The sequence below is a fragment of the Mytilus californianus genome, unplaced genomic scaffold, assembly GCF_021869535.1.
Source record: "Mytilus californianus isolate M0D057914Y unplaced genomic scaffold, xbMytCali1.0.p SCAF_3, whole genome shotgun sequence".
Classification (NCBI taxonomy): Eukaryota; Metazoa; Mollusca; class Bivalvia; order Mytilida; family Mytilidae; genus Mytilus; species Mytilus californianus.
In genome coordinates, this window is record NW_026262679.1 from 34,088,362 (window position 1) to 34,160,450 (window position 72,089).

At 32.0% G+C, this 72,089-nt stretch overlaps 1 protein-coding gene across 1 annotated transcript; it reads left to right on the forward strand.

Moving 5' to 3' along the window:
• The first annotated feature begins 22,250 nt into the window (after positions 1-22,250).
• Positions 22,251-60,037, forward strand: LOC127733522 (QRFP-like peptide receptor). Its single transcript, XM_052242874.1, has 2 exons — positions 22,251-22,745; positions 59,142-60,037. Exons 1-2 carry the CDS (start codon positions 22,439-22,441, stop codon positions 59,954-59,956), a joined length of 1,122 nt encoding a protein of 373 aa, XP_052098834.1. The 5' UTR covers positions 22,251-22,438; the 3' UTR covers positions 59,957-60,037.
• Positions 60,038-72,089: the final 12,052 nt, after the last annotated feature.

Genomic DNA, 72,089 nt, shown 5'->3' on the forward strand with positions numbered 1-72,089 from the left:
AACTCACAAGTCGAGAATAAACTGACAATGCCATGACTAAAAATGAAAAAGACAAACAGACAAACAGACAAACAACAGTACACAGTACACAGTACACAAAACACAACATAGAAAACAAAAAGCTGAGCGACACGAAACCCATCAAAAAATTTTATTTTACTTAGTTATATATTTTTTGCTGGTTTTAATTCTGGACCAATGTATTTGTATTTAAATCATTTGATTTAATATGTTTTATACAGAAGTGGCTGCAATGAATGAATTATGCATGCTCAACAAATGAACTGTTAACACAGAGAAATGAATTCTAGCCCTAGCAGATATTGTTTCTAGAAAGATCAAATAACACTTTTGACTATTTTCTGCTCCATACGCACAAGATTTATATTCTCATGAAACATGCAGAATTCAATTGAAGGGGCTTTATTATTCTTCCGTACAGAAGGTCCCGTAAATGTATTTTTTGTTTTAATCAGGAGGTTTTATTTTAGAAAGACTTTATTGCCGTTCGTCATCTTAAATTTGTAAAAACCCTATGAGAATTGTAATTAAGTTAGTAAGTTTATTTTATTAAAGTCGAGGCATATGTGCAGAAAAAAATGAACATTAGGTTACGAAAGCTCTAACAAAGTATATTGTGGCTAGAGTAACCCCCTTTTTTCCCACCTCTTAACATGCGTATTCACCTTGCTGTGTTTAAGATTCCTTACGACATTAAAGTAAACCATTGATAAATTGACATATGTTTACATCTCTAATTGTTCATTTCAAGTCGAAAGTTTTTATAAATGTCGATTATGTCAAAGCTCATGATTACCGAAATTGCTGTTTCTTGTGTTTTAATTTACCAAAACACTTAAAATTGACAACGAAGTTGGACTTGGTATAGGCATGGTTGAATTGTATGTCACTTATGTTATTTTATGGTTGACAAGGACATATTTTAAGAAAGAAGCAGCTGTGACAGGAAAGATAATATATGTATCAATGAAAAAACAACTATATTTTCATCTATTAGTGCAGGTCTTTGGAGTGTGCCGAGCTGTTAAAGTTGGAGGTTCGTACGCCATATTTGAATGTCGCTTGTAACCATGGTAAAGAGGTTGGTGGTTCGTATACATCAAAAATTAAAAGTTTGGATGATATACGGGATGGTCAAAATTAGTCCTTGGTATGAAAGATTCTTGAGAAAAATTCAGAATAATTTCCAATTCTTATTCTAATGAATAAATAGCCAAATTACCGTACAACATCATTAACCTACCTGCGTTGATTACAGATGCATAAACTACGTTAATAAATATGCTGAGGTGAACGACAGAAAAACAATAACGAACATAGAGTATATATTGGCTTTTATATTTTTACGTTTTGGGGGATCTTGAACAAACCAAAAAAGCTCTTCGGACGCACAAAATTACGTAAAATGTAATTTTCATTTTTATTTCAAAAGTAACAGGAGATTTTGATGCAACACCATAAAGTCAATAGATTCTTAAATGACAAATCTAAGTCTGAGTTTTGTCTTAATATTCTAAAAAGTATAAACTATGCTTGCTTTGTCTTTACGAAGTCTTAACATTTTTAATCTTTATCAAATTCCCTCAACATATTCTTTACATCAGAAATTTGCCTAAATAAATTCAAGTACTTATACATCCTTGGCTTTTAATTTTCTAAGTATTAGCGTTCGCGATGATACTTAAATACTGCAAAATGCTTCTTCGAAAGCACACAATTTATTAGTGTTAATTATATTTTTCAGCCTGCGACGATACAACTGCGGGTGGATTATTAATTCCTGCGTGTATCATCAACTCAGTAGTTAGTGTAACTTGCCTCTCTGAAATTGTTTGTTACTAAATTTAGAAATTAGTAAGAAACAAGGTTCCATATTCTTAAGGCAAATTTGACCTTAAGTTCCAAGTGGTGAAGTTGAAATCATACTTTCGAAAAAAAACTTTTGGACGCAATCACGAGTCGTTTGATCGTTCTGGAATATCTGTGTCATAGATGACGACGGATACGTTCCAATTATAATAACCACAATCCCGTCCTCTTTTCCTGGATAATAACCCTCAGAATTAAACGTATTGCAAGGTTTGTATTTACATGAGCAGCACGACGGTTACCCCATGTTAAGCAGGATCTGCGCAATCCTCAAGGAGCACATTAGATCACCCCCGGTTTTGGCAGGGTTCGTTTTGCTCGTTTTATAATTGTATATCTTTTGTGTGTAAACATATATTTGTTAACATCTATTTAAAGTAAAATGATCAAGAAGATAAGAATGTCTCACTTTTGTTGTAGTTGTTCTTGTGTTAGTCACCAAGTATCTACATGATTTTAACTAAACATTTAACCTGAAGATGATTAACATGCTCGATTCAAAGATTGAACAACAGTATTTTGTCTTGGTTTTATTAAAGCAAGATTTACATTTTAACCAGAAAGATGTCTGGTGTTATCTATCTATATATGTATGGTATGCTTTATTATGCTGTGTGTTTTTTTAAACAAACTCAAGCATTTTTAGGCAAAATTTTATTCAAAATTGAATATCTAATAGAACACTACTATTTCTTGTTCCTTTTCATATAAAACAAAGTCAATAACAAAATCTCAAAGAATAACTGTAATGATAGTAAATAGTTGCAAATACTGTTCTTAAAATGATTAATAAATACATAATTCTGAAATTGTTTAATTGAAGGTGCAATTTAATTCCTAACAAAAAATAGTCTTTCAATCGTGAGATATGTAAATTGTTTCTGTCACATCAATTTGTTGACATATCATTGAGGGACATTTCTTAATTGTCATAAAATATATTTTGTCATGCATACTATTTCGTCCACATTGAGTGGTAAATCCTAAAATCGGATAGATTTAGAACATTGAACTTTTTATCTTGGATTTTCAAATTATTCTCTTGCTTTCTACCATTTCCATTCAATCACTATAACATTTCTCTTCGATATCAAAATATATTTAAACATCAATATGGAACTTTTAGTGATTCAAATCAATCCATGGCATTTTGCTATCTGAATTTATATAGCATTTTTTTACGGTAACTTATGAGAAATACTTTTGTTCGTTTTCTATGTGAATGCAACAAATAATGTAAAATTGACAGTAATATTCAAATCCTGATTAAACTGATTTCTTATCTTTGAATTAAATGTTCAATTCTTTCAAAACATTCACGATACTCATACAATGAAATAAACTTAAACTAGCAACACTTTTGTACAACATATGCAACATATGCAGCATGACATTGACAATTTATAGTATTGGCTAGTATCTAAGTACTCCTTTTTTTTCGTTTGGTTTTCTGTGCACTCTTTATATTATAAAACACATAAATCTCTACTTATTTACCGAATTTCATACTCATATGTAATTCTAATGCCTATGTTTTCGTTTGTTTTTGTACCAATGGAATAGGTAGGTAACTAATTTTGGTTTTGTTATCAGTAATTATATTTTTTGTCCGATTCCTAATAGAAACAGTTGCGTTGTCTCTCTTAAAAGTTCTGTTTTGTAATCACGTAATTTTCCTTTCAATTAACTTGTTTACTTTAAAAAGTAAGAGTGATAGCAAAAGGAAATGGATGATTGGAGCTGATCCTTTTATTCGTGGAAACACAACAGATGAAAGTTAATCGTTGTCAGAAAAAACACTTATTTTTATTCAGAGAATAGGTATTTGACTTTCTTCGTGTTAGGCATTGTGTAATATATCATAGTTTTAAGTCGCAAATCTGTGTCAATATAAAGAATAATCTCTAAAAATGAAGCAGACCTTCTAGTATTGGTACTTTCCTTTATTTCAAATTCAATTAAAAACATGATGTGTAAACGCTCATTGAAAGCTAAATTTAAAATTCTAGACAGAATTCTTTTCCTTTTTATCCTTGAGGACGTTTTGTATGAAATCTGCTCTGTATGACAATTTATGAGAACAAAAAATAAGTCGGTCAGAAAGGATGCACAATGAGTACCCTACATACTGGTTGTATAGATCAACCAATGTAGTCAAGTATTTCTATGATATTTTCTTTTTTGTATTTGTCGTAAGAACCAGTTTGATTTTCAAAAGGAAAATGTTCCCTGATCATGAACACGAAATTTGTAGCTACCATTTCAATTTGTGAAGAAAAACTCTGGTTAATGAGAAGATTAATTCGATTTATCAACTGCTGATCATATAGAATAGTATTGTATAGCATAGAAAAATCAGTTATAATGTTATTGCCCAACAGTTATGTGTAATGATTGTTATTAAAGATTTTGGAGTAGATCCTTATATTACTTTAGGATTCCACACATAAATGTCACTGCTAGTTGATTACACCTCATCACAATTATTTGACAGACATACTTGTATTTTATTGTAAGTTGAAGAACCATAAAAGGATGTTTAGTCTAACATCTAAACGAGCCAGTCATGTAGCTTTTGTTCGTTGGAATTTGATGCGACTGTCGTACAAGTGAGAGGTTTAGCGTTATAAAACCAGGTTCAATCCACCGTTTTTTACATTTGAAAATGCCTGTACTAAGTCAGGAATATGACAGTTGTTGTCCATTCGTTTGATGTGTTTTATCATTTGATTTTGCCACTTGATTAGAGACTTTCGTTTTGAATTTTCCTCGGAGTTCAGTATTTTTGTGATTTTACTTTTTGTTGGGTGGGATTCGTGCTGTTAAGTCTTCCATTTTGTGTTTTGTATACTGTCGTGTGTCTTTTGGTAATTTTTTTGTCTTTGCCATGGCGTTGTCATTTTGTTTTCGACATTGGTATCTTTCGACTCTCTTTTATAAGGATTTTTTGTGAAGTTTTAGTTTTCATTATTAGAATGGATATATGCATCGTCCATTTTATGTAAAAACAAAGGAGGTAAAGACGGGTGTTTACATTCATATAGGAATCATATGTGCTCCTCTGTTCATCGACATATTCCTTTATTTTTATGAGATATTCTTTATACAGTGGCAAGTAAAGAATAATGAAAAGAAGCCAGCATTATCCTTTTACTTCACACTCGGCCTTTAAGAATTTTTCATTTCACTGAACAAAAGTCAACATTTAATGACTTCCTTGATCGTAGCTATCCCATTATACTCGACACAAAGAATACCACATATACACTTAAGAGTGCTTCATATCTTGATTTGCAAGTAAAAATTTTCCATGAGTGTCATTTGAGAAGTAGTTCTTATGACAATGGACCGATTCCAGTTTTCCCGTTGACGACTTTCCAATTATATGAACACGTGCGGCAATATTTAGCTGCACCTGCATAATACAAAAAAATACCTCCAAGTTGATCAATGCACATGATTGCTTATATGCACAAAGAAGCATTGAATCAATGATTTTTTTATTGTTAAGTTGAAGTCAGTTTTTCGAAAAATGTATGGTATAAATGTTGATTTTGCTGCTTTTTTCTGAATATCTGTGTTACAGTTTCAGTGTTTATTTGTATCAGTTTTCAGTATTGTATTTGTTTTAGTTTTCAGTGTTGAATTTGTGCTATTTATTTTTTACAATCGCTCTACCGGTATCAATCTTGTCTGATAGTTGCTCTAAGAACTGTATTTGCTTTCGGTAATGTATTAAACATTACTAATGAAAACGCTAATCATTAAAATGGAGAGGGAATAAAGAGCTCCAATATACAGATTGTGTTTAAGTTCTTGAGTCGTTATGGCTAGAACAGATATATTTACTCGTATAGTGTATGATTTTATATTATCGGATATGAACCATTAGTTGAAATCAACAGAAGTAATTCTATGGATGTTAATTGCTGATAAGTAAATGTTGAACTTGTCAGTGCATCTGAGTTCACTTCGAGGTTTTGGTTTGGTTTGTGTTGCTCACATCTTGTTCAGCAGAACACTTTGCATTTGTTGTACTCTCTTGATTAGTTTTGATAAATACCCTTGCTTTTTAAACCTGGCCGTTTCAAAATTAAGGCATGCAGCACCAATATGATTTATAACCGTTTCTTCACAACTTACAAAAAGTAAAATAACAAAAATACCGAACTCAAAGGAAAATTCAAAACGGAAAGTCCTTTGTTAAATGGAACAATCAAAAGATCAAACACATCAAACGAACTGTTTTATTTCTGACTTGGTACAGGCATTTCTTTATGTAGAAAATGGTGGATTGAACCTGGTTTTATAGCTAGCTTAACCTCTCACTTGTATGACAGTCGCATAGAATACAAGTGGTTTGTATTCTCATGTACCAAAAATAAGAAAACTAATAAAATCAGTATGAAAGGAACAATTGATATAAACATTGAATAGATTACCATGCCTTGTTCTTGAAGTTAATAAGGTACAAATACGGTCCATTTACATATTCCACCATTTACGCTCTCAATCAATTTACTTTATGTTGAAAAGCAACACAATACTATTGCCGATACAAAACAAACTCCCGGCGTCCCTTTATTCAGGCGGTACTTAAATTGAGTTGCTATCAACAGTGTCTGATTTAGTAATATCTCATGGTTTTAATTGGGTTTATCGAATTGAGATGTAACATATATAGTTGCAACCTTTAAGGAGAAGTAGGACAAAATTGATATAAACGATGCATATTAGTCTTATATTTGAACATTTGCAATGAAGTGAAAAGATCGCTTCAATCTTATTTATTTACTTATTGCTTTCATTGTGAATACACATTTTTAAATTTTGTGATTGATAATGGGGATGGGCATCTCAAATTGTAAAGTATAAGAGTTTAAAGTTTCAGAAAGTTCTCCGAGGGTATCACCAGCCCAGTAGCCAGTATTGCAATAGTGGCATGAAAATACGGATTTTTTTTTTATTCAAATTTGCTGTTACGAAATTTAAGAAATTATTCTAAATTAGGGAATATATCTCCCTCATGCAGAGAGCTGATTCCTTGCCCGACTTTGGCTATACTTGTTGGTCTTTTTCCGATTATAGCTCTCCATCCTTTTAATAAGCTTTGGATTTTTAAATATTTAGACATCGAACATCACGGAAGAAAAATTTATTGTCGAAATGCGCATCTGGTGCAGAAAAATTGGTACTGTTAATTTTATTTCAATAGATTTGTTGTTTTCTAAAATAAAACACTTTAATTAAAGATTTTTGCTCTGTACCTTTTTTATGATGGCGAACCTAGACAGCTGTAGAATACATGGCCTGTGAGTATCTATGAAAAAGTATTAACAAAAAATACAGAACTCCAAGGTCAATTCAAAAATAGAAAGTCCATAACACCTGACAAAACCAAAATGTTACACTTTATGAGCCATCATTGCAACAGAACGAATGGAAAACTATTTTTATATGATGGGATATAAACATCATGGTTTACGTTGCTTCGTTCCCCATTTTAACAGTCTCTTTCTAAATATAACTCTATGCATTTAATACATGGATTTTTTCATAAATCACCTTGTTTGCCTTGAATTTACGAATCAATTTTCAAACGAAAATTGTGCAGTGTAGGAAAAAATAAGGTGTTGTATAATTATGTATCATCTCTTCAATTTAGACAGACTTATTCTTAGCGATTGTAAATGATTTCTGGGACGTACGAAAAATTATAATCATTGTGAACATGAATGAAATATTTGCCCCTGGACGTTTAACTACAAACAAAATTATTCCACCGACTTAATATACGAACAGTATACTATTCCAAGAAGAGAACTTCTCATACTTTTCATTATTAAGTAGGTACACACGAAATCAGTCATGTCGGTGTTGGATGATGCCATTAAATAGTTATGTTTAATACAAACCATCCCGAACTACTGACTTTAGTGACGGTTCATTATTATGGATACAGAGAGGAAATGCTGGCACTCTAAATTGATGCTGACAAAATTTTGTAGTCATTGTGTTCCAATATTGCTGTCATCTTTATTATACAATCCATCCTGACATAAAAATATTACTGATTTACTATTAATTGAGAATGGAAATGGGGAATATGTCAAAGAGACAACAACCCGACATAGAGCAGACAACAGCCGAAGGCCACCAATGGGTCTTCAATGCAGCGAGAAACTCCCGCACCCGGAGGCGTCCTTCAGCTGGCCCCTTAACAATTGTGTATGTGACTATATAAGATTTTCATATAAAAGTGCAAATATGGTTAGTTTGGTTGATGCAGTCAAATAATTTTGTTATACGAGTCAGCCTGAAGTATCAAAATTACTAAAATATGTTAACGATTCAATATTTTGAATAAAAAGAGGACATGCTGGCACTCTAAATTGATGCGGACAAAATTTTGTAGTCATTGTGTTCCAATCTTGCTGTCATTTGTATTATACAGTCAATCCTGACATAAAAATATTACTGATGTACTATGCAACTATAATATTTACATAATAAAGTGCAAATATGGTCAGTTTTGGATTGATGCAGACAAAAAATTTTGTTATACGAGTCAGCCTGAGGTATGAGAACTACTTATATTTCTTTACGATTCAATATTTTGAATAAAAATGAGAAATGCTGGCACTCTAATCTGATGCGGACAAAATTTTGTAGTCATTGTGTTCCAATATTGCTGTCATTTGTATTAAACAATCAATCCTGACATAAAAATATTACTGATTTCATTCGATTATAAGATTTACAAAATAAAGTGCAAATATGGTTAGTTTTGGTTGATGCAGACAAATAATTTTGTTATACGAGTCATCCTGAGATATCGAAACAACTGAAATAATTTTATTATTCATTATTTAAATAAAAAGAGGACATGGTGGCATTCTAAATTGATGCGGACAAAATTTTGTAGTCATTGTGTTCCAATAATGCTGTCATTTTTATTACATATTCAATCCTGATATAAAATTATTACTAATTTACTTTGCAACTATAAGATTTACATAATAAAGTGCAAATATGGTCAGTTTTGGTTGATGCGAACAAATAATTTTGTTATACAAGTCAGCCTGAGATATCTAAACGACTGAATTTTTTTTACATTTCAATATTTTGAATAAAAAGAGGACATGCTGGCACTCTTAATTGATGTGGACAAAATTTTGTAGTCATTTTATTCCAATATTGCTGTCATTTCTATTATACAATCAATGCTGACATAAAAATATTACTGATTTACCAAGCAACCATAAGATTTACATAATAAAGTTCAAATATGGTCAGTTTTGGGTTGATGCAGACAAATAATTTTGTTACATGGGTCAGCCTGAGGTATCAAAAGTACTGAAATATGTTAACGATTCAATATTTTGAATAAAAAGAGGATATGCTGGCACTCTAAATTGATACGGACAAAATTTTGTAGTCATTGTGTTCCAATATTGCTGTCATTTGTATTATACAATCAATACTGACATAAAAATATTACTGATTTATTATGCGATTATTAGATTTACATAATTAAGTGCAGATATGGTTAGTTTTTGTTGATGCAGACACATAATTTTGTTATACGAGTCAGCCTGAAGTATCGAAACTACTGAAATATTTTTATTATTCAATATTTTAAATAAAAAGAGGACACGCTGGCATTCTAAATTGATGCGGACAAAATTTTGTAGTCCTTGTGTTCAAATATTGCTGACATTTTTATTATATATTCAATCCTGATATAAAAAATTATTACTAATTTACTATGCAACTATAAGATTTACATTATAAAGTGCAAGTATAGTCAGTTTTTGGTTGATGCGGACAAATAATTTTGTTAAACGAGTCAGCCTGAGATATCTAAACGACTGAAATTTTTTTACGTTTCAATATTTTGAATAAAAAGAGGACATGCTTGCACTCTAAATTAATGCGGACAAAATTTTGTAGTCATTGTGTTCCAATATTGCTGTCATCTTTATTATACAATCCATCCTGATATAGAAATATTACTGATTTACTATGCAACTATAAGATTAATATGATAAAGTGCAAATATGGTTACCGGTAGTTCGGTTGATGCGGTCAAATAATTTTGTTATACGTGTGAGCCTGAGGTATCAAAAGTACTGAAATATGTTAACGATTCAATATTTTGAATAAAAAGAGGATATGCTGGCACTCTTAATTGATGGGGACAAAATTTTGTAGTCATTGTGTTCCAATATTGCTGTCATTTTTATTATATAATCAATCCTGATATAAAAATATTACTTATTAATTATGCGACTATAAGATTTACATAGTAAAGTGTAAATATGGTCAGTTTTGGTTGATGCGGACAAATAATTTTGTTATACGAGTCAACCTGAGGTATCAAAACTACTGAAATATTTTTATTATTCAATATTTTAAATAAAAAGAGGACACGCTGGCACTCTTAATTGATGCGGACAAAATTTTGTAGTCATTGTGTTCCGATATTGCTGTCATTTGTATTATACAATCAATCCTGACATAAAAATATTACTGATTTACTATGCGACTATAAGATTTACATAATTAAGTGCAAAGATGGTCAGTTTGGTTGATGCGGACAAATAATTTTGTTATACAGGTCAGCCTGAGGTATCGAAACTACTGACATTTTTCGTGATTCAATGTTTTGAATAAGAAGAGGACATGCTGGCACTCTTAATTGATGAAGACAAACTTTGGTAGTCATTGCGTTCCCATATTGCTGTCATCTTTATTATACAATCCATCCTGACTTAAAACTATTAAAGATTTATAATGAGACTATATATATTTTCAAAATAAAGTGCAAATGTGGTCAGTTTTGGTTGTTGCGGTCAAATGATTTTGTTATTCGAGTTAGCCTCAGATATCGAAACTACTGATATTTTTTTACGATTCAATATTTTGAATAAAAAGAGGACATGCTGGCACTCTAAATTGATGCGGATAAAATTTTGTAGTCATTGTGTTCCAATATTGCTGTCATTTTTATTATATAATCAATCCTGATATAAAAATATTACTAATTAACTATGCAACTATAAGATTTACATAGTAAAGTGTAAATATGGTCAGTTTTGGTTGATGCGGACAAATAATTTTGTTATACGAGTCAGCTTGAGGTATCGAAACTACTAATATTTTTTAACGATTCAATATTTTGAATAAAAAGAGCACATGCTAGCACTCTAAATTGTTCTGGACAAAATTGTGTAGTCATTGTGTTCCAATATTGCTGTCATCGGTATTATCAGAAGTACATTACTAGACGACGTGTGCAAGCTGTACTATATAGTAAGGCGATCATGATGTCCCCTTTATCAGTGGAATGCCCCAAAGGTGGTATTATACAATCCATTCTGACATAGAAATTTTACCGATTAACTATGAGGCTATATAGATTTACATAATAATAAAACAACGTTAACAAAAGATATAGTGACGTTAACAATGGTAAAATGAAAACGGCGTAAAAAGTAGCTGTAACGTTTGACGTAAATTAAACTGTCTTTTAAATTACCGACATACTCAGGGCCACCAGATGCAATGTTCGTTAGCTGTGATGTGTTGTGACATGCGGAATGAACTAATATAGATGTATCTCACAAATAAGAAAAATATGAAATGTTTAATTACGTAAACACTTGTTTGCTAAATGCTTATAACCTTTTCTGTCATTTGTTTAACCAATTCAATGTTTATGCGGCAGCGGCCGGAAGTCTTGTTTTCATGATGACTTAGTTGTGTTCTTTCCAGTATATTAGGTCAGTGCCCTGATTGATATTCCAATTAAACAGCTAATAATTATCCCTACCTTTTTTTGTTGGGGATAAATCAGTTAGATTCAAGGTTGATTCCCCAAAAACAAACTTGAATTTACACATTTTTACTATTCTGTTACCGTCTTTTAAATGTAAGTTCTGTGACACTCAAATACAAACTTTCGTTCTTGAGGTTTTTGAAGAATACTCGAAAAAAAAACACGTCCGTCATGAATGATATTACTACGATATTTGTAATAATTGAGAATTAATTCAATCATAAGATAAAACAGGAGCCCTTCAGTCGTTTTTTGTATTGTTCGGGTTATTTGTTGTATTTCGTGTGTTTTCTTTGACGTTTGGGCTATTTTCACATTTATGTTTACCCCATATCCGCCTTAATTCATACTTCAAACATTTTATTTTCGATTTCTTAGTATTTGGTTTTGAGCTTTGACGAGTTTAATCTGGTTTTGAAATTTGTATATGATGGATTTAAATCATGTTGATATCTTCTATTGTTGTATTAAATATGAAAACACAAAGTCAGTTGTGGTAACCGTTGCTAATTGTATATCCTATCGTTTCCTCCTTGTTCTACTAAACATCTTTTTCTCATAATTTTGTTTCAATTATCAACAAAATTATCTTGTAGGTCCCAAAGTAAATACCAATTTCAGAATCTGTTTCATACAACGGGAGTTATATAACACGATCCCAACAGTCGTTACCGGTTCAATGATTATACTACCATTGATTTCATAGAAATAGAATTAATTCATGTTTAAACAGACTGAGATCAAAGATATTTTAATTATCAGTGAAAAATCTTCCATAAGTTAATCGGCAATTTCATACAAAATAATGTTTTTGAACACCATTACAAACAAACAAAATCTACTTTTTTTTAAATTCCGTAACAACTGCATTGAAGTATGGTATTCTTTTAATGTTTATTATAGAATGATTTTTGTACTATCTGTACATTTCTTTGAATTATGAGAAGTCTTTTGAAAGATAATTTTTCGACGTGTATTAATTCTCCTGAGTCTCATCTTCAACGTAAAATCTACAAGTTGTCTGACTTATATGTACCTTAAATTATGCAAGTAATAAAAAACTTGCTACGGTCAGCTGGTGTCGTCGGGGTCTCACAACTCTCCAACTGCGCATTCAATGATGAGGCACCACCTATATCATATAGACTGTGACAGATTGGTAAACTCGATGTGTGGACAGGCAGTAAACAACGTCTAATTGGTTTCACTATGTAAACGAAATAACACATTACAAGATAATAAAACAACGTTAACAACAGATATAGTGACGTTAACAATGGTAAAATGAAAACGGCGTAAAAAGTAGCTGTAACGTTTGACGTAAATTAAACTGTCTCTTAAATTACCGACATACTCAGGGCCACCAGATGCAATGTTCGTTAGCTGTGATGTGTTGTGACATGCGTAATGAACTAATATAGATTTATCTCACAAATATGAAAAATATGAGATGTTTAATTACGTAAACACTTGTTTGCCAAATGCTTATAACGTTTTCTGTCATTTGTTTAACCAATTTAATGTTTATGCGGCAGCGGCTGGAAGTCTTGTTTTCATGATGACTTAGTTGTGTTCTTTCCGTTTCCGAGCGTGATACACTTTTCTCCGTTTTCCCCTACAACTTCCGACAGACTGATTTTAGTAGAGTAAACATGGTCCCAAATGTGCTCTCGCTTGTCCTAAAGATTCTTGACCGTGTATGCTACACCATATTCTGTCGGAAAAGTTTCTCAAACTGTCTGCGTTTGACCTCGGCGCAGGCAAATCAATTTTGAATATATGCGTTCGTGATTTTGTGGTTCTGACCAAACCTCTGTCTCAGTATTGCTACGGCTTGATAGTAATATGCACTTGTAAGTAGGTATCCGGCGATACATTGCGCGGCTATGCCCTGAATTTGATTTTGCAAATACGTTAACTTTTGTACGTCTGTTAATGTTTGGTAATCGTGTATTGTTGATTGATACGCATCCCAGGAAGGTTACCAGTTTAACAAATTGCCTTTAAAGTATGGAATATTCAATTTTGGTAGCTTGTGATAGATGATAGAATTTGTTGTGCTCATTGACGATCTGTAGTGCATATCATTATTCTGATGTGAAGTGTTGCATGTAGATGTGGTGTTGATAAATACAAAATCTGCTGCATTTGGATTTAAGTTCTCATTAGAGCTAGTTTCATTTGATTTGATTTATTGTTTGAGCTTGATGAATTGCGTTCTTTTGTTAAAATACGTTCTATATCTAAAACATACCGATCTGCGTCTTCTATCTCAGCTTCCATGTTTTCCGCGGTTAAATTTTGTAGAATTTCAATGTCCAGTTGTGTAAGAATGTCCCTCTTATTCTTCAAGGTTTCACATAAACTTTCGATTTAGACTCGTTGTGTCGATGATTTTCCTAAATCGTCTTCTATCTTGGAATTTAATTTTCTTGCGGCTCCTCGAAAGCCTTCTTCTGATGGCCTTCTTTTTCGTCATTATGTTCTCTGGTCACGGCACCAATGTGAAGGATGGGTAAACTCAATGTATGGACAGGCAGTAAACAACGTCTATTTCGTTTGACTGTGTAATCTTAACTCAATATAATAACGTATTTCATAATAATGGAACATCGTTAACAATGGTAAAATGAAAACGGCGTTAAAAGTAGCGTTAACGTTAGACGTAAATTTAACTGTCTCTTAAATCACCGACATAGACAATAGATAATCTAGAATTATTATCTATAGAATCTATTCACAGATAAGTATGTCTCTACTAGCAAACAGTCCACAAAACACTATGCGGACAATAATAGATTTAGTTACGGGTGCCACATGTGGAGCAGGATCAGCTTACCCTTTCGGAGCACCTGCGATCACCCCCAGTTTTTAGTGGGGTTCGTATTGCTCAGTCTTTAGTTTTCTATGTTGTGTTTTGTGTACTATGTTTGTCTGTTTGTCTTTTTTTCTTTTTTAGCCATAGCGTTGTTAGTTTATTTTCGACTTATAGGTTTGAATGTCCCTTTGGTATCTTTCGCCTCTTTTTTACAAGAAACCCACAAAACATTTATGTTTATACACAGGTGCTCCGAAAAGGTCAAAAGTGTCTGCCCCATTTGTTTCAGCCGTCATGTTTCTGATGTTGATAAATACCTTGGTAACGTCGCATTCGATGATGTCACAAACAAGGTAACGAGGATGGAATTTTGGCTGCGATAAGTTTGTCACAACGGTCAACAAAATCAAAATGGTTTCAGTAAAATTTTCAAAAATAACTTAAAATTAGGAACCCAGGTTCAATAGTTACTTGTGTACTAGTAAGTTGCAACTCTATATCATGCAACTCGTTTTAATGAACGCGTAACCTAAAATATTGCACCAACAGGGTATATATTATCCATTAGGTGTTGCTTCATAAAAATGGAGAAAGAAAATTCAATGATCTGCTTCAGTACTCAACTTACCCTCCAAGTCAATTTCAAGATGTAGGCCAAGATATTTAGGTAGACCTTAATGCATCTGTAGCATTCTTTATTTTATATTAAACGAATTGATGTGATCAGTATAGTCTACACATTTTAAATTACTCACTGAAGGAACACCATCAATGTAGCAGATTACTGTATGCTTGACGTCAAGTTGCAAATACTTCAAGCATATTTTGGTGGAGAACAATGTAACAATAGGTTCATAAATAGGTTCTGCAAAGTGGTAAATTTCCGATAATTGAATTTAAACTCCCGAAAGTGGATGTTGATCATGCTTAAAATATTTGGTCATCATGTGTAACGCTACACGAGGAAGCGTAGTGGCAGATGCACGTGCAAATCATGCCTTATCTTAAAGCCGATTTACTTGAAATCAGTCGTGAAATTGTTTCTCGAATTTGCTACGATATGCCAAGAATAGACACAGCGGAACATCGTCATTCTTGGTCGTCCGCAGGCTTGTGAATCACTGTATGAAGTGGTTAAACTTTATAGTATTCAGCAAATCTCGATTTCCACACTATTTCAACGATACTAACAGTTCGGTTCGACCATCTTGCCTACCAAGAATCACACCAACAAACTAAGATCGCTACATCCTGGTATTTTACCTGAGAAACTGGACCTTGACAGCAACAAAAATAGCATCAGATATCCCAGGTCTCCAACGAATATCGGCACAGACAAAAAGAAACTGTTTCTTTGAAAACGGCCTACGCGGATGACGTCTTTACTTTGGCGCAGTACTGAGACACTGGCACCGACTTGCAGGGGTCTAATGGTGCAATAGAGTAAGGGGCTTGGATCTGAAAACCTGGAGGTTAGTCTGGTTCAGCGATGAATTAAGATTCGTGCTGTAGAGAAGAGATGGCTCATACACTCTTTTATAGACGCTGGAATAAAATTTGGCAAGGAACTGCGACCTTGAGGTCTACAATTTTAGAGGAGGAAGTGTGATGATTTTGGGTGCCATATTCATCGCCTGAAAAACTCAACTTCTGCACATCCACGGCTACCCTAACGTCGCTTGATATGAAAATGTTGTTTTGACACCATACATGCTGCCTGTAATAAATCTCTGTTTGAAGTTTTTCAACACTACAATGGTCGATCGCGCATAGCTCGTACTACTGTTTACTTTTTATCCAACCAGTGCTCTCCTGGTCGTCCAAATCACCAGATGTGAACCCAATAAAATATTTGTGTGGTTATTTAGATAATCGCGTCCACAGCCGTTATCAAGCACCGCAAACTGTAGCAGGCTCTTGATCAAGAATATGGATAATTCTGCAAGACCGTATTTGCAGTATGATCGAGTCTATGTCGAAAAGAGTCCGTGCTGTGTTTCAGGCCAATTGCGGGCACGCTATGGATGTTAATGTGATTAATCGTGACATTTTGATAAACTTTAAAGTCTGAACAACCTGTTTGACAAAGAAGAAAGTTCACGAAGGATTGAACTTGGCCTTAAGATTTTGAAGCTTTTTCAATCAGACCAATATACTATAAATTTCACAGAGAAATAGTGGTGATATTACTATTAATACAAATTAACAGCTGCTTTTTGACACGTAAAATTATAGATGAAGAATTAATGATCCCTTAATCATACATTATTGGTGTTTTAACGTAAAATTTGGTCAAATTTTTCAATAATTCTTAACAGTTTTTAGCATAATTAACTTTGGCCGCCACCCCATCCAGAAATTTTATGTGTCTAGGGATTCAATATCACAATTGACATTTTTTGTTACAGAACTTCGTACGTTGTTTAGGTCTAAAAAAAGCACCAAATTATCGTATTTTGACAATATATCCAAAATGTGCTGACATTGAAGCCTAGAATGTACTCTTATGAAGAAAAGTGTTTAACTAAGTAGTAAAACTTCAGAAATGGGTCCATTTAAGAACCAAAGTTATGGCCATTTTGACATTTTATGATAAGTTGAAATTCAAGGCCATAATTGGTGATGCTTATTTCTGTATTGAAAATGATATTAAAAATTTGAAGCAGATTATATTTTTTTCATATGTTGCGTTTCTTTATTGGGAGAGTATATGGTCAGGTAAGAATTTATTTTACGAACTATTAAGATTGAAAAAAAATCATAGTGACCGGTATAATAAGCCAACTTGTGACTTTTATAATGATTTCATAGTAATTAATAAAAACAGATGTTGTGTATTTGTTAATGACACAGAAACCTAAAGACAAACGTAAGCAAAAGACCGACAGAAACAACATACAATCTTCAACAATAACCAGGTGATATATCGTATATAAGATATATCAACAGGTAAATAAGTTTATGCGTTGTTACCTTAAACATGCTTTGGTATGGTAAAATCATGTTTATAATTTTTGTGTATGCGAGTCTTTACTATCATCTATCTATCATGTCGTTATTTAAAAGTCAGACACTTTTTCACTTACTATGGTTGTTTTATGCCTTTTCTGAATGTGTTTTGTTATTTAGAGAATATGGTTTTGATGGCAGTTCTTTAACGATTTCTGTTTTAATTGAGTAATTCACCGCCTTTACTCGAAACGATTTACAGCTTGTAATATTGTAATGATTTGTCTATTATATAATGTTGCCCACAAAACGTCTTTTTGTTGTAAATGTAGTTCGATGCTATCCCTATTACACATTTATCCACATCTCCTTTTATTCATATTTGTCTAATCATTGACATGAAACATAGCTAAAGGTTCAACGCTTAAGATTGTATACATCTCTAATTTTATTAAAGATAATCTAATTGGATCATATTTAACAGACTGGTTATTTATTGAAAACTGTGAAATAACAGTAATGGGCACAGCATTTTTTCGACTCATTTACTATTTACCCATTTGAGTTAACCCCATATCCGCTTTAATTCAAACTTCCAGCACTCTGATTTTGAATTCTTTTTATTTAGCTTTGAGCTTTGACGAGTTATTATATTTTGAAATTTGTATATGATGGATTTAATTCATGTTAATTTGATATTTCATTTTTGTATTTAAAACAAAAACACTTTGTTTTTTGTGGTTTCTAATTGTATATCATATTTGTTTTCCTTCTTGTTTAATTAACTCATTTTTGCTTATAATTTTGTTTAAAATATTACAAAAGTTATCTTGTAGGTCCCCAAAGTAAATACCAATTTCAGAATCCGTTTCATACAACGGGAATGACATTACACGATTCCAACAGTCGTTACCGTCTCAGTAATTACTGTACCATTGATTTCACAAAAATAAGATTAATTCATGTTTAAACCGACAGAGTTCTAAGAAAATTATCTATCAGTGCATAATCTTCCATAAGTACGACGGCACTTGCATACAAAGTACATCTGAACATCATTACGCGCAAAAAACTAACTTTTGTTTGTATTTCGTAATAATTACATTAAGGCATGGCATTCTTTTAAAATAGATTGTGTACTATCTATGTATTTCGTCGTATGATTACGAGTTTATTGAAAGATAATTTTCGACGTTTAGGAATTCTCGTGAGTCTTAGCTATTTACAAATAATTTGACTTATGTGTACTTTGAATTATGCAAGTAACAAAGTAACTAGCCCCGCACTCAATGATGAAGGCAACACTTATACCATATAGACAAAAGATAACACCTAGAAGCTATTACCAGGTTAGTATGTCTCTGCTAGCAAATATCAGTTCACAAAACACTTCACAGAAAACAATAGATTTAGCCGCAGTGTTACGTTTACGTGATTTTGTCCTACATTTACGCGAAAATATTTCCACTTTTGAGCGACAAAACCTATGACGTTTTTGCGAACGATACCTGTTCAAAAGTTACTACGTTTGTACAAATTAATTAAATTTTCTATCAATCAAATAATTAGAACATCGTAGAATTGTATATTGTTTAAAAAAGTCAAGATTTCTGAAATAAAGCAAAATACTTAAAGCCCCAGTCACACTGTCACGTTTCGACAGCGAGGTTTTAGTACGTTTAGAAATGCTACGTTTCATGTAATTTTTTGTATTTTTTTGTCATTTTTTAACGGTCCGTATGTTTTACTAGGTTAATGCCACGATTTGGTACGTTCTTCTACGTATTATTACTTTTTGTTACGGTTTGTTTTGTTTTTAAAAGATACAAAAGGTTAAAAACAAAGCGAAATGACAAGGTGAAAATCGACTTTCAAGATTGGGTGTATTATGTCGGAGACAAACAAAGAAAAAAAGTCCTTGATATTCGATGATATTCATTCAGTGTAGCTAAAAAGTTGGAAATTGGAAATGGGAATATTACCTGGAGATGAACCAAGAAAATATGCAAATATCGGATAAGAACTGCCCGTGAATGTAAAGTTTTGCATACAGGAAAATAATGAGCTGAATCGGGAAAGTGATGAGAAAAACAATTCATCAAACTGATTTTACTGCATATTTCTGTTGAATTCACTTTTTCACTACTTTTACTCGGATTGATTTACAGCTTTTCATGTTGTAATGATATTTGTCAATCATATTGAAAAAAAATATGGTGCCCGCGAAACGTCTTTTTTGATGTTATTGTATTTGGAGCTATTGCTATGACATATTTTCCCACACTCCATTTATTTATATTTGTAATCTTTAGTTAGCTGTTTTGTTTATCTAATCATTGAGATGAAACATACCTAGTCATAAGTCAGGAATCTGATGTTCAGTAGTTGACGTTTGTTGGTGTGGTTCATAAGTGTTTCTCGTTTCTCGTTTTTTATATAGATTAGACCGTTGGTTTTCCCGTTTGAATGGTTTTACACTAGTAATTTTTGGGGCCCTTTATAGCTTGCTGTTCGGTGTGAGCCAAGGCTCCGTGTTGAAGACCGTACTTTGACCTATAATGGTTTACTTTTATAAATTTTGACTTGGATGGAGAGTTGTCTCATTAGCACTCATACCACATCTTCTTATATCTAAACATAATAAAGGTTCAATGCTTTATAAGATGGTATACATTTGTAATCTTATTAAAAATAATCTAATTGGATCCTATTTAATAGACTGGTTATTAATTGAAAACTGCATAATTAACAGTAATTGGACACAGCATCTTTTTGTGGGATAAATGAAAGATATATTTGAATCAATAGATGAAACATTTATTACGACAGAGTAATTATTGACATGAGTTTGCGGATACATGCATGGTTTATACTACAACAGCAATAATGAATATAATTTAGTTTCAAATAATTTAAAAGAAAATGAATTAATTGAAATTAAGGTGAGGATACATGTACAAAAAATACCTATGAAATCTGATATATCAATAATTGTAATTTTCAAAGACCTTACAAAGAAAAATCTATGTAAGCAATAAGGATTCACGATAAAATGCTTTTTTTTTCTTTTCTGCACTGAAATTCTGTGATCGCATTTACTTCACTATTCGCGCGATGCTGTACATAAATATATTCAAACAGCGACCAAAAGCAAAAACATATTTATTTCGATATTAGCGGATAAAATACTTTCAGCTTGCTTTCGGTAAATTTTAAACTAATATCTGTCGCTGTATTCAATGAAGCCTATTAATTCCTCATACAGGTAGCAAACGCGGGATATTTGGTAGATGTACATGATATTCTGGCATGAAGTAGCGGAAGTTTTTGAAAAAAAATATCCAACCTGTGTTGTTGGAATGTCTTCTTAAACTCTGAGCTAAAATGTAACACCTTCAAGAAAGTCCTTACGAATCATTATTTGCATTTTAAAAAACAATTCCTTTCTTGACAAACATGAGGACATTCCATTATAAATGTGCATCATCGTTATTTTCTGAACGTCCAGTCCCAAATATTTCATGCGTTTGGAATGTCATAAGTATTTAAAATGAGGGTGTGCTTGAATTGGTAATATGTATCTCTTCAAACTACTGCTCAAGAGGTAGTTGCAAATGTCATTTATCTTACAGGGTTCGTTGCACTCTCTCCCTACAAAGCATCAGAGTTCATGTTCTCATCGCTTATTTACTCGACCGACTCATCAAAGGATTGTTGCAATGGTCATTGTTGTGCACAGAAAGTGACAATCTATTCACATGAGGCATCGAGTTTCTACAGCTGTACGTGGCTACGCATAAATCATCCCACACATCTAAGCTGACGACCCTATTCGGTATAGGTTCTATTGCAGGATGGGAGAAGTCTTTTGTTGACAATACATTTATTTATATATTAATACCTTAGTCAACCCTTTGGGTTCGAGAACTTAATAAAAATATTTTCTTAGTGTATTTTTAAGTTTTCAATTTCAATCATATTAACAGGTGTTTACTGTTCGCTTGCTTTCGGTAATTGTAAACATTTTTTTATATAGTATGATATTGATTATTATTTCTGTATACATGTATACAAATACAAAATATTTCCCTCTGATATGGAAAATAGCATGATCATGATAACTCCAAAATTTACCATGATGGCTTACAATATTAAAATTGAAGATAGGGAATAAGTTTGGTGGATTTCATTTCCAGTTGATGTAAATGAAGAACTTTTAAAAGGTCATATTAACGAGTTTCTTGTAATTATATTGTTATTGAAATTATTCAACCAATGCATGCATATACACTAACCTAAGTTCTGTATGCACAGTTTTTACATTTATACGAATCTATAACATATTATCGAAAAATAATGTTTCCTTCAGTGATTTTTTATCGCATGCTTATTAACTTTCGGGTTTTTGCCGAAATTTACCGGATCGTGACATTGATAAACAATCAATACAAAGCACGTTAAACGCGTGACAAATTAGTGAATTAAGAGGGCCATTATATATCTTTTTTTTTATATTTTCCATGCGTTCTCATTCGTTAATAAAACTTTTCATTAAAAGTTGTTAAATGATTTGATGTATTTAATTTGTTGTGCACGTTTGTTTACGTATATTAGTATATAGCATTTTAACCCTTTCATTTAATAATCAAGAAAATATTGCACCTGTTTCTTACCCGTAGGACATTCAGTTAAATCAATTTTCCATCCTCTCAACTCTCTAGTGTTATAAGGCTGGAGTATCCATGAAAAGAAAACATATGAATCAATAACACGTCGTTCATTTGAGGAAAAGATTCTTCAGTGTGACGCAACGATATGTATTTTCTAAAACCTTATAAAAGATGATCACAAAAACAGTATGTTGACTGTTTGAAAGACATATGTTACATCTAGTATGTTACAAAACGTGGTATAATTTATACTAAAGTGTATTAGTAAACATGGAGGAAACTATTAAAACTTTTGAAACTTTGAACGACACAACTGCCAAAGAGAATGGAACTTATTATCTTCCGCCGTACATATTCTGGTATGTTAGTCTAGCAAATGCTATTATTTTTATTTTAGGAGTAACTGGAAATATATTTGTATTAACTGTTGTGATAACAAATAAAGCGATGAAAACACATATGAATATATTGCTGTGCAGTTTGTCCGTAGCAGATCTTCTGGTTTTACTAATATGTCAACCAGCTGGAATGATTGAGTTTTATGGGAAGGACAAATGGTTTCTTGGTCAAACATTATGTAAGTTATTTCTTTTTAATTATAATATATTCTAGACATTGTTATTTGAAAAAAATACTACTTCAAAAACTTAAGTAAGGACGTTTAAATTGAAAAATAATAATAAAATTAACCGATTTTGATTTTTTTTGGTGTAAATAAAACTTGAATTTTCGTTCACGTATATATTTTATTTGACTTAACGTGTGCTATATATTAATATGACTTCCAAGTTGCACACATTTTGCAAGTATTTGTTATCCATGTTATAGCCGTTAATATTACTACTTACACTTGTTGCGAGTTTATTTATAACATTTAATTATCGTTAATCACACGAATTAGATGAACTCATCATAGATACCAGGCTGATAATTTTGCACGCCAGACATTACGTTTCATCTACAAAAAACTTATCGTTGACGCTTAAATCAAAATGTTTAAGATATGATACCATGTAATAAATAACAAAATCATTAACAGACAAAGTATTTAATGAATAGGGGAATAAGTGAAACGAAGGGGTTATTGAAATTAAATTTGAATATATTTAACTAGCAAATCGTATAATGACAAAATTTATAATTGTATATATTGGCAAAGCTCTCAAAACGTCAAATAGTATCAGACAGCAATTGACAAAACAACTCTCGATCATATAAAGGATATGAAAACAAATAAAAGGAAAAAGTGTCAACTTGAAAACTAAATGAAGACAAAGAGACCAAAATATTTAGAAAACAGGTTAATAAGTCAATGTTTTTATCGCAATCATTGCATTTTTCATTTACACACTGCTTTATGTAACTTTTCATGGTCATACTTTACAAACCGATAAATCAACAGGACAATTTTGTACCAACTAAATAAAATATTCAAAGTTGAAAATCTTAATTAGAAACTAGACGAGAAAATCAAATTACGCAAATTCGAACAAGATCAGGACAATTGAGTTCAAACATTACATATTACCCTGATGAAGGTAAATCCAGAAAAAAAAACGTTTCAGACGAATAAACTTGATAAAATGATGAAGTATTATTATCAAGCGTAATATATAATGAATACACAGCAAGAGATTAAACATAATTGCATATTATAAAAAAGCAGAACACAATTAGTTTTACATGAAGTATTAGCATTGCTAGGGATTTTTTTTTAAAAGAAACTGAAATGTGTAGAATTTGCTATTCAAAGTGCTGTTGCTAAAAGTGCTTGAACATGTTTGTCATACATCAGCATGTATTCCGTTAGTAAAGAAAGCAGTCCGTTTAAGAAGTATGGGAGCACTTCAATAATTGGATTGAAATATGTTATCGGGCTGCATCCGTGATAAATGTAATAAAACATGTCCCTAATTGAAAAAAAAAATGATTTTAATTAGACTTGTAGCAGTTAAATAAACTGTAAGAAATCGTTCAAAATGTAATGAGTGAATAAATTAATGAGGGAATAATCCAGAATGTAAGGCTATAACTAACTGTAAGGTGGTACCCAACACCTTGACTAATATTAATTTGGCTCGTTTAATTTTCATAAAATTTTGACAAAATGTTAACTTTGACCCTTTGACAAAAATATAAAAATTTCAAAAAATTTGAACCAACCACTTTATCAGAAAAATTTCTTTGGTTATATAGCAGTTTGACAAACACTAATTTTGATCATTGAGAAGCTTAATATTTCCTTAACAATACAACGTAATTAAAACGTTTAGCTGATTTTTACAGAGTTATCTCCCTGTAGTGTTAGGTACCACCTTAATTACAAAATAATGTATTTGTAATTTGAAGCTAACACACTTTTGTACTATGATCACGTCTCTATTGTGCTCTTTCCAATAAAATATTGAATTGAATTGAATTGAAAAATGTAACAATTTCGTATAGTGTTTAGTGATAAACAAATAATGATTAGACAAATGGTAGTTTTGTCAGGAAACACCGTCAGCTCTACAATGTAATTTCACATTTTGGCATTATTGGTCTTCTATATTAAACACTAAAAAGACGCTTGTGATGGTGATACCAGTTAAAAGAATTCATACGTGCAGATGCTTTTAATGACCATCTTAAATTTGGCCCTAGGAGCTCAAGATTTGCACGCATTTAAAGAGAGAAAGTGTGGAAAGCGTTGATCTGTTACTTTCTTTACGATGATACTCTGATATCACATAGAAATATAAAAATATGAATGTTTACTCATGCAAAATTCTTATCTGAAGTATCCACTCGTTTATATTTTTGATACTATTGATTAAACTAGAAAGATGGTCGCAATGGTGATACCGGCTTAAAAAAAATACATGTACATTTGATAACAGGTACGAGACAATACTTTCAGATAAAAATACGACATTATAAACATAACTTGCTTCAAATGTTCATCGGTTATGAAATATTATTCTCTTTGCCAAATTTAAATAAAACGGTATTTCACATTATTAATGGAAATGTACATGCACGGCTTTTCAACTTTATATTAAATCAAAATCAATGAAAAGCAAACAACTTTTAAAAATACCATCAAATCTTTCTTTTCATAATTTTGCTTTAAACAAAGGCTATGATTATGTTAATAAAAACGCTTGATACTAGTCTTATAAACAGCTGTCGTACAAGTGGGAGGTTTAGCTTCGATTATTATTTAAAACTTATAACATATTTCAACGCGACTCAACTGTTTCATTCCTTTTCGTGAATAAGAATAAAATAAGCAAAATACTTTGAACATTTCACAAAACTATATTTTGCAGAACTGCACTCCACATCTCTCACATAGAAAATGAATGGCAACCTAAACAGGTTCTAGAACTAACTCAGTTACAAAAAAGTATATTCTGACAAAAAATATACAATCAAAATGTATTAGAAGATATCAAAAGAAGTTAATTTTGTCTCATGAAATAATAGAACGAATTTTTGATAAGAATTGTGTCTAGTAGTTTGAGATAAGAAATAATCGATTCTACGTTATATCAGAGGCCAACAGGAAGTAAACTTACAGTTACGGAGTATTTTAGTTCAAAGTTGAAATTAGATGGACTCCTTGTTACTGAGGCCCATTTTATTATAAAAAGCAGCACTTTTTGGACGCGTTGGACGAAGGTCACAACGGCTTATGGTATAGTGATATCGGGCGGGCGGACAAAAGTAGGTACCTAATTTGTGTAATCTATCCCTCCTACAGTTTAACCCAGATCCCTGAAATTTCACACAAAGATTGCACATATATTGAAGCTGTGCACCCTGCTAGTATGGAATTGTGTAGGGAATTTGTTTCTTATTTATTCAAATTTTATAAATTAGTCATTTTTCAGCAACAAAAAAAAAAAAAAAAAAACAATGAAAAAGGGTTTTTAACTCCTCCTACAGTTTTCTACAAAGATCCTTAAGACTCAAGGGAAATATTTTACACATGTTGAAGTTGTACCTACTGTATGGCAAGAAGAATTTGCCCCATAGTTGAAACTGAAAACCTGTTGAAAATAAGATTGGAAGAACTCAACGAAAATCTTATTCAATAGAGTTATCTAGTCAAACTTATCGAAGACGATATCAAAAGGTAAAGGAATTAACAATTACCCAGCTCCGTATTACAAAAGAAAAAGAAATTTGGTTCAGTAGTCAACATTGTGTTATAATCTAAATCACTATAAAATTGCAAATTCAAACTCAATGAAATTTAGCACATAAAAGATATAATTGAATATAATTTGGTGAGTCAATTTCAATGATAGATTTAGGAAACGTTCATACATACATCTTTTTAAACTACACACGTAGATTTGTTATCAAAGTAAGCAAAATTCACATATATGACTGCAATGTCACTTGGCACTCAAAAGCTAGATAACTATGATATTCATTTGATTTTCGGGAAATAAATGTGTTCATACTTCCTTTAAAGACGTTTGAAGAGAAAATAATTAAGAAAATTGTAAAATAAACATGCTTAAGAATACAATACATGTCATATATGATGGAAATAAGAACATGCAATTATCGTCAATGTCTTAAATTTGTTTTTGTTGTCATAAATCTTGACGTAGGACGTCAAGTTATTTATATGTTTTCAGTTAACGAATAAAGTATAATTGACTAAATTATTCTTAAACACCAATAATTACACAAGGGAAATTTAAATACATTACATTAAATCACAGAAAAGAATAATAGTAACGTGTCATTAGTTTACTTAGATGCATAACAAAAGTTGTATTTTTTCAAATAATCAAAATATGAATATTAAAGCAAATAATATAAGTTTTGCTCAATGTACCAAACCTATGCGTATTGTTGTTAACAAGTCGGAAAAAGCCCCCTTTGGATATAGTTCGTGTTGTATTTGACAAATTTAAGTCATTGTCAAAACCGGAAAATAAACCAAACAATTTGTAGTCAATTTAGAACAAAACAGTTAATTCCCTTTGCATATAAGTTTTTGTAATAAAGAAGATTAATCGTTATTACAGGTACAACGTTTTGTATTATCCTTTAAAAAAATAAAATCTATAGATTGCTGCTTAATTTATGATCAATATTTTTATAACAATTGTGTAGTAGATCAACCTATTTACCCTATATTTCAATTGCCTTTCATATTTCAAAAATTTATAATTGTTATTGACATGCCTATAAAATAGAAGTTTGTTCCCGATTGCCATTTAGAACAATTGTTTTTGCTATCGTGTTCATCAGATGATAATCAACAGGAAAAACCGAATCATGGTCTTATTCCACATGCTTTGTTTTTTATGGGTGGCGATAAAATAAGAGCTGAATCTTTACAATGTTTACCAACCACCATTTTCTACAAAAAGAAATGCATGTACCAAGTCAGGAATATGACACTTGTTTTTCATTTGTTTGACGTGTTTGAGCTTTTGATTTTGCCATTAGATAAGGGACTTTCCGTTTTGAATTTTCCTTGGAGTTCGGTATTTTTGTTATTGTACTTTTTACCTTATGACGTATCCAATTTGTAATGGGAGACCGACTATTAGTAGCAACTTTTGTAACCTTTATGTATTATTTGTATTTATCATATACTTGGCATTAATATGATAGTATTTTCATATGTGTAACGAGCGGAAGTAAACTAGCAATAAATTCTCACCAAGGCTGATAACCCACATCAGGGCTCCTCGTGCAAATAATCCATTACAGTGCCTTTCGCGCAAGTTAATTTCGGTATTTCTGGTGTCGTCCGTTCACAACTAATATCTGACACACAAACACATGACAGAGGGTGATTGGTTTATTAATGTTGCAAATGTGCTATTTGAGCTGTCAAGTTGCATTGCCCTTACGTTCATATTTGGTATACAGTTACTGATCGTATATCGCTTTGTTTATGACGTTGACAACGCGTTTCTGTAGAGTTTAATTTTTATGACGTTAATACAAAATACAGGTTCGCGATATTTTTACGTCGTCTGCTTCAAATTAAAAAATGACAGTTACTTATCGTCTGTTGATGACAATCAGCATTTAATGTGTTGTTTAAATTTATATTTGAAGCCGTGGTTATCGAAATTGTGACTTTTTATGAAATGTATTACTGTTGATAAATTTGATTATATAACTACATCAGCAAAGACATTCATAATTTTTTCCGTTTCTAGTTTAAGTGAAAGAACAGAGTTATATGAAAACAAATCTTATAATCACCTACTGGACATTTGATTAATTTGTAATTTGTTCTGTGTTAATATCATTGAAAAAAAACGCAGTAAAATATTGCGTGGTTAAACTCTTAGCCTTAATATAATTGTCATTAAAAAATAATATAACACCATGCGGAATAAAAACGATATGCAACATCATGAGGAAAACATATTTGTCTAACACTCAAACCAATAAAATACATAAGAAGTGTCACCACACTATTAATGCAGACAATTGTGTTGTTATGCATGCAGATGAAGTAAGATACCAAGAGGACCATCCAAATCTAGTTGATGAAAATAAGTCTTGGCCAAGAAGGTAAGGACAGATACAAACAATATAGAGAAAAATACAGATTTATTTATACGAATCCCAATAAAACCTGATTATTCAAATAATGTATGGATGGATTGATTGGATTTTTGTTTAATGGCAAAAGATTACATGCATATTAAGGCAGTGTGGTATAAATATGAGCTCTGCTTTGTACTATATCGGCACACTAAGACTTGATTTAAGCGTGCTAGTTCAAAAGGTAACATGTCATTCTAACCGTAAAATTATTTCTCACATCAAAATGTTCACGTCTTTGCTCTTACTCATACATCGCACGTACTTAAACAGAAAAACAGCAAAGTCTTTGATTTGGCTCTGCTTGGAATCGAACCCATGCATGACCTCCTGCAATCGAGGCGATCAACACTAACGCAATACAGCCAAAGCATTAGATTCCAACGATATTGGTTCGTTAGCGACTTTTAACGATATTAAGTTAAGAACGTTATTAAAGAACTATTTCCACATACGATAAACAGAGATTTAAAGAAAAATTCAAAAACTGATTTGGATATTTGACACATGAAGGCGAGATTTTACAAAATGAAGTGTAAAGAGTTTTCAAAATCACAAACAAGGCACAAACACAATTTTCAAAAATATCTACTATATATTGTATAATGATACACACCATACAAATCAACCAAATGACATAATATGATTATATAAGAATTGCCTTGTCAAATTCTTTTAGCAAGATAGATTGTTCGGATTATGTGTGTTATCGTCTACATAATCAAGAATTTATTAATATGTAAAGATATATCATATCCCAACACGAGACAGCTTCAATACATTACATGGTATTTGCAGATCTTAACATTAATCAACCGTATTAAAGATAACGTCTTAAAGAATATAATTATGCTTAATGTAACAAAAGTGTTTTGAAAAGAAAATGCATAGTGAAGATTAGTGTTTACAATGTACAGTCATAGGATCAGTCCTATTATCTCCTGAAATACACCTGTGACTCATTTATTTTGTTCAAACGATCCATTGTTTTTTCATGAATGGAGAGGGATATACATTTGTTCATCTTCATTCCTCCAGACGAATTGACCTTAAAATATTACCATAGACACTTTCTTGTTTACCCATTGAATTATCTCTAAACGACGTTATTTGTTTAAGAACGAAGACAAAAACTTGCTAAAACGGCTAATAATGTGTCTTAAGGTTAAATCATTTAGATCTGTGTAAATTACTAATGACGCGCAACATCTACGGGAAAAATGACAACGTAGTAACATAGTGAACACAAAGAATCTCATTCTTAACAAGCAGTTTTAATTTACGAACAGTCAACGTATCACAGGCAACCCGACATTCTTTTAAAATCTTAATTTTAAACGCATCATTGAAATTTTGTTATCCGCTGCATTTCCTGGATGAATTTCTGCTACAAATAATATAAAGAAAACTGTCCATATTGTGCCATTCCTATTCAGGTCACCCACAAAATATCAAATGTATGAAATCAATGGAATTATTTTGTAATGTTGAGCACACTAACATAATTTAATAATGAAAATTAACGGAAAATAGAAATCACTCAAACATTTTTTTAATCAACCGTTGAAATATGAAATCAATTCCTTGAATTTAAACTTGTATTTGATTTGTACAGCAAAAAAGATTGTTACATTTAGAAAAGAAAGAATACTCGGTGATACATGAGATAACAATATTGCACACTATTCAGTGTTAGTTGCTAGTTTTGACAAACATTGTGTACGAAAAAAAGGTTCAAGAAACGGCGTATTCGATCTTGTTTTTTAACGATAGTTCGGAATTGATGTTTTGGAGGTGAAGAAAATTAAAACAAGGCAACTGTTAAACAACCTGAGTGTTTCGAATAATTCTCTGTGTAAACAGTACATTGGCAGAAAATGAACATATCAATGCAATTTTATGTAAACACAAAATTGCGCTTATAAAGCTGGTGATACCATCGAGGACGAAACATTCACCAACATTGGAAAACATGTAATTTCTAATTATCTGTTAGGTAGAAGTGTATGTACTGTACTCCTTACTGTTTGTTTTTGTGTAAGCTTAATGATAACTAAAACTTGTTAGTGTCACTACATAAAACATCTCCGTATCCATCGTTTTATGTGGCTAAACTGTATGGAATCTCTATCTGTTTGTTTTTGTGTAAACTTATTGATGATTTAATTAGTGTCCCTACATAACACATCTCCGGATACATCGTTTTATGTGGCTATACTCTGTGGCATCTCTGAATTACTTATCCTAAGTAAACTGTGTTTTGTTGATTATGTATTCCCCTATAGGCGCAACCTATTATTGATGTTCTTAGGAAATATCAATTATAACGTCTAAAGTAATATTTGATTTGTATATTGAGTTTTCCTCTTTCATAATGTGCTATTTCATCATCAAAAGTCTATATGAATATGTTGCAAATTTATCGAAATGAATTTATACTGCATGGCTTCTAATACTGTCATATTTTCCGGTCATGACTGGGTGTTGTACGGATAAATCGGACATATAATATAGGTTAACCACAATAATATAATTCAGGAAGGAAAAAATTGAGGTTTAGGCCAGCTGTTTTCTTGACGATTTCCCTATCACAGACACACTTGTCGGTAATTTCCCAATGATAACCTTGATGATTGCCTTAAGTTGCAAAGTTAAAAATGGGTTTAAAAAAATTCCAAACGGCTCATTTTTGTTTGAAGCCCTTAAAGCGTAAACAAATGAGAAGAATAACCAAAAATATTGGACAGTACAATAGATTATACGAACAACCAACAGCCGATTCCTATAAAAAGACGTGGAAAGAAAGACACACATCAACGAAACACATGGCTCAGATTGCGTGACTTGATAGAGTAGTGGACCTCCACCTTTTTGCCTATATAAACCATATGACGTAAAAGTAATGCACATATAAAACATACAAAAAACCTGTACAACTATGTCAATACGTACAAGTCCTTAATTTGTTTATTTTAAGTTATATTTTGTTTGTTATGTTTCAATGTAAATTTATCTATAAGACTATTATTTGTAGTCAGAACTTTGGGGTTTACTTAAAATATCATTGATATGTTTATTTTCTGTAAATGAAATGTTGAATGATTCGAAACACTAAGCTTTTCATCCCAAAGGCATAGATTGCTTCAGCTGTATTTAGCAACTTTTTTGGAATTTCTGGTTTGTAATTGTGTTCAGCTCCTATTTGATTTGACCTTCAAACTGGTTCAATTTTAGTGTAACTGATGTATCTTATGTTGACAAAACACGTGTATGGTATCCGTACCGAGTTATATAAGCATGTTATCGTTGATGAGTTTTATGTTAGTCTAATGATATGTCTTTGTTTTTAAAGTTCATTTGTTGCTGTAAATAGATATAGGAAGATGTGGTATGAGTGCCAATGAGACACCTCTCCATCCAAGTTACAATTTATAAAAGTAAACCATTATAGGTCAAGGTACGGCCTTCAACATAGAGCATTGGCTCACACCGAACAGAAATACAAAGGGCCCCAAAAAATTACTAGTGTAAAACCATTCAAACGGAAAAACCAACAGTCTAATCTATATAAAAACGAGAAACGAGAATCATGTATGAACTACATAAACAGACGACAACTACTGTAATCAGACTCCTGACTTAGGACAGGTGCAAACATTTGCAGCGGGATTAAACGTTTTAATGGTACCAAACCTTCTCCCTTTTCTGAAACAATAGTATAACATCACAACATAGAAAAACACACCATAAAATATCAATTGGAAGGCTTAACTCAATCAAAAAACGTAAACTAACACACAATGAACGAATAAATTTGACCTGTGACACCTGAATGCAAATACACAGTTAATAAAAAATATTCATTTGTCAAAGAACGACCAATTCTCTCGTTTTCAACAGAAAAGGCATATTTCCAGTTGCATGTTATCCTGTTACCTTAAACAATAGATAACATGATATTGAAAATATAATTTTTTTTTTGTAGAAATAGAGATAGAAATTCAACAACGCAATACATTGAAAAAGTGCCCATTGAAACAGCAGCTTAACGGTCCCTCTACGATACACATAAGTATCTATATCTACAAACCTTTAAAAAAAATATGTTGCATAATATTGGTAGTCATAAAAACGTTAAAGCATTCTAATTCTATGATCTTCTTTCGCTTTTAAACCCAAGGCATCATGGTCTTATTCCAACGAAAACTTGATTATACACCTCACTTGTATTGTGATCCTTGTTAGAGATACATTAATATGAACATTTTGGACATATGTTGTTGTTGCATGTTAGGAAAGTCAATAAAATCTTTTAAAAAAATAAGTCTATATGAAAATGTAAATGTACTTGTACACTTTTCAATCGCTCGCTGTAAATAACATTAAAAAATGAAATGCGTACCTTAGTTAAAATGAGCATTGAACATAACGTGAAATCATGATTCCGTCAATGACTTGTTGATTATAATTGCATGTACTAATTAATCATAATGATGTTGCTACGCAGTGTGTCGTTTTAAATATCAATTTGATTCACTTGTTCAGCAACAAATATAGGAAATGAGTATATTGCGCAAAAATGGCATCATTTCGATTACTTTTGTCAAAGAGAAAGAAAGTATGAGAAAATATGGTTTCTATAGTTATCAGTGACATAGACTTTCCAAATCATGATGTCGTTGGTAAAACTACCAAAGACATGCATTCAACTTTACCAGTTAGAACTTTTATGTAAGCAGCAAAGCTCTATCAAGTAATACATGATTAACATTTGCATGATATTCAACTTATTGCATATTAACAAATGTAACTTAAATTTGAAAGTAATTAGTATTGTAAATAAGGCGGTTAAAGCTAAACTCATAAATGCATTTTGATTAACGTATTATTGAATATTTGAAAAAAAACAGTAAAGACATCAGTTTCTTCTGTTACCTATTCTGACATCGGACTCGGACTTCTTTTGAACTAAGTTTTACTTTGTGTATTTCTGTGTGTTTGTTTATTCTACATTAGCTAGAGGTATAGGGGGAGTTTTGGGATCTCAAAAAGACATGTTTAGCCACGACGCGTTTTTGCGTCTGTCAAAAGTCTGAATCCTCTGGCCTTTGTTAGTCTTGTATGTTATTTTTTTTATTTTGGTTCATTTAAATGTTTCGGAGTTTAGTGTGACGTCCATTTTCACTGAACTAGTACACATTTTTGTTAAGGGGCCAGCTGACGCCCGTCTCCGGTTGCGGCATTTTCTCGCTGTGTTGAAGATCCGTTGGTGACCTTGGGCTGTTTTCTGCTCTTTGGTCGGGTTGTTGTCTCTTTGACACATTCCCCGTTTCCATTTTCAATTTTATATGCAAGACCCGAAATATACGGATATATTCTATTGTAGCTGTAATATGTCATGCCTATATAAACATGGAAATTTGCAAACTTTTAAAGGGGCATTAGCTACGATTTAGAAATGTAATACGATTTTTTTTTACTTCAAGTATTGACAAAAGCGGAATTTGGAAATAATATTTCGTTATAAGCAGTCAGCATGGCCAAAATTTCACAAAAATAAGCTCAAAAACATCGCTGATGTTTTATTGACTTGCAAGCGAATAAGTTAACCTGATTGATTGTAATTTGGATATCCATTTTACTATTTTATAAATCAAATATGAGAATTTTAGTCAAATCGCTGACCATACATTTGACAGCTAATGCTCCTTTGAGGGTAAAATATATGAAACGCAATGACATGAGCTACAATGAAAATAACGTTGGATGACGCCAACAAAGATTAATTGTTGGTGTAAAATAAATCTGTTTTTAAAAAAAATTGAAAAAAATACCAATCAATGTAACAGGTTTTCAAGAAGTAATGATATTTTGATTATCAGTTTGAATTGCTTTTCCCCTGAGATGTGACAGACACAAGTCATTATGATGATGGAACTAGTTTTTGTTTTGAGTGTTAAAATTGTATCAAGGACTTATTATAAATACTCTGTCATCATTATGTTCAAAAGTGCTTATTGACAGTTTAAAATAATACATGTTAATCGTTATTTTTTCACGTATGGAGACTTCATTTTTATTTGTAAACAATACATAATATCGGAAGTTGTTCATTTTCATTAAAAGACTACTGTAACAATCCTTTATATTTAAGGTTAAATACATAGCCACATTTATTTCAGTCCTTTAAATATAGTATAGTTTTGAACATTGAGCAACCGGAATTTGCAATTTAAGGCCCGTTGTCGCTATCAAATTATTCTTGTACACGTTTTCTATGTCAAAAATTTTGATGGATTTTTTTTTTATAGTAACAACCGTCAAAGAAAACTTTGATCAAAAACTTTGACGGACTTGGATGGAATAGGATCTCATCCTTTTTCTTGAAACCTAAATGAACTTTGACGGGACTTATTCAGTCACAGAGCAGTCTTTTCTTTGATCAAGTTTTTGAAAACAAAAAAACTTTGATATTACCTCCGCTGACATGGATGAAGTTTTACTTGGTAAAAAAAGACCAAGTTTTTGATGAACAATTTTGATAGTGACAAGCAGGCTTTATTTTAAGAGATCACAATAAAAAGCAAGTTTTTTTTAACATATTCCAAAGATTGGGGCTTGTTCTCAGTCGTTTATTAAGATCTTTTATTGTGAAGTATCTATCATATCCGGTTTTAATAAACAAGTTATGTTGATAACTATATTCGCCTCACTTGTATTTTCTTAAACAACATCTTGTTGTGCATCCTAATTGATTTCTGTTATGATCCATACTTGCAATTGTATTCTTGTAATTTGACCATCTGTGCGTATGTGATAAGCGATTAAGAAATAAAATATCAACAAAAATAACCATTAAATGACAATCAACGGTCATCAAACATTGGCTCGTGATCGGACATCCCAATTACTGCTATAAGATTAGCTGCATGTTGAAGAGAGACTTCCGAAATGTATATTAGATAAACATGCACTATTCGAATAATGTTTTGCTAATTTTATCATTCAACCATGTATTGACATTTCTTCATAAAAATGCCATGGCTTTTCCAGTTATTAAGTACAACCTTTTTAAAAGTTTATAAAAAGTTTAAGATATGCTGAAGGGTATTTCAGATAAAGAAGATTGTAATAAATGATTTCTGTTTATATACAGTATAAGTACTAATTGTATACCAAATTTTATGATATGATTCATTATAACACAATTTAAAGTTCGTAGATTGAAATTTAGGTTTTTGTTAAAATTTGCTATGCTTTTATTCCCTGTTAAATATGTTTATAACGTTATGGCATTATATAAAAAGATTAAAAGCAGTCCATTGCAAAATTATTATCCATATAGATACGTTCATATAGCAGTATGGTTCGTACAAATGTTTGTCAGAGACCAGACAGATGAAAAAACTCAGTTGGTTACAGACTTCCGGTTTCAGATGTAAACAGTGAAATTTTTTTGTCAATGTTTTTATTCTAAATTACCAAATTTATGGATGTTGGGATGTTCTTTTTAGTTACACAAGTATGATATAATCTCCTATAATCTCCTACACATCAGTTAGGGTTCATACCAAGGCAGTATTTTATCTAACAAGAACAATCTACATTCAACATGTGGAAAATAAACAATATAACAGTATAATGGCAGCGGAGACTGGAAACTCTTCTAGTCGCGTATCAAAACCTCCATCAAAATTTTCCGATTGTTTAATGGGTGACGATTTTGATCAAATGTTCGAAGACATGCCTGTAAATAATGATCCTTTAAAAACTGAAATTGCAGTCAAACACCCACAATGTGATGGCAAAAATAACAATGTAACATTCAAAACTTCACCGTCACGAATTGACCTGTGTACAAAAAAAACAATAATAAGCCGTTTTGGTCAATCTAAAACCACATTACTCAAAGTGACATGTGACATCAACACTGATTGATTAAAACTGTTCAATAAAGATTACCTTATTTAACACAGGTTCAGTAGTCATTCAAGGTGCCAAATGTTCATCATTTGCAGATCAATATTTTTCAAAACTTAAAAGCAAAACTGACTCCGACTTTGATAATGAGGTGTTTATCAACAACCATGACAACACAGCTGTCGATGTACATGATGTAAGCGATAATGATTGTAGACAAACAAAACTGAAACAGTTAGATATTGATGCAATAGATTCTAACACTAAGTCTACTGGAACCAAGTCGGATGCAGTAGATGACAACAAAACATCAACACCCTCCAAACAAAGTAAATCGTCTGTCAATAATCTGTCTACTCCTAAAGATTGTGTTCTACAACACGGCAAGTCAATAGACTCGAGATTTACCGAAATTCATACATTTTTATCAACCATTGATAACTCCATGAAAACCTTTGTAAATATGCTATCAGATCTTAAGCACTCTACTGATCACGTTTTAAACAACATGCAATCCATGATAGCTGAGATTGTGTAAACAATCAAGAAGAAAATTAATGGAAAATCGTGTTCTAATTGAAACTAAAATGAAACAATCAAACCAAACTTTAGACTCTCTTTATATAAAGTCTAACTTAATAGACTCTCAACTGAAGAAAATGGATACAGCACACAATAAAAAAACAAAAACTTGTTGTCAAATATAACCTCTTTGGTTATAAATCTCCAAGATAGCGTTGATCAATTAGAGAATAAACTCTCATGGGTAAACGTAATACACAGAACGATCAACAACTAATACGTCCAAGTCTAAACAACACGACAGAGTCAAAAACTGAAACTCCGACAAAACCAACATTTAGCATTAATTTTGTCACCAAAGATAACGATCAACACAAAATTATTTCAGATCACCAAAATGTGGAGGAACCAAGTCGGACTGGTTCTTAAATAAATTGTGATTATCTTATTCTTAGTGATTCAATATTAAGAAGGATTCAACCAAACCGATTTACTCCGAAACAAAAAACCGTGAAACAATTTATTCGAGGAGGTGCAAATACCTGTATTAGCTTTATTGCAAAAAACGGTACAAATTTCAATGCAAAAAACATCCTCATTCGCATTGGTAGACGGGACTTACAAAGTGAAGTAATTAAAAGGGAAGATTGGAAACTTATTAGAGATGGCTTCAAAAACTTGGAATGATGCCGAAATGTTCGTCCTGTCTATTGTTAAGACAAAAGTTATTCCGAATGAAGATTTCAGTGAAGCAAATAAAGTACTAAAATCTGCGTGCAAATTGTTTCCGCATGTCTGTCTCATTAATCCTTTTGAGCCGTCTGATGACATGTTATATGATGATATTCACTTGAACAACAATAGAGGTCTCCCAAACATGGTAAAACACTTGAAAATGGCTATGAATATTTATCGACCCAGCGAAAATCGTGGTTTTAGGCCAACACAGAGACATACAAGCAATACTAGCCGTCATGTTAACAATCGGCGTGAAGTCAAAGACTATAGTCGTTACATAAACTAGCAAAATCCATCGGCCCTTACTCCACAGCACTGTATGTTATCAACAACTGGGATATAGAAAGACCAATATCTAATCAAACAAGCGAACTTCATCCAATTACACCACCCGCTTACATGCAAGGAACTACACACTATCACCAATCCAATGTATTTCCGCAACCAAACACTATGCCTTGGTTGCCACTTCCAAATGTTCAACCTCCACTCATGCCTTGGCAAAATCCATGGCAATTGCCCCCTTTTAGCCAGTGGGGTCGTAATGGAGTAGACTCTCCAAATGACTCTCAAAATCATATTTAGATAATTTTTGCATACCTCAAATGAATATTTCTGACAATATTGTACTATGTATTATTTTTTTGTATATACACTTTACATTGTGCATATCATTAACATTGATTAGGTTGTAATCAAGTGTACTTAACTTTGTTAACATTTTTATACACATTTATTTGTATTATCTAGTCTAATTACATGTTCATACTAGTCCCATTTGAAAAAAATTGGTATGTGAACAATATTAAGTATAATGATAAAGTAGTATATTTATTGAGTATTATCAATAAGTATGACCATTATTTGATATTTGATCTTTACTTGGCACTTTAAGCATCCTGTACATTTTTTAATTTAAAAAATTATTATTTTTTTCTTTTTTCTAAACAATTTTGTTTTTAAATATTGTCCGGTAAGCAAAATAATAAATTTCTCTATCATTTAACACACCCAACATCCCTAAATGAATAACTTTGTCAATTCCTCATTTCAAAACTTTTATCACCCCTTCATTCACTTACGACTGCTATGTGGAATATTGAAGGATTGACCACAGATAAAGCACAAGATCCTTACTTTCTGGAAACAATTTCCAAGTTTTATATAATCAGTTTTGTAGAAACTTGGACTATTGCTGGTAAAAAAATATGTTTACCAGAATTAATCTGATATCTTCAAGCAGTAGAAAAAAAAACACAAAAAAGCCAGACGTCATTCTGTTGGTATCAACATATTTGTAAAAAAATCTATAAATGATGGAGAAAAATCAATTCATAATGAACATTCTGATATAGTTTGGGTTAAACTTGACCATACATTCTTCAATTAACAAAAAGACATATATTTGGCTGCTGCTTATGTATCGCCTGAAAACCCCAGTTGTAATGTACTGGATATTAATTCTGTATATGCACATTTACTGTCTGATATTTAAAAATATTGTAAATTAGGGGATATAATGGTGCAAGGTGATTATAATGACTACACAAATACCTTGCCAGACTATGTGTTAGTTGATTTATCTAAACAACTATATGTAGTTTATGATTATTATGCAGAAGACAGTATAATGCCAAGAAATAATCTTGACTCCAAACGTAATAATAATAGTGGTAGATGTTTGCTTGATCTTTGTAAAGAAACAAGCCTTACAATATAAAACGGAAGAACGATTGAAGATTTACATGGTAAACAATCATGCATAACATATAATAGATGTAGCCTTGTTAATTATACACCTGTGTATTTTGATTTACTTACATAAGTTGGTTATTTTGAAATCCATGACTTAACATCACTATCAAACCATTATCCAATCAGTTGTACATTGTTAACTTTTTTCTGTGTCACAAATTTTGTTACCCAAACACAAATGGATCCCCTTCAAAGAAAATTTATTTGGTCACCTGAAGCCAAAGATTCATATGTGGAGGATATCACCAGTACAGAAAATGAAACTATAATTATTTACATCGATTTTATATGAAAGTGCAAAAAAATCAGCAAAATTAGTCAACAAAATGCCCCAACTTAAAAAAACAAACTCTAAAAGAAATCCATGGTTCTCGGACTCTTGCAATGATTTGCACAACACGGTTAAAAGTTACGAAAAAATAGTTAACAAATTTCCATACAATAACACTTACAGGAAATCTTTCTACTCCAGTCGCTCAAAGTATAAAAGAGCTTGTAAAAAGGCAGAAAGATCATACAAAAATAAGTGCAAATGACAAATATTTTGGAATCTTTTACAAAAATTAAGTATATCTTGTCATAATGAAAATTCTGAACATTTGGCACAAGATGAATTCATCAGTTATTTTTAGAAACTTAACAAAACTGTCCAGAATTTCAAGAAAAAGTCCTCAAAAGTTTTGTACATTTTTTTAATGATCTTCAAAAAAACAATAGGACAGATGACTTACATGAACAACTAAAACAAGTGAGATTGTAAAGGCAATCAAGTCCCTTAAAATGGGAAAAACACTGCTACTGATCTCATTTCCAATAAAATGTTGAAAAATGGTATATCAGTCTTAACAAAACCATTACAAAAGCTATTTAACTTTATTTCAAATAGTGGAAGTTTTCCAAAAGCTTGGAATGAGTCATTTTAGTATTTCTACATAAAAAGGGAAGTAAAAGCGACCCTGGTAATTATCGAGGTATAACCATTACTTCGAACCTGGGAAAATGGTTTAATAAAATAATTCTCTATCGCTTACTCGCTCATATTACTGTTAACAAATTACTAAGCAATAACGAGATTGACTTCAAAGAAAAAGGTCGAACTGCAGACCACATTTTTTTCCTTGAAATCTATTGTCAGCAATTACAAATCCCAAAACAAAAAGAGTTTTGCTACTTTCATTGATCTTAGAAAAGCGTTCCATACAAATTTGAGAATAGGTTTATTTCATAAACTACTTCGAAGTAATGTATCAAAATATATTTTTAATATTATATTTTCAATGTACTGGAATACAAAATGTAGAATTAAATTTTCGAATGGTCATAGCCCATCATTTGAATCAAACTGTGGCATTAAACAAGGAGAATTATTGAGTCCTCTTCTTTTCTTTTTTTTTTAATTAAAAACTTGGAAAATATCGATGCAGATTCAGTTGGTGTTGGTGATATTTCATTTAATGCACTGTTGTATGCCGATGATATTGTATTCATATCAGATAGCAAAGAGGGTTTGCAAAATTGTCTCAATGCATTAAGTAATTATTGCTCCTTTTGGAAATTACAAGTAAATACAGAGAAACTAAAAGTAATGGTTTTCAATTGAAATGGTAAGTCATTTATTAACGAATTTTATTATGACAAAACCTTAGAGACAGTCAGTAATTATAGTTCTTGGGTATTAATATTAGATATAATGGCAGTTTTAATGTCGCCATCACTTCGCTTATGAAAAAAGCTAGGAAAACATATTTTAAAATAAAGTAAACAATAGGATTATATAACCCTTGTAAACTTCTGGAAAACTTTTTGACTCTTTAGTAGCCCCTATTCTCCTTTATTGTAGCAAAATTTGGGGAATTATCTCGACGTTTAAAGACACTGATGCCTATGAAAAGTTACGTATAAAATTCATTAAAGAAATCTTGGGAGTTCACTCTAAGGCCTCATTCAGGCCTCGAATGAGGCATGTCGTTCCGAACTTGCCAGGCTGCCATTACAAAATAGGATATTGTTATCCAGCATTTAATTCTGGGACCATTCAGTCACTTCAAGAGGAAGTTTAGTTCACCAAATATATAATATTACAAAAATGAGCAACCCTTGGGTGAAAAAGTTAAATATTATTATTCAAAATTTAGGTTTATCATACTCTACAAACGTTTAACCCACTATTAAATCCCTTTTTGGTTTTATAAAACAAAGAATAATTGACCAGGGTTTTCAAGAACAACATGCAAATATTTCAGCATCTCCAAAATTAACATTTTTCTAGAGTGTTTACAAAATGAGAGAACGTGCAGCTTATGTCGAAGATCAGATCGAGCCTCATTATGTTAATTAAGAGTAAGTGCTGATAACCTTGCAATTGAAAGAGGAAGACATTTAAAAGTGCCCAGGGGTTAAAGAATTTGTGAAATCTGCAAAAGTGGTGAAATTAAAAATGAACAGCACACGCTACTACATTATAGAGGGTACTCCAATATCAGAGAGACTTTTGAATTCAAAATGTTCAAAATTACTAAGAAAAGTATAACCCAATTGTGCGATAAATTTGAAATAAAGCTTATACTTATTAATAAATCTTCCACGGCACTAAAACTATCTTCCTCTTTCGTAACAAACTGTTTCAATGCGAAAAGTTATCTATTGCAATAGATTTTCATAATACTTGTATTTTATATTCACATAATTGTTTTTACTACCTTTTTTTCCATTCGGTCATTACTATTTATTGTAAATGCGTTTGTGCCAATAAAATATTGTATTGTATTGTATTGTTAAATTTGGACTTCCTATTTTAAAATTTTATGAGAAATTCGTTAGATTTCATGACTTATAAAATGTTTAATGACCACCAAAAGAATTTACTAGAATATGTTTAAAGGAATTGACAAAAAAAAAATCGATTAAGAGCATGTGAATTCGTTTTGAAGAATATAGGAAATTCGTTATCATGATTGAATTTGTAATGACCTATTTTCAAATTTGTAAAGTAAAAACCCGGAAGATCATTACAAAGATTTGAATCAATGCTAACCAACTAGAAATTCATTATAACGAATAAGGATTTTTATTGGTGCCGTACATGCATGTAGGATAATATTAACATGATTAATATATTTGACACGGAAAAATATAAAATTCTAAATTCGGCATTAAAATGCTTAAAGAACATCTAATTGCAAATACGTGGGTATCTAGATTTCCCGCAACTTCATTTATTATTATAACTAACATATACTTGTCAAATGTAGAGGCAACAGTTTACCGATATTCAAATCTCATAAATCAATTTCAAAAGTAAATGAAAGTAAAAAATAATTGAAGTAATCGCATGAACTCCAACAGGGGCGACACCTAGTGCATCGACAGAGAGAGCGTCCGTTTCCTGCAGTGCATGTATCACACGCCATATGAATGAAAATGTTACAATCGCTTATAAAGGTACACAATCGATAAATTTACAGAAAAGACCAGTACTCTGTTATCTTAAGATCTAAGATCGCGTTCATCACACTGGTAAACTGAGACACAGATCCATCATATCGGTATCCCAATTAGAAAAATAGTTTCCAAACTGCTCGTAAATAATGAGTTATTATTTTATATGTGAATATGCACAGTCAGACATATTTATAAATAGATTCTATTGCAATTTTCCTTTTTCTTTTTTCGTAACAACGATTATGATGTTTTGTGTATTTGAAAAAGACGAAATCTTCAAGGGAAAGACAAATCAAATACTTAAATGAAAACTGATTCTGCAGTAACACTTTATCAAGAACAACTAACGATGAACCATTTATATAAGTGTATGCTTAATGACATTTCTTTACTGACAGAATATGACAATTAATCAGTCATGCGTGTGCTTTGGTCAGAATTTAATTTTTACAATGTTTAAGAAAACAAAATGAACAACTGTATGGGATATTTATTACAGGTATTTCTGTATTTAAAATTATATAAGTGTCAAATGGACCTACGGTGATGTCTGTCTTCTTCGACATATGGTTTTTGGTTGCCCATTAGTATCGCTTCTCATTTAAAAAAGATAAATTCCTATTCAACTCACTGCCACTACTTATAAGAGAAAGTAAATCAACGATTGATACTATATGTACAAAATTTCCGTTATCAAATTGAACCGTCTAAACATTTAAGCAAAATTAAAAGATATGCCAATAACTTACTGTCAACTCAATTACATTTAAGAAATCATAGTGAGTTTTTCGTTTTTGATTTATCAAATATAAGGCAGGCAATTTGTATTCTTTTTTTTTTCGTAACAAATCAGGACAATAACCTGTGTAATATTTTAAAACCCATACAGTTGTTCATTTTATTTTTGCTGCAGAGAAAGATAGACATCTCTGTCTTAACAGAACTAATATTGATTCAATGTGACACGATTGTTGTTCATTCTTTAGTTTAATGGACTGCGGTTAATCTTTTTCATTGTATATGGGTATAGTAATTTTTGATGTACGGTCGTTTATTGTTCCCTCGGTATCTATTCTTTTTATTTTGTTAAATATTGTACAGACACGTATGGTTTTAGCTTTATGGCGACTGTATTGTTTATTTGTTTTATATTGAGAAATAACTTTTTTAAGAAAATGATGGAGATAATATAAAGGATATGGTGTATCTTCATGAGACAAAACATTACACGCACTTAAGTAACAAAAGGGAAGAAATGAGCTTGTATGGTTTATTTTTTTAACTAAGAGTCGCATTGAAACATTGCAAAAAAGAGAAGCACTATCACTCCGTTTTCAGTTAAAAATAACCTTCATTTGTTCGTAAATATATCAAAAGTCTGATATTCCGAGTTGTTTGTAATGGGTGGTTTGCTTCTTGTAAAAGACATTTCAGCTATCTAATTTCAAGTATTTTCATTTATATGGACATATCAAACCTTTTATGATGCAAATTGGCTTAAGCGAATTGTTAAAACTATTTTAGAAGACCAGTTTACCCACACTTGGTTCTCAAGTGTAGAAACCTCTGCAAAAACTCTGAACTACAGACTATTTTAGAATCGTTAAAAACTGAGAACTATTTTAATATCCTAAGCGACAAAGATATATTTACATTCTGTAAATTCAGAATGGTCAGCCATAAACTGCCAATAGAATGTGGGAGGTGGTCTAATATCCCAAGAGAAAATCGGACCTGCCCTTTATGCGAAGATGGTGATATTGGCGATGAATACCATTATCTCCTCAAATGCAACTTTTTTACAACAGAAATAAATAAATATTTAGATAAAAAGTTCACAAACCATTGTAATATTCGTAAGTTCAGGGAACGTATGAATATATCAAATCATTCAAAGCTTAGAAATTTGTGCAATTCAATTAGAATTATAAACGATGAAGTGGATTCTCTCAATTAACTTTCTCCCTCCTCTGTCATATTTTAAGGTCTTCCATTTAATATACACTGCACATTGTTAACATGTAAACATACTCATGTATTTCTATTGTATTGTTTATTTCCTCAACATATGTACCTTTGTAATATTGTATAATGTCTATGTTCTTCTGTGTACCTTTGCATTTACAGCGGTTTATCAGAATAAAGTATATATACAACCTTTTTTATTCCAAGGAAATCATTAGTTGTTACATATATATAACCTTTTAACTGCTGTTACTTTTTATAATACATAGTTATATGAGTAAAGTTTTGTACTACATATAAAATAAGGTAGGGAGTATTCCTATTGCTTAATTAGTGATTTATTTTACAATATTTAACATAATTTAAAAACAAAAGTGTATACATTTATAACAACTTGATTACACGAACGTGTTTTCCTAGTTGAAACGAGTTGAAAAAGTTGAAACTCACACTGTCCGTTAACATAATAGAACAACTCTAAAAAAAAACTTCTAATACACACATGTATCCGTGTAGATTGTTTGTCATAAAAAGACCGGTAATAGGGATCATTTGCCTTCCTTTATTTTAAAATTTGATGTCATTTGTTATTGTTATTGGAAATGACAACGATACTAATGAAAATTCATCATCAAACACAAAACCAACGTCAAAAGAAAAAAACAAAAACCAACGTCAAAAGAAAAAAACATGAATAACAGATAAACAAAATCCCGAAAACTCTATACAGAAAACCGAAAATAAAGCAACACAAACCCTACCCAAAACCCGGGGATAAACTAGGGTATTCCTAAAGGGTAGGCAATTTCTTCTGTACTAGAAGGCTCGTACGGTAATAAGACACATTCAATAATCAGAAAGGTTGGTAAAGGAAGAAACTGTTGTTAAAACAAGAACTTAGTGGACAATATCCGTAGTCTTTATTGGCAAAGATATTCCATATAAAAATAAGGAGAAATTGCTAATGAGACAACTATTCACCAGCGACAAATGGCATGGGTGAAAGTAACGAACGGTCACCTTACGGAATTCAATAATTTGAACAAAACTTATAACTTACAGTCAACTATAAGAGGCTCCGACAGGACAAAATGTGAAACAATTGAAATGAAATGACAAACAGCCTGAAATATGACAACAAAAACTTACAAAAAGCGGATATGTCAGACAGCAACCAACGACAACTGAATAAAAGAATTTTTATTGGGACACCCATAACAGCAAACCAAATTATCATTGCGTCTACAGAACTTTACAAAATATTACATTCCTATTAAGAACATTTGTTTCAAAAAATTTCTATAAAAGCACGAACACTTCAGATAGACAACGCAAGCCCAGGGATATCATATAAATATACTCATCATAGATACCGGGCTTGACATTTTATAAGCCAGACGCCTGTGTTGTCTACAAGAGACTCATCAGTGACGCCCGAATAGAACAAAATCACTAAAAATGGCCAAATAAAGTACGAAGTTGAAGAGCATTGAAGACCCAAAATTGCAAAAGGTTTTGTCAAATACAGTTAGGGTATCCTATTTTTGGGGTAAAACATCTTTAGTATTTTGATAACAGTTTTGTTAACAGTTATTATAGTTATGACCATATCAACGATAATTCATGTCAACACAGAAGTACTGACAACTGGGACTGAACTCGGGGAGGAAAACTTCACTAGCAGTGGTATCGAGCAAGTGACTGTAAATAACTCATATAAATAACTTATGGTCAGCTTTAAGAGGCTCCGACATGACAAAAATGTGAAACAATTGAGACGATTTATACCAGGCTAAGAATTGTGCCCACTGTATTCGATATACCAGATTTTGCGTTTCCTATCATGATTCCGTGATGGATGGTTGATGCTTAAAAGGCAGCTATTGAACCAAGGGTTTCTAGTGGTAAATGTTAGTAATTCCTTCGAGATTGTTACCGGCGATTTCATGAGTTGGTTGACCATTATCGAATAATATTTGCGGCACAGATGACAACATATATGATCAATTGCCATGGCCATTCTCCTTACCTTTGTAAGCAATTCAGTGACGGGTGCCAAATGTGGAGCATTATCTGCTAAGCCTTCCGGAGCACCCGAGCTCCCGTCTTGGATTTTTCAAAGGGATTCGTTGGTCGCTTGTTTTAGTTTTTAGTGTGATTTTTAATTTTTCGCTGTCTGTGTTGTTTCTGTTTGTAACAGTTTTTAAAAACGTGTTTCTATTTCAAATTTCACATTCGGTCATTTGAAAGGTCACACAGTACGACAATTTACAATTTACAGGACCGATGAATTATGGATTTGGTAATGTCTTTCGCTTGGATAGGAGTCGATTAAAATACGCTATTGCATGATACATAAATGATATAATTCATCAATTGATATAATAGGGAGTAACTTAATGGGTGTCACATGTGGAGCAGGATAACCGAACACTTTCGTAGCACCTGAGATCACCCAAAGGTTGTTTTTGATGGGGTTCGTGTTACTCATTCTTTACATTTGTCATAGGTTTGTCTTTCTCTTCTACATTTTGATCCTTTTTGGTATCTTCCGCCTCTTCTTTTCTTGCAGGCATCGCGTTTATCCTAAAGACTATTAACGATTCGTGCGAATATTAATATGATTTTAATATTCTAATGAATATAAATATAATAATAATAATAATAATAATAATAACAAACCCTCAGTAGCATTTAATACATTTTTATATATTAACCCGTTTTGATCACCTCATCACTGTTTGAATCTGCCAATTCGCTGTATTTACAATGCCCCGCCCACTCCCCTGAAATGGTTGATCCGAAGTTGGGGTGATTTTAATTTTGCAAGAACATACTCACTTCCATGTGCATCACATGTTGCTTCTATTCTTCGTAAAATCTTGTCGAACAGCTCTTTAAGTTGAGGATCCTCGCTTTACTGCTGTGTTCATATGCATAAAGTCAAATCAATGTACAACCTAACACTTGTGGTTATATGAATGAAAAATATTTTGCTAGAATAGAAACAGATTATTTGAGTTCTCAGAATTTTCACAATGAATTTCAAATTACCAAAAAACTACTCGAATTACTTAAAGGTACAATGATACAATGATTCGAGACCATAGTTTTATTTTTCCTAAAACTTACGCGTGTTATGCAAGGTAGACGGCAATTAAGTTGGTATACACGTAAATTCTGTAACATTATTCAGCTGATAAAATTTTGAGGAAAATGAATACGATACTAACGATTTTTCTACTCAGAAATTCGGAAAAGTAATTTGTCTAAAATAAAGACCAAACAATTATGGTTAGATTATTTCATTTCATAGGATAAATATTTAAATGCCATTTTTTTTTTAATCCGGGCAGTGTTTTTTTTAAGATATTTATTGAAATAAGTTGTTTTCCCCAATATAGGAATCTGTAAAACTTGTTATTTTCTTGTGAATATAACTGTGATATATGCTGGGTCGTCAAAATGTTCGACTAAACATCTTTCTAAAGTACTGACTACTATTCCTTCTATAGTTAAGGATGGGCTTCAAAAATATTGTGATGAGATATATTCTACCAGTGGTGTTAACCAGATGTGGATTCTGAAAAATTCTAAAGATCTACTGCTTAATCTTCAATCAAAATCTTTGCAATTTTGCAGCAACATAAAGACTTTTGATTTGTCTACGCTTTACACTACTATTCCCCATGCTCAGTTGAAAGATCTACTTTACCATCTCATTAAACAGAACTTTTTCTATAAAAATTGGAATCGTAGATATCATGTGATACGCCAGACGCGCGTTTCGTCTACATAAGACTCATCAGTGACTCTCAGATCAAACTAGTTAGAAAGCCAAACAAGTATCAAGTTGAAGATCATTGAGGACCCAAAATTCCAAAAAGTTGTGACAAATACGGCTAAGGTGATCTATGCCTGGGATAAGAAAATCCTTAGTATTTCAAATAATTCATACTTTTGCAAACAGTAAATTTATAAAAATTACCATATAATTGATATTCATGTCAACACCGAAGTGCTGACTACTGGGCTGGCGATACCCTCAGGGACGAAACGTCCACCTGCAGTGGCATTGACCCAGTGGTGTAGTATAGTTATCAAAGGTATCAGGCTTATAATTTGATACGCCAGACGCGCGTTTCGTCTACATAAGACTCAACAGTAACGCTCAGATCAAAATAGTTAGAAAGCCAAACAAGTATCAAGTTGAAGAGCATTGAGGACCCAAAATTCCAAAAAGTTGTGCCAAATACGGCTAAGGTGATCTATGCATGGGATAAGAAAATCCTTAGTATTTCGAATAATTCATACTTTTGCAAACAATAAATTTATAACAATGACCATATAATTGATGTTCATGTCAACACCAAAGTGCTGACTACTGGGCTGGTGATACCCTCGGGGACGAAACATCCACCAGCAGTGGAATCGACCCAGGGGTGTAAATAGTTATCAAAGGTACCAAGCTTATAATTTGATACGCCAGACGCGCGTTTCGTCTACATAAGACTCATCAGTGACGCTCAGATCAAAATAGTTAAAAAGCCAAACAAGTATCAAGTTGAAGAGCATTGAGGACCAAAAATTCCAAAAAGTTGTGCCAAATACGGCTAAGGTGATCTATGCCTGGGATCAGAAAATCCTTAGTATTTCAAATAATTCATACTTTTGCAAACAGTAAATTTATAAAAATGACCATATAATTGATATTCATGTCAACACCGAAGTGCTGACTACTGGGCTGGTGATACCCTCGGGGACGAAACGTCCACCAGTAGTGGCATCGACCCAGTGGTTTAAATAGTTATCAAAGGTACCAGGCTTATAATTTAATAATAAGTGCTGACTACTGGGCTGATGAAACTGAATCTATCAGAAAATATACTGAAGATGATATTTTCAAAATGCTGGACTTTTTGATCAACAATATATCTGTTGAGTTTTGAGGATTGATATTTCAACAGACAGTCGGTATTCCAATGGGTACTAATTGTGCACCCCTACTGGCCGTTTTGTTTTTTGTACTCGTATGAAGCAGAATTCATTCAGAACCTTCTAAAAGACAAAAAGAAAAAGCACCTGGCGAAATTTTTTAATTTTACTTTCAGATATATTGATGATGTCCTATCATTGAATAACACATATTTCAGCCAATACTTACATCTCTTATATCCAAGTGAACTTGAAATTAAGGATACTACTGATACTAGAAGGACTGCTTCATACCTTGATCTTATTAGTGTGTGTCTCTGTCCTGTATGTTTTCCCATTTATTTGTATTGTAGTCCTTTCATGTAATCTTGTCATTTTAATGTTATATTTAACATTGCAATAAAAGCGGGAGGTTTGGCTAGCCAAAAAACCAGGTTCAACCCACCATTTTTTCTTAAAATGTCCTGTACCAAGTCAGGAAAATGGCCATTGTTATATTATAGTTCGTTTCTGTGTGTGTTGTATTTTAGTGTTGTGTTTCTGTTCTCCTCTTATATGTGATGTGTTTCCTTCAGTTTTAGTTTGTAACCCGGATTTGTTTTTTCTCAATCGATTTATGAATTTCGAATAGCGGTATACTACTGTTGCCTTTATTTATAGTATGCAGATGTTGCAGCACTTTGGGGGAAAAATAGAAATGAGAGATTGATAACTCAAAAGGTATAATCACACATATTGCAAAAAGAATAATAGTGTTATTGAATTTAATTATCACAATTGTGAGGCTTTTCAGTACGACTTTTTAATAGCTCTGTAGTGAGAGTGAACAGTTTGTACTTTTTTCAATCTACCAAAATTACCAAGATGGGTGATAGAAAAAGGAGCAAAAACTGTTTTGTTTTGTCTGTACTCGTGAAAGGGTTCTAGTTTCGTGTTCTTAAGTTTTCCTTTTTCCTAGAGCTGGTATGCAATTACAAAACTATCTGCATATAGGGATTGACACTTATTATTCTGAATTAAAAATAGTTTACTACAAAATGATAGTCTGTCAAAATAAACAAAGTCATGTTGACTTAAAATTTTAATATAATTATAAAGTATTTACCGTGAGCCTCCTTAACTTTTCATGACTTGATCGATAAATTATATTTAATATACGTACAGTGTTCATGTTGCCAGATGACAGAATTCAAACTTTAATCTAAGACAATTATTTCAGCTTCAAAATATCAATATACTCTCTGCTCAATCGTTTTGCATTTACATATCTCAGTTAATACGTTATACCCGTGAATGTTCACACTATATGAACTTTATTAAAAGGGGTGTGTTCCTTACACAAAAACTGCTCCAACAGAGTTATGAGGAAGAAAAACTTAAATCGACACTACATACGTTTTACGGTCACCATCACAAATTGATTGACCGATACGTCGTGTTGATGTCTAACGCAACAGCGACATGTTTTTGCAGTCTTGGATCTTTAAATACCAGAAAAATTTGTGTGATCTGTAGTTGCATCGATTATGACATTTTGAATGATTTGCAAAGCGGTGTCGCTTGCTTAGCATGAGACGCTTACCCTGTCGACGTAACCGATCTCGCTCCTTTTGAAGTTCATGCTATTATGTAAGTTTTTGTAAGTTATCTTGATTTGTCTCTTTTTAATCGATTTACGAGATTTGAACACGGGAAAACTACTGATGTCTTAACTGATATACCAGAAAGCACAAACTTTTATATCTATATGAACAAATGCCTTGATTTTATCAGGATTTTGAATGTTATGAATTATTTTCCGAATGAGTCAAAGTGGAACTTGTTAATTGTAGTCTTATGTCTCATATATATATGGATCAATTATATCTTTATCTGAGTTTTCAAACTACTGATATTGACTTGCAGACTGTGTGTATATGTAAAAAGTCATTTAAAAAAAAAAAAAAAAAAGAACTTCAAGGAAAAGTCAAATCGAAAATTCTCTTATCCAATGGCAAAATCAAAAGCTAAAACACATCAAACGAATGAAAAACAACTGTCATATTCCTGACTTGGTACAGGCATTTTAATATGTAGAAAATGGTGTATTAAACCTTGTTTTAAAGCTAGCTAAACTAACTTGTATAACAGTCGCATAAAATTTCATTATATTGAAAACAATGTGTAAAATTAATTTGGTAAAACAATACTAGCAGTTTTCTTTGCTTCTTAATATTCTAATAAAAAAATGATCTTCAGATGTCCATGTCTTTTTTGTTGAGTTGTTATGTCCAGTGCATGATAATTCATTGATTAACCTTTGTTGTTTTAATTTTTCTGTCAATATCTGTTGGTATAAAATGCAACTGTTGTATATACATGTACATGTAGTAGGTTTTTTTTTCGAAAACTGAAGTTGTAAAATTGTGTCTCTAATCGTCTATAATTTAAGTTTTGGTCATGTACTTGCCACAAAATATGACTATCAAATAGCCTGACGAGCGATGCATGCAAAATAATTCATATAATTATTACCCTGTCAGCTGCCAGATTTCATTATGAGATACAGCATTTCTCATTTTTCTATTATATACATCTGTCTGTATCTAGACCGAACAGATTGTATGTGATCTCGGTACCCTAGTTAAAAATAAACTTGAAACAGTGTCGGTTTATGTTAAGCCTTTCTCTTAAATCATTGTTTTTTAGTATTTCGACTATTTATAAACAACATCTGACAATGTTTATATTGAACGTTCGCGTTAAAACAGAGGGGCGAAAGATACCAGAGGGACATTCAAACTCATAAATCGAAAATGAACCGACAACTCCATGGCTAAAAAAGAAAAAGACAAACAGACAAACAATAGTACACAAGACACAACATAGAAAACTAAAAACTAAGCAACACGAACCCCCACACAAAATTGGGGGTGATGTACACATGCTCTGTTCTGTTCTGTTCTGTTTTAATATTTGATTATTGTATACATACAGTTTTGCTGTGAGATGTTTTGTTATTATGCATGTTCGTTTTGGCGGATGTTTTGTCATTGCACGTTTGCTTATGCCTATTGAATGGTTTCATAACGTATATCTGATAATGCCTCCTCCTATTTCTTTCGTAATTACGCATCATTTTTTTTTATTTGTTTGTGGATGTTTTATTATCATACACTTTCCAATGTTTAAATTTTTGGTAAATACATTGAAGTACATTTTTCAATGTTTGTTGTAGTTGTCTCTTTAATATTTTACACTTGTCAGTATTCGTTTTAGATTTCTTATCATTGTACGACTTTTAAAAGTGACCTACATTGGTCGTCTAGGTTTCTGATTTATATATCTTTTTTGGGGGGATGTAATTTTAACCACTTTTTAATTCGTACAGAGGCACCTAATTTAATGAAATATTATAACCTTAACATATTGTGTAGGTTTAGATGCTAGCTGCACAACCAGCGCAAAACCAACTGCACCAGACAAATAATATTGACCCGACTGCTATTCTAGATCAGTGTGTCATATTTTAAAAGGCTTGCACAATGTGACCTCAAAGTACAGTTTTTAAAATTAAACAAATTTTCCATCGGTATTTGACTAGTATATTTATTTGTTGAATACACAGTAATTTGCAATTAATTTTACTATTATTTGTTATCATTGCATATGTCATTACATAAAAAGCTATTACTTGCTTCAATTCTACTGTTGTTTGTTATCTATGCATAAAAAGTAAAATCACAAAAATACTGAACTCCGAGGAAAATTCAATCGAAAAGTCCCTAATCACATGACAAAATCAAATGACAAAACACATCAAACGAAAGGACAACAACTGTCATATTCCTGACTTGGTACAGGCATTTTCAAATGTAGAAAATGGTGGATTGAACCTGGTTTAATAGCGCTAAACCTCTCACTTGTACGACAGTCTCATTAAATTCCGTTATATTTACAACGATGCGTGAACAAAACAGACATTATAAATAAAATAGTCAAAATATGGGTTCAGCAGTCATCATATGACCTTGAAAAAAATATAAATCTAGCACACTTAATTATTTATTCTAGGCTTAGTTCAGTCTGAGGTTAATTTTATGGTCCTGTCACTGAAATAATTTAGTTTTATTTCTTTTTCTGTAATTGATTTCATGCATGTCACATAAAATTGGATTGACACAAATCTCTTTTTTCTAAGCCTGATTGACTTTATGCGTGCTTAAGGTTAATTGATTAGATGGAGGCTTTAATTGCTTTAATAAGCCCCATCTCGACTACAATAACAATAAGAAATCTACAAATTGTTACTTGATTAGATTTAACTTTCGAAAATCATAGACACGAACAGATATATATATACCGTTAAAAGATGTTTGCAATGAAAACATTACACTCATGTAATTCAATGTTTATGCAAGCCATGTTAGGGTAGATGATTGACGAACGTGGCTTAAAAATGGATTACTATTTCAGTATTAATTTACCCTTAGATTCGTTTATCTGGTGTATTTCATATTTCATTTTCACACAATGAAATATACAAATTTGTTAGTAATTTGTTATTCTTTATACTATGTTTTACACATGTTTACATACAAATAAAAAGGCATGGTTAATCTTAATCAATCAGAAAATTGGTTTTGCAAATTGTATGTGTATAAAATGACAATGATTCAATGTACCAATGTTTAAATGAACGCAACATGTTTCAAAAACGTTTATCATCATTTCAGATATTACTATAGATTACTGTCTTTTGATTCGTTAATATGTCACAAATTATTGACCTTTGAAAAAACTGATACTCACTGAGGTGAACGGCCGAAGTGAATATCACTTTTACCAAAAAATCAGAAGATATAGAAAGTAGCATTAAAATAAAACTGATATAGAATTAAATATCGTTTGTGTCTAATGCAATTTTGTAATAAAGTAGTAAGCGTATAAAGCATTTCCATGTTTCAACTCAATGCTATTTTGGAAATCTTTTAACAAAAACACCTGGGAAATCAAAACAACATACACTTTATTAAAACAAAGTTCATGTTGACAGGCTTTGACATAGTGTTATAAATGTCAGCATAACCTCTGGCAATCAGGTTTCCAAAAAGAATATAAAACTGCTTCATATAATAGCACTAAGGTCTAAGGAATGGATTACGAAAATGTGTAGTAAATCTTTTGTACAGATCATAAAAGAGAGGCGAGAGATACCAAAGGGACATTCAAACTCATAAGTCGAAAATAAACTAACAACGCCATGGCTAAAAAAGAAAAAAACCAACAGACAAACAATTGTACACAAAACACAGCATTGAAAACTAAAGACTGAACAACACGAAACGAACCCCATCAAAAGCTACGAAGGGTTGGGGGGGGGGGGGGGGGGTGGGGTGAGATCCTGCTCCACATGTGGCACCCGTCGTGTTGCTTACGTTATTATTATAATAAACCAGACAATCAGACGACTTCATAGTTATAAGGAAATCGTATGATTTATGATGATCGATGTATTTGCATCATATGATTTTAACTTGTTGCAGATTAGATATATTTGTTTTCCATATCGACGCATCTGTTATCAATTCGTTTGGAGTTACTAGTTACTGGTGCCAAAATTTTTTGCTCTATTGTATACTTAGACTCAACTGACTTTGGTATTCAAGCTTTTGGCATGGATTGCCTAAGCCGTATTTCATAATGTTTCGGAATTTCCGGTTTTTATTGCTGTTCATCTTCGTATTTGATTTGGCTTTCTAACTGTTTTGTTTGAGTACCTCTAATGAATCGTATGTAGACGAAATTATAATCCTTGTATCTTTGATGAGTTTTGTTTTATATTGAAGTTTTTGCTTAATATTTTAAGCAATTCGATAATTTTGGTCGCAACAAAAGTTGATTTGTGTTTGTTTTCTATATATTGATTGTGTTGCCTAGTTTAAAAGAATACCTGACAACTGTAACAGGTTTTCAAAAATTTCCCAAAACAATTTAGACAACAGGGGTCATAATTTAGTAGGTCAGACACGCGTTTCTTGCTATAAACAGCGTAAGACTAATAATTGTAAGACTGATCTCTGATGGAGAGTTGGCACATTGGCAATCATACCACGTTTTTGGTAGACGAGAGACAACAATCCAACGACAAAATTGACATGAAGCAATTTAGAGAGCACTAAACAAAAATCACTTAGTTCACAATATATGCATGCGTTGTTCAAAAGTTTTCTTAACATTATAATCACCAGAAACTCAGTCAAATGACTTTGATATTGTAGATGAGTTTTTAAAGCCGACTAAAAATTAACATACAAAACAGGTTCCCTGGAAGTGTAAGTACTAAAATGTATAAAAAGTTTTTATTTTCATTTTCAAGCATTGGGTCGATACAGCTGCTGTTTGACTATAACTCTCCGAGGGTACATCAGTAATTAGTGCTTCGTTAATAACATGATTTAAAACATACTTTTCCTAAATTCTTCTTTTTCTCGACATTATTAAGCCTTCAATTCCGATAGGCAAAGATAACCTTAGATAGGTTTTTATATTATTGGTCATATATAATTCTTAACGTGTTTCCGTACTTATTTATCCTGGGCTTTCAAATTTTAAGCTGTGAGAGTTCCTAATGAAAGTTAATCTATGCTCCAGACGCATACAATTTATAAAATGTTCTTTTAGTTTATGGCCAACAAAAAAAAACATACATTCACCTCATATACGCAAGAAAAGAAGAAATGTAAGTTCTGCCTTTTAAAATACAAGAAGAAGTCCTACAAATTCTCACAATATACTCAACTACTCCATTGCTATAAGAATACTTCCTGCTTCTATATAACATATAATCGATCATTTCTTATCTAAAACTACTACACAATTCATCAAAAAGATTAGTTCCATTACACCATTATCGGATATCGGATATGATTTGCTATTTTCTCACATCTTCTGATGTAGCTTGAGAGTTCTGACCTTTTGTCAGAAAATACTTTTTTTTCTCAAAGATTACGTTGAAATTTGAAGAAATTCTTTATATTATTACGTAAAGCGTTGACCTTTTTTCTTGCAAATTTTCTTCTAAACTTGTTTACGATCGATTGAATGTCAATGACTCCTGGAAGGTTACAACATTACTAAAAGTTTTGCCAAAGGTTTCAATGATCATTACTGGAATGGACAAAAGTATCCAAAAATACTTTGTCATCATATAAATATCTGAACTTTATTTCATTTGCGAGACTTTTTTTTTACTGAAATGAACTTCCGAAACCTTAATAAACCGGTCGTTGATTTGTACTGCTTACAATTAAAGACATTATTTCAATAGACTATGCCTCTGCTGATGGAAACTAGACGTCATAAAGTCGAGGGGGCGGATGTCGTGCAATTTTGACTTTGTTATATAAGCAAATATTTTTCAATAGCTGATATAGAAATAACGATCTAAGAACCCCATGTATGTAATAATCGATAGAAAGGAATTTTAAATCTAAAAAACCCTGTATTTTTTTTTTTTAAGAAAAATTGTTGGACTGGTTGTTACCGTAGAATAACTTCTCATAAAAAACAATTGCTTTTTTGAGGGGTAAATGTCACGTTATCTTTATGTCCTTTATAGTATTCTTCCAACATTTTCGAATGGTTTGTACTACAAAAGTAAATAGGTTACCCACTTATGTCTTTCGATTTTTCATTAGAATTTCAAAAGTCCCAAGTGTGAACAATTACCTTCACAAAATTGTTGGACAAACCAATTACCTACCTGTTACCTTAAATCGGGTATTCATCGAAAGAAAATGTAAGACGGCTTGGTTTTTAATAAATATTCCATGTACATTACTCTCTCCTTATTACTTTTCGATGGATGTATTATCAAATTGATATTTATATATAAAAAAATTTATGTTACAGACACATGAACACAATAACCTCGTCAACTGAATGTAACTGAAATTAGGAATCCTTTAATAATTTATTTACACAACCTTTCAGCAGGTGTATTTATTAATGCTCTAACTTTAAAATATTTATAAATTTCAACATGCCACATCCCTACCGATGGTGTAAAAAAATTTCACGTACTATTTAACATCTACTATAAATGCCATATGTTCGTAAATTTTCAAATAACAAAGCGTTCATTTAGTGTTGAACTGATGTTTGTAAATGTCTACAAAAGGTAAATTGTTGGTGCTATATTTGTTAATTAAGAATGTCGTGGTATCATATTTGTTAAGACATCAATTGTCAATGAGAACAACAAACTTTATCGATTTGCAGTTTTATGGAAAATTTGAGATTATTTCATTTTAAATACAATTAACAGTGCAATTAATTACAGTTTAGTCCCTAAACAAAAAACAAAATAGATGTCAGTCAGTTTCTTAGAAGACAATCTTTCTTTTTCTATTCAGCCTGATTTGTTTATAATAGCTACATATGGCAACCCTACTTATAATTGAGACATCTCGCTGAACATTTCGATTGTCATTTAGATGTTCAAAAACGAGAAAATTATAGCAATATGGTATTTCTGTATGAAGTCATTGAGATGCTGACTTTATCTTTGTAACATATCTCATGATGGGGAGTATTAGATTTATTTTGTTTTTACTTCCGTATTTGTATGTTTGTACCAAGGCTTAATATAACGAACCTCGTTGAACGACCTTCATATTTTGCAAACAAAAAAGCTCAAACACATCAAACGAATGGAAAACAACTGTCATATTTTTTACTTGGTACAGGCATTTCCTTGTGTAGAAAATGGTGGATTAAACCTGGTTTTATTGCTAGCTAAATCTCTCACTTGTATGACAGTCGCATAAAATTCCATTATATTGACAACAATGTGTGAACAAAACAAATATACATAATAGGTAAAATGTTCCAAAAAAAAAAGATATATCGTTGCAGTAATTCTGTTGATAACCTATTCATTTTATATCATTTGTTTCATTGAATCAGTTGACAAACTCTTTACATTGGTTATTGCCATACTGACAAAAAAGAACATTAGAAATACATCATGTACATGTTATATACAAAAACATGTTAACCTTTTACATTCTAAATGATTTTATTAGTAGGATTGTTTAGGAATTTCAATCTTGTTTATGAACTTTACATTTTTTTCCAGGTAAATTGATACCATTTTTTGAGAACGCATCATTAAATTCGTCAGTTATTACCATGTGGGTGATAAGCTGTGAAAGATTTCAAGCCATTTGTAGAGCAATGCAAAACAGTTCGTGTGTTGGCACAGTGACAGCAGGGAAGTCTGTATTGTGTATATGGATTGCCGCTTGTACCATTTCTCTGCCATTTGTATTCCTCACTCACCATGAACCGGCCAAATTCTATGATGGAAGTGACGTAATGGTTTGTCGAACAAAAATAGAGACAACCTTACACCAGTTTTATATTGTATTACTTTTTTTGACGTGTTTTGTATTGCCGTTGATAGTTCTAACCGTGATTTATTGTTTCATTCTAAGAACAATATATTTAACTCAGAGATTAGACGAAAATCGTCCAAGTCGACATAGAAAACAGATCGTTGCAATGATAATAGCCATCATCGCACTGTTTTACATATCTTTATTTCCAATTAGAATAATTGCACTTTGGTCAGTGTTTGGATCAACCGAATCGAAGGAAAGTTTAGGCTTAGTTAATTATACAAATATTATTTCCATTGCGAGAATTTTAATGAATCTCAATAGTGCAGGGAATCCAGTTATTTATGGATTGATATCTAGCAGATTTAGGAGAGCTTTTAAGACAACATTACGGAAATGTTTTTGCTTGGCCGAAAAATCATCACCAGATATTGGTAACACAAGACGTTACTCAGATTACAGCGAGAACTTTCGAGTTTGTCCATTTATTTATGCCGGATACTGCTGTCATAATTATGGCGCAGATCAGGATTTACAGGAAGTTAATAATTAAATAAGCGTAGTTCTTAAGCTTTGTTAACACATTTTTAGGGGATATTCATTTTTACTAATAAATTTATAAATATAAAAAGTACTGCTTATAGATTTATCATAATTATTGAAAACACCAAAACCTTAAAGAAGCAAGGTGTTTTCAATTGCAAAACACAGCCTTGCACAGATGAACACGTAATTACTATCTTTGTCTATGACCGCCTGTGATCCAAATCATCTCACGTAGGGTAATCGATTGTTGCCGTACCACAAAATGTCAATCAGTTTTATCTAATTGATTGTTTCGGTTAAAGTAGTATTACAAAAAGTAGTAAACATGTTGTGTCATGAAGTTACATTCATCATTCAAGTGTCATTGTATAGATAAAAACAACGTTTGGGCATTCAAATTTACCTAAAAAAATACAATTAAACAACAAAAATTAAATCTAAAGTAAAGAAAAGTAACTTGTGTCATCGTCGGTCAGAATTGATGAATTCCCTTTTTTTAGTTGATTTTAGCTTTTCATTTCCAATTTCCCGTTTTGCAGTAGAAACATACCCTCTGTCCCATCATTCCCATTTGATACGTTACGCCCGTGCATGTGATAATTTTACATGTATGGACTACAATAACAAAGGTGTGTTCATGACACCAAACTACTCCAAAAAGAGAGGCGAAGTATTCCAAAGGGACATTCAAACTCATAAATCGAAAAAAAACTGACAACGCCATAGCGAAAAAAAAAGACAAACAGACTAACGACAGTACACAAAACAACATAGAAAACCAAACATAAAACCCTCCAAAAAACTGGGGGTGATCTCAGGTGCTCCAGAAGGGTTAACAAATCCTGCTCCATATGTGGCACCCGTCGTGTTGCTCGTGTAAGTACAAACCTGGTGATATGTCTAATTCGGTATTCACATTATAGAGAAAGAAGACGAGATTATAGTTACAACAATTGGAACATATCCGTCGTTATCTGTGAAACAGATATTCCATAACCAACTCGTGATGGCGTCCGTAAAATTTATGAAAAGACGATTTCAACTTTATCACTTGGAACTCTTGGTTTAATAGCTTCCTTGTTAGCAGCAACCCTCTATCAAGGAAATCATGATAGGAAACGCAAAAAGGTTATATGGCAGAAAAACAGTTTAACCAAAAAATACAAATGACTTTGGTATAATATGGCTATATTGTTCATGAATAACATCAATATTTATGTTTTTTTTTGTATGTATAGATTGATATTACAAGAGCTGCCTTGAAGTGGTTATACATTGTGTGTTATGCTTTTATCAATTCAAAAGTTATCAGTTTGAAACATAACTAAAATTATAATTGTCTATTATGTGTTTGAATTTACTTTGCATACTAACGGTATCAAAAGTAATTGCCAACGAACACTAAAAAAGACGGCAAACATTTGGAAATATCACAAAAACACACATGCGCGGGCGCGTACAACTGTAACATAAATGAGAAGCATTTTCACATGTAATTTTTCATTTCTTTATCTTTAATATCATCTAGAAACTGATATTAAGAGTTATCAATCAAAATGTACAGAAAATGAGATCATTTCAAAGTTTCCGTATGTAATCATCCTTGCTGCTTCCAGAACAATTTGAAATAAAGATTAGCAACTTGAATGTTAAAGTAGAAGTAATTTTTATCGAAGTTTCACGGACGCTATTCTAATTGTGCAATGTCTTTGTCTGAGATGACAACGAATATGTTTCACTTGTCGTAGTCATAATTAGGTCCTGTATTACTCATTCTTTACCTTACTAAATGTGACTTATCACCGTCTTTTTATTTGAAATGAGCAACACGAAAGATCTCAGTCTTTAGTTTTCTATGTTGTGTTTTGTGTACTGGTGTTTGTCTTTTGGCCATGACGTTGTTAGTTTATTTTCGACTTATGAGTTTGAATGTCACTTTGGTATCTTTTGCCTCTCTTTTACCCTTCCGAAGCACCTGAGTCTTACCCAGTATGTGGTGGGGTTTGTGTTGTCAGAGTAAATATGTACGTAGTACCTTGTAGACTGTTGATAATTTTTGCGTCGTATTCATTTTGTCACTGTTTTGCGTCGAAAAGAACAAGGAGTTAAAGGCACCTTCTGTTTTGCACTTCAGTAGTGGTATAACTCGTGCTTTATTAGGTTCGAAGTCAATAATGTCAGTCTGAAATACTGATAGACTGCAATACGTATTGCAGTTGTATGCCTCCTAAAACAAAAGTAAGTTTCAAACCAGGATTATGTCAGTCTGTGAAAACAACAAACGTATCCTTTATATGGATTTTTATACCATTGCATTTAGTTAATTATTTATTTCCGACAGGTTTTATTATGTATCTTATAGCGATTTCTAACATAAAAAGACGAAATGTTTGATGAACTCTACAATAAATGTATGCCATGGAATGTAACGATATGCAAGCTATGAATGTGTAAATTTAGACATAATTTCTCAGTTATTTCCATTTAGTTTCCATTCATTTCACCATGCCAATTAATCTGCCAAGAATGCTCGTCTTGCGACAGAGCTAGTGTAAGCTTCTTATCATTTTATTTCGGGAAAATGTTAAATTTGAAAATCTGGTGTTGGTAACGATCAACATTATAAAATGTCAAAAGTTCAATCCAATAAATCAATAGACCACTTACAGAAATATGGTTCTGTTATTACAATTAGTAACGTCAGCTAACATATTGGTACTGCAAAAGTGATCGTTATACATTTTAGACCTTGATATAATATACTAAAATAATAAAAATAATCAATTAAACTATTAGAAATCCCAACATTGAATTAAGCCAATACTATTTGCTTGGTTAGATCTAAATTTTTTGGAGAAAATTGTAGCATCAGTTGATTTGTTTTCCTATGGAGACTTTCTGTGTCTCTGAAAGCATTTTTATACCTTTACTTAGTTTTTTATTGAACAAGAAGGTTTGTTTTCACAATTTTAAGACATAACAAATCTAAAAAAAAAATAATTCTCTGAAATATCTAAACCGACATATTTTTAAAATCAATCTTTATTTTTGTCTAGAAAAAATATATTGGAACTACCGCTAATTGTGGTCGTTATTTTTTTTTTAGACCTTGATATAAAGAATCGTGTTGTAAATCAAAATGTATGACAAACACCGCTTTTTATTTTTCTATGATTAATTTTCTCTCCCATGATAGGAATTATATTTCGATGGCGTCTTCTTATTCAGTCTACATTTCTTATTCGGTTTAATACATGTTTTTGCATTTGAAGATACCTCTACAATTTCATTGAATGAAATGTTGTACATTACTCTTAATTCAGGAACACACATATCGTAAATTGGTCAAAACTGCTTGTTATAACAATCATCAGAATGAAAGTATTAATATTTATCTGATCTGTAATTTTATTATGGATTACGTTTTATTCCCGATTGTGACATTATTTGTTTAGGTCCTCTTTTGGGTAATACAGCTCTTCAACTGTTTGGTTACATCCTTGGCTTTCAAATATTCGGCTTTGAGCGTTCCTGATGAAGTTAAATCCAGAAAAGCGCTTCGGACGCATGAAATTTATAACGTGTTTTTTTCGAATGAATATGATGGATGGTGCATGTATAGCTGTAGACTCTTACCCTGTTTCACTTCATTTGAAATTCATGCGATTCCCTCAGTTTTCGTCTGTTACCTTGATTTGTATCTTCGTAATCGATTTATAATTTTTACATCATTTAACTACTGTATCCTAAATCTTACATCTGAAAATTGACAAGTAATTTTAATGGGAAAATAATGTTTGGACGTAATGCTACAAAGCATATGTAAGCTGAACTAATCTTCAACAACACTGATTGGCAAACGTCAGTACACATTTATATTTTGAATAACTGTTTGTGAGTATAACGATGATAAAAGGTTGTTTGGTAACGAGCTATAGAGAACCGATTTATCAGTTGAAAATGTAATTCATTCAAGCCCTCTGGATATTCTTGTGTAAAGCCAATATGCATGGCTGTTATCGACCAATTTCATAGAATACCACTCACAACTATGCTAGAAATCGTAATCAGCACGTTGTTTGAAATGAACTCTTTTTAATATTCATCGTTAGAGACGTTAGAAAAAAAAATTAAAAAAAACGTGTCTGAGGAAACGAATGCCCCTGTTCAAGCTCTCCTATTTTCCAGGTTAAAAAGGGACTTAACTCTAGAACAGTAAATGATTCACTGCCCAAATTCGAACTATGTCTGTGTGTTGTAATTCACAGCATTGTGTATGATGAGTTTCCAAAAGTTTTGATTTAGAGTGCGGAAGCTGAAAAATTAGCTATTTTCCAAGTTTTAAAGATGCATAACTCTAGAACGGTAAGTTACTAACTGCCCAAATTCGAACTCTGTCTGCGAGTTTTAATCCCTAGCATTGTGTATGATTTTCATAAAATTTTAATTAGACAAACTTAAGATAGAGTGCAGAAACGAAAAAAAAAATGCAATTATCCAAGTTAAACAGGGCATATCTCTAGAACGGGTGAGTGGCACACTGACCAAATTCAAACTCTGTTTGCGAGTTTTGGTAACATTGGTTATGATTTTTCTAAAAATTTAGTAAGGACAACTTAAGTTAGAATTCGGAAACAAAAATGGAACGGACGGACGGACTGTCAAGGGTAACACTTAATGCTCCCAGTGCCTATGACGGGGGTATAAAACTTCAAAGATATAATAACAGAAACACACAATAGAAGGTCACTGAAAAATATAATCTGGTTAACATGTACTTTCACGACTATTCGTCTTCAGAATCCAAATTTTAAATGAGTAATCATTTATTAAGTTAAGATATTCCAATTATTACCGCACATTTTGACGATGAGCATCCTGAATGACTTTTTATTCAGCAAGCAAATTAAAAGCAGCACTTTTGGTATGTTCCACATATATTTTCTATCCTTTTGCAAACATTTATTCCTCAGGTAACCACTACTTCGTTTCTCTTGTCATTGTTTAGGTCTCAGTATATCATGCGTTCAGAATTGCTTAAAGAACCATGATAAACTAGTTTTTTTTTAGTTTGTTTTATATAGAATTTCAACTCCCCTTCGACAACACACTTCTTAATGTTCGCTCAAAGGTAATTGTTTGGTCTCCATTTGCCTATACTCTATTAATGTACATAAACGCGTTCCAAAAGTTAATTGCCCATTTAGCCTCTGTTATTTTCTATGCAGTTTGTACCGGTGCGACAATGAATCGATAGATATAAGAAGATGTGGTATGAGTGCCAATGAGACAACTCTCCATCCAAGTCAAAATTCATAAAAGTAAACCATTATAGGTCAAAGTACGGTCTTCAACACGGAGCCTTGGCTCACACCGAACAGCATGCTATAAAGGGCCCCAAAAATTACTAGTGTAAAATCATTCAAACGGGAAAACCAACGGTCTAATCTATTTAAAAAACGAGAAACGAGAGTTCATTTTCAGACCAACCTACATCGAATCAAAATGTCTTTACACTTGATGGTCAATGACCGTGTACCCATTGAGGTTAATTTAGTGCGGGTTTGGTGTCATCAACAAGTAAACAAAACTTTAGCTTTCATTAACTGCGATTACTCTTAGTTCTGTACTGTGTTTTCGTGTTTTTGTTAAATTGTATATGTGCTTTGTACCGATCTAATGAGTTAAGTCCTTTTCCACTATTTTTTTTTATTTGTTCTTATGTCGTACTGTTACACCGTTGTTTCAGGTTAGGGGAAGGGTTTAGCACCAGGAAATATATTTAACCCACCACATACTGAATGTGCCTGTCCCAAGTCTGAAGCTTGTAATTCAGTGGTAGTCGTTTGTTGCTGTAAATCATTTTTTCTTTATTTTTTTGTTAAAAAATCAGGCCGTTAATATCTCGTTTGAATTGTTTTACATGTGTCATTTCGCGGCCTATAGGTTGCACTTTGTAAATACAGCTGTTTCTCAAACCACGCCTCTTTTGGGGAGATATTTAATATTCATAGGTATGTTAATTTGTTAACGTACTGGTTCCCATTGATGATCTCTGTGTTTCATCTCATAGAGACATCACTTGGGAATGTAACCAGTATTGAAAAACATGGTAGCGACTAAATTTTAATACCTAGGAGGTCCAAAAATGGAGGTAAGGGTAGTATAGAATTTTAGTATAAGTTTAAGCTCTTAGAAGTTCAGGGCATATAAATGTTGAAAATATGCCGCACAGCCCTATATTTTGACCTTTGAATAAAATAGTAGTGCATATAAACTTTCCGTTCTGGGATATTATTTTTCACGAAACTTCATAGTAAAAGTGTCACAATTTTAGCCGCAAAGGGAGTTCCTATGGGAAATTGCATTGTCAGTATTTACAAAATTGCAACCTATATAGGGTCAAAAAATAGAACATACAGAATTTCACAAAATCTGGTTTATCTCAGAGATTTTAAAGAAATTAACTCAAATATGAAGTTTTATAAATATTTCATGAAGATTGAGAAAATCCTGGGCCTTAACTATGATGACTCAGCATAAATTCACAGTTTACAGTATGCATGGTTTGCTTAAAGCCCTGAATTCAAAATAAATTCATAATATATGCCTATTTGTAATTTAAATTGTTTAGAAGTGCTTATATTTACTCTTCGCAGTAATTGCAACTCATTGATCCTTCCTAAATATTTTTGGTGGGGTGTTTTTGTCCTGTCGATAACCCAAAATTAAGCCGTAATGCCTAAATGTGCTTTTTTGTGACCGCGGCATAAACAAGTACAAGCTAGAATTACAAAAAGACCTCAATAAAACTTACAATAGTGTGTTCTATCCTAAATATGTAGTAAATATTCCTCATTGCTAGAAACAGGGAAAAAAATTAGGAAATGTGAGGCCCCAGGGGCAAAAAACAGAGAAAAATGCCTACCCCTGAGTCATAAAACAGATAATTTAACTTGTAAATGCTATGATTTGTTGATTTTAAAGGTCTTTGGTAAAGTAAACAATAACTGTGCTAGGAAGTTATGCAAAAATCAGATGTAAGCAGTCATTTCAATCAAACTTTTAGTGAATTTATGCACCAGACTGATATCTTCATAAATACAACTTTTGCAAATATGGCTTTGTTTAAACACTTCTAGTTCATATATTAACTAACTTATATTAGATATATGGTTAGGGATGATACTGTTGTGACAAGAATTCTAAACTGACCATTTGAGGCAGAAATTGTGAACTTTCTTTGACAAATAGGCATACAGTAAGATGTGGACTGGAGATTCAGGCAGGATTGGATACTTTGTATAATCTTGAATGTTGGAATGCTGAACTACTAAACAATACATTTATAGTATTCTAAAACGCTTTCAATTTGTTATCAGAATAGTTTCAAACAGGTTTTGGACAGTTCATGTCAGATAACATGCACATAGGGTAAGCTGGCAATAATTAGAGTCTTGTTTTCAAATCTTTAAAAAATTGAAACAGGGGTAGGGATATAAAATTTACTGTAAAAGGAAACTTAAGAGTATATGCAGTGATTTCTTTAAGGCTATAATTCTGATAAATAAGTATTGTTGTGAGAAAAAGTGTTTTTAGAGAGTTTTCTATTTGAATAAATGTTTGTTTAATAGCTTACTATGCGGTATTGGTTTTGCTCATTGAAGGCCGTACGGTGACATATAGTTGTTAACTTCTATGGCATTTGGTCTCTGGTGGAGAGTTATTGCATTGGCAATTATACCACATCTTCTTATTTTTATATCTACTACGTTCCCGTTGATAATAATTATTGTGTACATGTAGTTGGAATTAGATTTTGATTACACGCAGTCGATAGTCAATCAAGGCTTTGTGTGCGGGTTAAGTACACATAAATCTTAATGTATAATTAACTCGCACGCAATATATTCTGAACGTCAGTTTCATTATGAATATTTACGAAACATCCTTGAATAAAAATGATTATAATTCTATTTTTGATAAAGTACTTTTCCGATTTATTTGTCAAAACTCAAAATTTAACTCTGTGTCTAATGAAAAGTACAGAACATTTGTAGCCTGAATAACTCAAAGTTAGAATAAAAGCAATCATCATACACGTCATTTACTTTCCAAATGCAGTGGACGCATCCAGAAACTGAGACATTTATGAATTTATGCCGGCGGGACCATGTGCAGAACGAATTTAATAGTATATAGAGGAAACAGATAATAAAGGAAGACATAAAAGTAAAATATGTAGTTATCCTGCGTTGCTTAAATAACCTGAATATTTCACTCTTTTTTCGTCTATTGTTATGCTGCTGCAGCTGGAGTTTCTTTATAACGAATCCTTAGAACAATTAAAGTATCCTTTATCAGAAGAGCGGATTACATGCTTTCTTAAGGCACATACCATTCATTCTTCTTGAGCAGGAAAAATAAATTATAAAAGGAAGAAAACAATATGATAGCTAAAACATAATTTGAAATAAAATGTTAATAGAAAAATATATATTATATAACAACAAAAGACTCGGTAGGGAGGAGAACTGCTTGTACTCTCTAATTGACATAACAACAAGCTGCATTGTATCAACAGATACAATATGCTATATGCCAGAACGGATATCAATATTACCATCCTATAATGTCCAACAAAGATGTTAGCAATAATTTGACATGCATGTTCAGTAAGTGATTATAAGAAGAATACAACATATTCGCTCTAAGTTTCAACACATTATTGTCAATATAAGGGAATTATATGCGACTGTCATACAAGTGATCATGAGAGGCTTAGCTAGCTATAAAACCAGTTTTAATCAACCATTTTCTACACAAGGAAATGACTGTACCAAGTCAGGAATACGACAGTTGTTTTCTATTCGTTTGATGAGTTTGAGCATTTAATTTTGCCATTTGATAAAGGACTTACCGTTTTGAGTTTTCGTTGGAGTTCGATATATTTGTTATTTTTACTTTCTCGTCATTATTTGCAAAATGTAGGGAATACTTTTTAACATATATTTGATAATCAAACTGCGAATGCGCTGTAAAGGCAGCTTCCTACATGGTTTGTGATTTTATAATTCTCTAACATACTGTAAATTCAGAAATTATTGCGAGTTTTTTTTTTAATGCGAATAACACGACTACTGGAGTATCGCAATGATAAGAGCTCGCACTCTGATACCAAATACATATATCTGTATGTAGTTTTTCCTTAATTTGTAATAATTCTTCAAATATGGCTAAATAAATGCACGCAATAATTTCTGGATTACTTTTCAGGAAAGGCTAACAATATCAAGATATTTAGACATTTTTCAATTAATATGGCATGAAAATGGTAATGCTACATTGCATTTCCAAAGAACATATCATTGCACGAGTAAATTAATGCACTAATATCTTTTAAATTAAAATTTTACCAGCTACAGAGCAAGAGAATTGACTCTTTTGACAAACCAAATCGTTTTTTATTTATACTCAAAAAAGTGCATCTGAATATTAATGGGTCAATTTTGGTTTTCACTATTTGTGGTTACTCACAGTTTAAAAAAAAAACTTTTCCAGTTCATCTTGATGGCTTGGTGCGAAATTCATCTCAAAACATTGAGTTATATAATGCATCTCGAGTGTGTCCACTCTTTCCAAAAAATTATACTTAGTACCATGTTTTTGTTATATATGTAGAGGGATGTCAACTTGCTTCAGATAGTGATTGAAAGAATGGTTTGATTATGAAAAGTCCTATATTTAAACATTAATAAAGTCATTGTTTCGAACACCTTTAAATAAATCAGCTATAAAGAACTGTCTATATTACATTGACCAATGTTATTTAATTATTAAAGCATTGGTCCTGGAACACTGGGTCATTTAAGAAGTACAAGCCAACTCGGCTGCCTACAAAACACTTGACACTGTACCTAAGGAATCCGGGTCCGTTCGCCCTTATTCGCGTTTGCCCTATTAACTGTTCGCCTTGGGTACGTTCGCCTATATACCTGTTCGCCCTGGGTATGTTCGCTCTGATTTTTATTTAATTTTGTTGTCTTGTTATATAATGCTTATTATTTGAAAAGAGTATGTTGAAGTTTGTTGAAAATTTTGCCGAATATTTATGTTGTATTGCTGCTACCACATAATTATTTTCCATAAATATGCACTGTAGATTAGAGTACCAGGAATACAATGTATTTAATATAAAGCAACTGTAAACCATGTTATCTGCATGTATTTATCTTTATTGATAAATGTTAACAATTTCAAAACAATCATTACCAGTTATAACAAGATACAGTTCGAACTTCGCATCACACACCAGTTATATACTTAATGTTTTACACTTTTATTTTAAAGAGCACATATAATTTCAAAACGAACCGAAGATCAAAGAAGCTTGTGTGCGGAAAAAAAAATCCCTTTTATGTCTTACAATTCGTACAGCGTTGTTTTTATTCATTCCATGCTGACTAGTTTATTTAAAAAAAAAGTTACTTTCATTATTAATCCAACAAACACAATCAATACAAAAATAAGTGAGCTCAAAGACATCATAATTGTACCTAATCAGCATTCTAAATTACAAACAACAGTCATTAAAATTAATTCTAAATAAAGCATATGTAAGAATGAATTCCATTAATGCTCCCAAACAAGGCATTAATTTTTAAATATTTCCATGTTTTTTTTATGAATTTCGAGAATATATATTTTCTTTAATATTGATCATATAAATATGTGAATATGTTTATCAAACCTTAATGCCACTATATTATTTTTTTAAGTAGGGCGAACCCAGAGCGAACGGACTTTATCGGCGAACCGACTAAGGGCGAACGGACCCAGGGGAACATTTTATCAGGGCGACCAGACCCGATTCCGTACCAAAGTAATCTTGATCCTTGTAACAGTTTGTTGTTGCTAATGTAAACTCTGTGAATTGTTTTTGAGTCATTGTTGACCTTCTGTCAGTTCGGAACTTCTTGAGCATGTTGAATATGCTTCAAGGTTCGCATTGGAGTGTGAAATAGTGAGAATTTCTTTGCTGAGTTAAAGGTGGAATAATTGTTTTTTCGGCACCAACTTCCACTTTTCTATCACTGCCGTTATTTACTGTAATCATCTTTCACTTGTACAGAAGCCATGTCGAGTAATTGATATTCGATCACCTGTTGAATGTTTAATTAACCTATTATCGCTTGTTAATTAGCATTTGGCAACATCTACACAAGCTGCGTAAAGTCATTTAAACTTGATAAGTTCGGTACTCTAGGGTTTATACATTTTCAAATTGTGTAAGAGGAAAAAACCTAAGTGTATCAAATTTTTGGTCTCACTAATAGACTATTTTCAAATTACCGACTTTTGACTCCGGATTATATGATTTGTCGACTGGTTACCTTGGACATCATGGTACCTAGTCAGGTAAGAGCAAGCTAAAGAAGTAAAACCAAGCTTTCAATCGGTACAATTTTGGGGGAAAATTTCCTGCCTAACATTTCTATTTCACTACAAAATCATCGGAAAACAGTAAACTTTACCCTAAAATTAAACCGATTATATTTTTGAACTTTCTTATTTTGGTTGCTCTTACTTGACAGAGTACCATGATGTCCAAGGTAACCAGTCGACAAATTATATAATCCGGAGTCAAAAGTCGGTATATGAAAATAGTCTATTAGCGACAAGAAGTGTCAGGAAGTCTCAAGATGAGACTATATTAAAAAAACATTCTTTAATGCATGTTTCTATATCAATTTATTTGAAATAATTAATATCTTGATTTATTTACACTAAAGTTGTTTTCTTGTCGCTAAATTAGTCTTCTTGTCGCTTAATTATTCTTCTTGTCGTTAAATTATTCTTCTGGTCGATTCTTGTCACTAATTAGTGAGACCCTCGAATTTTTCCCTGATTCCTGGATATCAACTTTGGCACTGTTCGTTCCGGATTTGAAAAAAAAAATCATCGGACCTATAAGATCGAAATTTTGTTAACCTGACAAAGGGTCTGACTTGTTAGCTATGTCAGACGGTCAGACGATTTTCAACAGCTCTGGTTTTAGTAAATTCCAGATCGATATTGAAAGTTGAGGCGGATTTCGGCAATATTCAACGTAAAAAATGATCTGATGAGAAAAAGAAAAA

Excerpts from the sequence above, each read along its gene's own strand:
- LOC127733522 (XM_052242874.1), top strand. The coding sequence starts at position 22,439 with ATGGAGGAAACTATTAAAACTTTTGAAACTTTGAACGACACAACTGCC. Across the intron at positions 22,746-59,141 it reads GTTTCTTGGTCAAACATTAT|GTAAATTGATACCATTTTTT; the intron begins GTAAGTTATTTC and ends ATTTTTTTCCAG.